At 40.1% G+C, this 72,089-nt stretch overlaps 2 protein-coding genes and 1 long non-coding RNA gene across 3 annotated transcripts; all 3 read right to left on the bottom strand.

Annotated features, from left to right (window-relative positions):
* Positions 1–30,518: 30,518 nt before the first annotated feature.
* LOC124376907 lies at positions 30,519–31,652 on the bottom strand. Its single transcript, XR_006923990.1, has 4 exons — positions 31,522–31,652; positions 31,185–31,383; positions 30,942–31,088; positions 30,519–30,720 (listed from the first exon to the last, which is right to left on the bottom strand). It is a non-coding gene; the product is annotated as an uncharacterized LOC124376907 (long non-coding RNA).
* A 360-nt stretch (positions 31,653–32,012) lies between these two features.
* On the bottom strand, positions 32,013–32,907 carry LOC124376686 (eukaryotic translation initiation factor 4 gamma 3-like). Its single transcript, XM_046835898.1, has 3 exons — positions 32,800–32,907; positions 32,581–32,706; positions 32,013–32,273 (listed from the first exon to the last, which is right to left on the bottom strand). Exons 1-3 carry the CDS (start codon positions 32,896–32,898, stop codon positions 32,013–32,015), a joined length of 486 nt encoding a protein of 161 aa, XP_046691854.1. The 5' UTR covers positions 32,899–32,907.
* Positions 32,908–34,982: 2,075 nt separating this feature from the next.
* Positions 34,983–37,958, bottom strand: LOC124376814 (little elongation complex subunit 1-like). Its single transcript, XM_046836098.1, has 7 exons — positions 37,927–37,958; positions 37,566–37,734; positions 36,875–37,035; positions 36,432–36,622; positions 35,613–35,713; positions 35,420–35,518; positions 34,983–35,308 (listed from the first exon to the last, which is right to left on the bottom strand). Exons 2-7 carry the CDS (start codon positions 37,672–37,674, stop codon positions 35,118–35,120), a joined length of 852 nt encoding a protein of 283 aa, XP_046692054.1. The 5' UTR covers positions 37,675–37,734; positions 37,927–37,958; the 3' UTR covers positions 34,983–35,117.
* Positions 37,959–72,089: the final 34,131 nt, after the last annotated feature.

Here is a 72,089-nt window from a genome sequence, read left to right as displayed (position 1 = left end):
GAGGAACGTTGTTTCATTTCACTGTGTACTGCATCAGCTATATATGGTTGAAATTACAACAAAAAGCTTCTTGACTTGACTCTTGAAATCCCTCAAGTTAGCAGTTATTAAGCCCCTCATTAAGAAACCAAATTTGGATCCAAACACGCTATCGAATTACAGACCCAATTCAAATCTCCCATTTATGTCTGAGATTTTAGAAAAGATTGTCTCTGCCCAGTTATGTTCCCATTTACAAGAGAACAATATCTTTTGAAGAGTTTCAGTCAGGATTCAGGCCCGTCATAGCACATAAACTGCTCAAGTCAAAATCACCTAGGTAATGACCTGTTTTTAGCTTCAGACCAAGGCTTCATCTCGCTGTTAGTTTTACTAGATCTTAGTGCTGCTTTCGACACTATAGATCATGATCTCCTCCTAGATCGCTTACAAAATTACATCGGCATTCAGGGACAGGCATTAAGCTGGTTTAAATCCTACCTGTCCGATCGTTACCATTTTGTAGACTTTAATTGAGATATATATATATATATATATATATATATATATATATATATATATATATATATATATAAACCAAATATATATAAACCAGGCGATACAGCTCAATTAGCTCGCATAACTAAGTGTGTTAAAGAACAACAACAAAAAAAAAAAAACGTACACAGAAGGCTCCAGCATTTCAACCTGCATTTAGACAGATGCTCTGTAACCACTAGTTCAACAGTAAAAGACCTGGGAGTTATTTTAGACAGCTTGTCTTAAATCATAATGAACCATGTTACAAAAACAGCCTTCTTTCACCTTAGAAATATTTCTAAGCTAAGAAACATATCTATATCTCATGCAGAGAAGCTCTATGTGTTTATGACCTCCAGAATAGACTACTGTAATGCATTACTAGGTGGATGTCCTGCATCATTAATAAACAAGCTTCAGTAAGTTTAGAATGCAGCAGCCAGAGATCTCACAAGGTCAAGAAAATATGATCATATAACCCCAATCTTATCGTCCCTACATTGGCTTCCTGTTAAGTGTCGAATCGACTACAAACTACTGCTTCTTACTTATAAAACATTAAATGTTTTAGTTCCAATGTATCTCTCCATTCTTCCAACATGCTACAATCCTTCATGCTCCTTCAGATCTTAAAACTCTGGACTTCTAGTAGTTCCTAGAATAGCAAAGTCCACTAAAGGTGGTAGAGCATTTTCACATTTAGCTCCTAAACTTTGGAAGTGTCTTCCTGACAGTGTTCAGGGCTCAGACACACTCACCCAGTTTAAGTGTAGATTAAAAACATATCTTTTTAGCAAAGCCTACACATAACACACATCACATCATAACCTTGTGCTCCAGAACATCTGATCACATCACATTATCAACTTGTGCTGTTAATATCATGAACAGCAGCTACGCTAATTCCTCTCCACTGATTTTCTTTCTCTCCCTATCCTGAGGCTTGGCCAGCTCCAGTCACGTCCCACCTCATGAAGATTATGGACCTTTAAAGAAGTAGATGCGGAACTTGTAAACTTTCCGTGCCACCCAGAGACATATCAGTGCCAGCTGGATCCCACTTCATGTGTGGAGTTTTGACATTGGACCTCCTGGAGTGTTTAAAGGCTCTGGCTTGGAGAAGCTGATGTTGGATCTGTTCATTTATTTGTCAAAGAGAGGGAGGCTGATCTCTGGATATGTAGTTTTAAACGTTTCCTTTTTGCACAGAAAGCATAGTAGCCATATGCAGAGATATAATGCCCTAACAGCACCAAGGAGTAGGGAAACAGAAAGAAGGCTCCTTCAACCTCCAGACAGCTTAAGCTTGGAGAAACTAAGATATTAACAAAGTTGATCATGCACCGTTGAAATTTGTGATGCATAGTCTCCAACCGTTAAGTGTGGTAGAACAGCAATCATTTTAAATGTTTTTGTATGATCTTCAGCCTAACACCACGCTCATGTTGAGGACCACTTTGTGACATACAATGGATGAGGCGGCACTTAAGATGAAGACTAATATACAGTGGAACCCGGTTATGTCGATGTCCTAGGGGGTCGCCAAAAAGCATCGAGGTAACCGATGATCGAGATAAACAAAAACAAAATGGCGGCAATATATTAACGTGCTTGAAATTTCTTTATGTACATGATGTGCGTTAATAAATGAGAATGTGCATGCACGTGTTTTTAGAGGTTTTTTACACAACAGCGTTGCTGCGATTTGTTTGATGAAGGCATGCTATAAAAATGTACATACGTTTGTTAACAACAAAAGGCATAAGTGCACCTACTAACAGCAGAGATTTACCAGTATACAATACAAACCACCGTCCATTCTCCATACAAACCTTTATTATATTCTCCAACATTATAAACACACAGATCGCTCAAAAAAAAAAAAACAGCGGCTGCACAGTGCCGTCTCACATTTAGTCCACATGTGGAAAAAAGAAAATAAACAGTAACTAAGTTTCTGAAAACTTATGACCATCAGGCTGAAGTAATCCACACAAACACACAAAGCAAAGTGTCCGAAAAAACTTACGTCCGCGATGCCGAGGGGGAGATAAGCCGAGAGAGAGAGAGAGAGAGAGAGAGAGAGAGAGAGAGAGAGAGAGAGAGAGAGAGAGAGAGAGAGAGAGAGAGAGAGAGAGAGAGAGAGAGAGAGAGAGAGAGAGAGAGAGAGAGAGAGAGAGAGAGAGAGAGAGAGAGAGAGAGAGAGAGAGAGAGAGAGAGAGAGAGAGAGAGAGAGAGAGAGAGAGAGAGAGAGAGAGAGAGAGAGAGAGAGAGAGAGAGAGAGAGAGAGAGAGAGAGAGAGAGAGAGAGAGAGAGAGAGAGAGAGAGAGAGAGAGAGAGAGAGAGAGAGAGAGAGAGAGAGAGAGAGAGAGAGAGAGAGAGAGAGAGAGAGAGAGAGAGAGAGAGAGAGAGAGAGAGAGAGAGAGAGAGAGAGAGAGAGAGAGAGAGAGAGAGAGAGAGAGAGAGAGAGAGAGAGAGAGAGAGAGAGAGAGAGAGAGAGAGAGAGAGAGAGAGAGAGAGAGAGAGAGAGAGAGAGAGAGAGAGAGAGAGAGAGAGAGAGAGAGAGAGAGAGAGAGAGAGAGAGAGAGAGAGAGAGAGAGAGAGAGAGAGAGAGAGAGAGAGAGAGAGAGAGAGAGAGAGAGAGAGAGAGAGAGAGAGAGAGAGAGAGAGAGAGAGAGAGAGAGAGAGAGAGAGAGAGAGAGAGAGAGAGAGAGAGAGAGAGAGAGAGAGAGAGAGAGAGAGAGAGAGAGAGAGAGAGAGAGAGAGAGAGAGAGAGAGAGAGAGAGAGAGAGAGAGAGAGAGAGAGAGAGAGAGAGAGAGAGAGAGAGAGAGAGAGAGAGAGAGAGAGAGAGAGAGAGAGAGAGAGAGAGAGAGAGAGAGAGAGAGAGAGAGAGAGAGAGAGAGAGAGAGAGAGAGAGAGAGAGAGAGAGAGAGAGAGAGAGAGAGAGAGAGAGAGAGAGAGAGAGAGAGAGAGAGAGAGAGAGAGAGAGAGAGAGAGAGAGAGAGAGAGAGAGAGAGAGAGAGAGAGAGAGAGAGAGAGAGAGAGAGAGAGAGAGAGAGAGGTTAAATCGGCATCACTGGGCACTGGGTTGATCCTTACAGTCTGGAAAGGTTCTCAGTACACCAGCATGCAGGCTGTACACAAAACCCACACACTTGACATTCTGAATTTGTCGTATAGAACAATGTTTGAAAGACTAAAAAAAAAAATAAAAATGTCTGTAAAGTAATTTTGTGTATACGGAGAACAAGACCAGAACAAAAACTCTTCTTTAAAATGACCGTGAAGATGAGAAATGGTGAGGACTTTGTAGAGGTCACAGCTGTTGTAGATGAACATGCTGTAAGCAGCAACAGCCGTTGAAAAATGTTTAAGTGCTGAGAGAAGGTGTAGACCAGCTGTCAGATATTCTTACTTAAACATCTCTCTAAGCAGTGCTGCTGTTCCACTGTGCTTCATGGCAAAAGTCCTGTTTCTTTCCTTAATGAGATACCATGACGTTCTGCACGTACGGTTGTCACAGAACTCATAATATTCATAGGAACCATAGTTATTCCTCAAATCACACATCATAGCCTTCTGTATTTTCATTTATATTCAGATGATCATAAGTGCAATTTAATGCTTAACTTTCATATGCCACAGAGATTAATAATTTTGCCTCACATTTCCCACACCTTCATTTCACCTCAATGTTCTTTCCCACCATTGGTGAGTGAACATCCTCTATTTTAGTGTTTCCTTTATCCTGCTTTCTCCCTTGCATTTCTCATAACTTTAACTGGTGTCCCTTTTGACTCAATTGGTGCTGCTGTGTACCTTTAGCACAGTTCTTAAAACTTATGATAACCTCATATCATGGCCTGTTTTCTTTAAAGCTGTTTCCATACTCGTGCTTTGTCTTATGTATGCTCTCAGATGACATTTCATGAGCATAGGCTTTGTGAGTCCTTTCAAACTCTACCACCAAATTGCGTGCAGGTGTAATCAATCAGGAACTGGGTGACTGTGAACATGGAACTGTAGCTGAGGTCTGGGGAATGTAGTCCATGGCAGCCATGTTTGTAGGGGGCAATGACTCCTGGGAATTGCGGTTTGTGGTTTCCTGTGTCATGACATTCTTATTGTAGCTTGTGGGTGGCAATCGTACTTTTAACGGAAAGCAATTCTGGTGCAAATTACAAAGCTTTTATTCAATGTACATTAAAAAAATAAAATTACTGTGTGTGTGTGTGTGAGGGAATTCTGATCATCATCAGAATAATGTTTTGATATTAATCCTCTTTGAAGCACTTCTACTGAAATATATGATCCTGAACAGTAGGAACCATGAATCCACAGAATAGACAGAGAATTATAAGATTCAACATCTTTTCAGCCATAAAACCCCCTTCCTAAAGTATAGAGTTCAACAGTAGTTGAAGCTGCACCGTTTACCGCATCAACCCTCATTCTTCTTCCATTTTCCATCTTTCCTCTTCTTTTCCGTCCTCCCCCATTCACAATAGCACTTACCACAGGATCCACCCCTGAGGCACACAGTGTTTATATCGATATTACAGCAAGCACTTTTCACTAATCAGTTTATTATAGAAACTATAGCAAGGGATACAAATCATTGATTATTCACACGCTTGCATGGAATAAATCATATTAAAAATTGGTTAATAAATGAATAAACCCATTCCAATTAGTCATGATACAAGCAGAGGACTGATCGACCCGCAGCTGGCTGCTTCTGGCAAGCCTACAATTTTAACCAAAATTATAAGAAATAATGACAATTTAATCTGTTTAATGTCAAACAAGGCACCTGAAATGAAAAAAATTCTAATCAGCTTCAAAGCAATACTCTAACTCATTCTGCCCCACGGTAGAATCATCGATTATTGTCGAGAGGTGAGGAGAAATATGTCCATATGGGTATAAGGATTCAAGCTGCTCTATCTGATTGCTCACTTCCACTTTGCTACTTTTTCCTGTAACCCCATGGATGAAGAAATAATAAAAACCAAAGCGTTATCCATCCACAGCCCAAAGGGAACTGCTGCTGAGACACAGTATCTATCAGAGCTCTAGCAGTCATAAACATGTGCTGTTTATGTCTGTCTGCCTGTGATGGAAGGGACATTAAAAAGGCATAACCCTAACCCTGTAACCCTAACCCTGTAACCATAATGTATACCCCTACGCCACCCCTATTCATGTAGGTGTTATGACCCTACCCCAACCGCTAACCCTAAATTATGTCCTGACCCCTGTAACCCTAATTTATAACACTACCCCTAACACTGTATCCCTTGTTTATAACCCCGAACATAACCCTGTAACCCTTATGTATATCCCTAGCCCACCCGTATCCATGTAGGAGTTATGACCCTACCCCAACCCCTACCCTTGCAACCCTAATTTATAACCCTGAACCTAAACCTGTAAACATAATGTATACCCCTACCCCACCTCATCCATATATGGGTTATGACCCTACACCAACCCTAAAGCCTAACCTTGTTACCCTAATTTATAGCATTTACATTTACATTTGCGGCATTTAGCAGACGCCCATATCGAGAGCGACGTACAAAAGTACTTTGAGTCTCTAGCAATAAATAAATCTACACTGGTACGCCAGAGTACAAACTTAATATAAATATAACTCTTGAATTATACAAAGCAAACTTGGAAAGTGCAAATTTAAACACACACCTACCCCTGTTACCCTAACTTATAGCCCTTCCCCACCCTATCCATGTAGGTGTTACGACCCAACCCCACCCCCTAAACCTGTAACCCTTATTTATGACCGTGTGCCCTAACCATGTAACCCGAACTTATAGCACTATTTCTAACCAAGTAACCCTAATTTATCACACTACCTTCTTACCCTATAACATTAACGGTTATCCCTACCCCTAACCCTGTAACCCTAAATTATGACCCTACCCCTGACCCTGTAACCCTAATTTATAATTCTGCCCCTATCCCTATAGCCCTAACTCAAAACCCTACCCCTATAATCATAATTTAAAACCCTACCCTCTATCCCTGTAACCATAATTTATAACCCTACCCCTAAGTCTGTAACCCTAATTAATAACCCTACCCCAAACCATGTAATCATAATTTATATCCATACCCCAAACCTTGTAACCCTCATTTATAACCCTACCCCCTAATCATGTAACCCTTATTTATAATCTTACCCCTAACCCTAATTTATAACCTTACCACTAGCATTGTAACCCTAATTTGTAACCATACCTGCTAACCCTGTAATCATAAATTATGACCCTATCCCTAGATTATAAGCATACATCTAACCCTGTTACCCTAATTTATAACCCCACCCTTAACCCTACCCCTAACCATGTAACACAAATTTATATCCCTTACCCTAACCGATATAATTTTGTGTTACATGGTTAGGGGTAGGGTAATAAATTAGGGATACAAGATTAGGGGTTATGAGTAAGGGCAACAGTTTTAGGGGTTGGGTTATAAATTAGAGTTACAGGGTAAGGGCTAGGGTTATAAATTAAAGTTAGGGGTAGGGTTATAATTTTGGGTTACAGGATTAGGAGTAGAGTTATAATTGCGTGTTACCAGGTTCAGGGTATGTTAACAAATTAGAGTTACAGAATTAGGGGTAGGATTACGAGTTAGGGTAACAGGGTTACTGGTTGAGTTACAAATTAGAGTAGCAGGGTTAAGGGTGTGATTAGGGTTTAGGGTTACATGATGTGAGACTATATGTTATGTGTAGACTTAGCTAAAAAGATAAGTTTTTAATCTGCACTTAAACTGGGAGAATGTGTCTGAGCCCCGAACACTGTCAGGAAGACAGAGATTTTTGAAATCTCAGGGAGCATAATGGATGTAGCGTGTTAAAAGACTGGAGAGATACATGGGAGCTAAACCATTTAGGGCTTCATCAATAACAAGTAGTAGTTTGTAGTCGATTTGAAACTTGACAGTGTAGAGACGATTAGATTGGGGTTATATGATCATATTTTCTTGACCTTGTAAGAACTCTGGCTGCCACATTCTGAACTAACTGAAGCTTGTTTATTAATGACGCAGGACATCCACCTAGTAATGCATTACAATAGTCCAGTCTGGAGATCATGAATGCATGGATGAGCTTCTCTGCATCAGATATAGATAACATGTTTCTTAGCTTAGAAATATTTCTGAGGTGAAAGAAGGTTGTTTTTGTAACATGGTTGATATGATTTTTGAAAAACAAGTTGCTGTCTGAAATAACTCCCAGGTCTTTTAACGTTGAACTAGTGGTTACAGAACATCCTTCTAAATGCAGGTTGAGATGCTGGTGCTTCTGTATACTGTTTTTGGGCTAATGAGCAAAATCTCTGTCTTATCAGAATTTAATAGTAGAAAGCTAATTTATGACCCTACACCTAACCCTGTCACCCCAAATTATAACCTTACCCCAACCATGTTACCCTAAATTATAACCCCTTTCCATAACCTTCTAACCCTAATTTATAATCCTACCGCATCCCTAACCTCCTAACTGTTATGCCCTACACCTAGTCTATTAGCTGAACATTTTCGCCAACCACTAAAACCAAACCCATCACACTGTGCACTACACTTCTCTTTCACTGTGCACCTCTCTCTCATCTTTTATGTAGAATATTCAATCAAAAATTTTTAACAATGCACAGTAATGCAAAAAAAAAAAAACTATCAAGTTATTAATAAGGGCTTCTGTAAATATTTTAGTTGGAAATGCTTGTATTTCCACAGCCTACAATGTGAATGTCATGGAACAGGAACAAAAAAGAAAACTGCAATTCCCAGCATACACTGCAGCCTACAAACATGGCTGCTGTGGACTACACCGCCCAGACCTCAGCTAAAGTTCCATGTTCACGGTCACCCATTTCCTGATTGATTACACCTGCAATCAATTCCACCCAGACCCCTATTGTAGAGTTTTAAAGGACTCACAAAGCCTAAGCTCAGATTTCTCTGGACAAACTCAACTTGGTTCTTTTATGAACTTTTTTAATTGTAGAATTGCTATTTGCACAGCATCTGGTTCTGCTTTACTTAAAAAAAAAAAAGAACAGACTTTGCATTCATTTTATTATTAGTTTCTGTTTTCAAGTCAAGTCCTCCTTCGGCCCTCAGAGCATCCTACTCATCATAGGATCATCACCCCATGAACACCGGTTATTGCTCCATCCCATTTGGCATTTTTACCATGCAGGTTTCTCTCAAAAATCTTTTTGGTATGTAAAATCTTGTCCGTCATTGGGTCATCTCTTTAGGCAGACCTGTTATCGCGTCATCCAATTGTTATTAAATATTTGCCTATATGTAAAATTTTAACTGTGTTTGGAAAGTAGGCCTTCAAGAACCATCCCGACCGATAGAGACATTCTACCTTGAACATTGAATCATATGCAATCTGACATCTTAACATAGAACTAACACAAGAGAACATAATACATAAAAATAGGAAAATTACATACACAAACAGTAAAGTTTTAATAATGAACAAAAAACAATCAAACGATAGGATTGTCCTATAGTGATCATAGAATTGTCTGAAATCTGACACCCTACAGGTAACACATCCAATGTCTCTAGGTTAACTATGTAAAACTAGAGACTAGGTAGTATGGCTCGAGACGCAGCATCTCGTTTCCCTCAGGGAACTAGGGTTACATAAGTAACCTAGAGACGTTCCTTTCAGGAACTTGAGCTGCGTCAAAACACTTTGGGAATGAGTATTCCATCATGCTATACTGACCACTCCCTGCCTAGTTTGTCTGGGCACATTCACAAATCACATTCACTATCCATTTGCTGAAAACTTTTCTATAAGGGCCATAGCATACAAACAGCTGCTCCGACTTCCTCTAAGGACGGGTCCTGTGGAGGTACATATCCAGTGCTTGCACTGTACACAGTTTTTTCTGCTTCTCCTGGTCTGGAGCTAGGAAGAAGTCAGAATGCCTGCAACAAGACAGGTCGTAAGAGAGCCGTAGGGATCTTAGGTACATACCCCGCTCTAGGATAGAGAAAAGCACTGGCCACAGACAGGGCCTGTAGGTCCCCGATCCTTGTAAGGGAGGATATCGCCAATAGGAAGGTGGTTTTAAACAACAGGTACCTAAGGGACACCTCGGCCAACGGCTCAAATGTAGAGCTGCCAACACGACGGCCAAATCCCACACCGGCACTCTGGATCGTATCCTGGGGCTCCGCCTCCAGGTGCCATGCAGGAAATGTGTCACAAGAGTGACGGCCATACCGGCGGGGTACAATGAGCCACGATAGCGTCCAACCTTCAAGGTGGATCTATACATATATCTAAGGCTCAAGAGCTCACCTTGAATCTCTGATAGTACAGAGTGGGCTGCCCCCTCGGGAGAATCCTCTGTCTCTGAGCAAAGTGGAATCACGTTCCAGCAGCCTCTGGAACTGCCTTACAGTAAGGGGTTGGCCTTCTCTCACTCTCCCGACTGCTGTGAGAATGGCCGCGATCCGGGTGGGAGACGATTCTGCCCGCAGCACGGTCGAGTCCCATACCACACCCAAGAAGGTGGTTCTCTGCAACGGAGAAAGCACAGCTTCACACATCATGCACTTTGTGAAGGTGCAGGGCAAGAGCGCTAGGCCAAAGGGAAGGACCAGATGTTGGTAAGCTTCGCCCCCGAAAGCAAACCTCAGGAACCTCCTGTAAGCAGGAAGGACGACAAAGTAACTATTTGGGCAATTAGCAGAAAAGCCCTGTCCATATTGGGAATCTCCAACAAAGTGAGCAGCCACAGATGTCTCTCTGTGGTCACTAAGGCTGTCATGAACCTACCCATGGCCCACGCCCTTGGTGACCCTAAGGGTTAAGTCAGCCATGCGACGTAACTCCTTAACATAGTCAGCCCCAGAGCTGAATCTCTCGTCCAACTCTCGCAGCAGAGAGTATGTATATCCTGGTATGCCTGCAATACAAAGTGTGGAGGCATCCCATGGCCTGGCCTACTGCCGCCATATAAGCCTTACCCCACAAATGGCCGAAGTGGCTTTCAACAGCCTAGTCTGCAATACCGGAGCCTTTAGTGATGCAACACCTGGGGAGAGAGAGCCAGTTAGCATCTCCTCGACCCTGGGCACCTCCCCATAGTCACACTCCTTAAACCCAACTATGTTTGTGTACAGCAAATTTTGCGGGAACCAAGACCTGGACACTAGGCCCCAGTGAGGAGGGTGTGCTTCGTCTCAGCAAAAGCGCCACCTGAGCCGCGAGGAAGAGCTCTATCCTCAAAGAGTGATCTCCGGGAGCGGAGAGTGCAAATAGCCATACGGCTACAGCACGGACAATCATCTCTCGCCAGCCGAGCATGCTCCACTCCCAAAGAAACAATGCACAGCTCATGTCTCCCCATAATAAAACAGGGGCAAGGAGGGACACACATGAGCGTGTTTATTTGTCTAGCCATGCTGCACAGATTTACACACAAAGTGCTTATCTGAACAACAGAAGCTAATGTCGCTACTATTGCGCAGCCATTTTGTTGCTTCCTGGTTTAGGTAACGCCGCCCGTCGATGACGTCATGACTTGCCTATTGGCCCAGATTTTACACGTGATTCAGAGCATGGACAATGCTGGGCATTCCCAAAGCGAAATTTTGACACAGCGTCTCGTTTCTGAAAGGGAATAGAACATAATAACTGATGATCAAAAAATTGAGAATTACATGCACAGACAAAGTCCTTCCACAGCCAATGGTGATCACAGAATTGTTCGCAATCTGACTTCTTAACATGGAACTAATATATCATAATACTGACAACTAATGAGAAAAATACATACACAAACAGCAATTTTAAATAATATTTACCAAATTACACCAAAATAGGCAATAGCCAAATCTCCATCATGAATCCATCATTCGTTTAGTTAAAACATTGTTTTTTTTTTCCAGACCTTGTTGAGCTTTCAGAATGTGGTTATCTTTCCTTTGCATAAAATACATAATTGTTCAATTCTGGTACTTCAAAGTACAACTCTGGTATATCTTCCACAAAGCCTAGTTGATCTTCTGGATTTGAAGACATTGTCTGTTTGTTTGATTACATTTACATATGGAAAATAGTACGTTCCTATGGACCAGGTTTATTTTGGTATTATGCAAAACAAGGTCACATTCATTGGGCAATAAGTTTGGTTATCATTACCAAAAACACAGAAATGGTCTAGGGTTTTTCTGTAATATTCCCAAGTTGTCCACCTTTGGGATCCTTTTAAACACTTGTTCTTTCTGAAAAACTGGAACAGAAACAGTCAAAAGCAAAGCATGCATTTGTCTCATAAAACACCCGAACCTGTCAAAACTATTCGCGGCATAGCAAGCCCAGGAAGTGTCCTTAGGTATATTGATCAGTCTCATTCCACCACCTAAAGATCTTTATAGGTGGAGCTCTGTTGGTGGATTTCAAAGGTTCGCCCTCCTCCTGAGAGAAAGGCAAGTGAACGCCTTCCAGCAAAGGACCATAGTCTAGGGGTCTGTAAAACCCAGCAGGAAGAGGATGAGAAATATCCTTTGCCATTTGCACAATGAAGCTGTATGAAATGGGCAATTAGCACTTACCCAATCTATCCATAAAGTCCTTTAAATCAGCTGATGTGGTATTAAAACAGTCTTTCATTCCAAACCATTTTATAAGGACCTCTTCAGTAAAAAGAGTTGATGGAACCTTTCCAGATAATACTTCCTCCAGTATGTGGGTGATTTCTTGATGCTTGACAGAGGAAAACTGTGCGCAGTATAATTGTTTTTTTCATATTGGTAAAGTTTTTTAGTCTGTTGTATAATGATGGAGAGAGCAGATGCGATTGTGTGAATATTTTGAATGGTTTAATTTTCTTCACTCAGGCTTTCTTGCATATATACATCTATACATCTATATAATATACATTTGCATAACCTGTTGTCCAACAAGAGCTTTTAGTTTGAGCTCATGCAATCTAAGTTCTTGAGCACTGATCCAATTGGATATGCCTAACCCTGTGCCAGTGGCCCAAAGGATGCTATTAACAAATCCTAACAGTTTTTGTCCAGACAAGATACCTCTTTTTTGGTCTTGTAGAGATTCATCTGATAGCTGATCAGTGGGTGAGCTGGTAGCTACCACTTCATGGTACCTCAAGAATGCTGTTGTCAAGAGATGTTTATACATTTTGTCACACTCTCTCCACTGCTTTGCTTGTCCATGTCTGAAAACCAGGCTGTTAGATTGACTAGAACTGGAACATGGATCCACTGGATGTTGTTGATCAGCACTCCTTGGTATGTCTTTGTCAAGTCAAGTCAAGTTTATTTGTATAGCGCTTTTCACAACAGACATTGTCTCAAAGCAGCTTTACACAAATCAACAGTGATGGTGAATGGTGTGAATTTGTCCCTGATGAGCAAGCCGTGGTGACTGTGGCAAGGAAAAACTCCCTTAGATGTTATGAGGAAGAAACCTTGAGAGGAACCAGACTCAAAAGAGGAACCCATCCTCATTTGGGTGACATCAAGAGTTTGATCATAAATCTTTCAACAATACAGAACACTGGACAGTGACAACTAACATGATTACTGGAGTTTAAGACTATAAGTGATGTTCTTTCTGCAGTCTTATACAGTCTATATGGTTAGTAGCTCCTAGTTTTATAAGTTTCAGCATTTGTGATCACCACAGATCCAGCATCAGCTTCTCCATGCCAGAGCCTTTAAACACTCCAGGAGGTCCAATGTCAAAACTCCACACATGTAGCGGGATCCAAATGGCACTGGTACGTCTCTAGATGGTTCGGGATGTTTGAGTTCGGCATCTGCTTCTTCAAAGGTCCGTAATCATCACGAGGTGGGAGGTGACTGGAGCTGGCCAAACCTTAGGGTGTCTCGGGATGGGGAGAGAAAGAGAAGCAGTGGAGAGGAATTAGCGTAGCTGCTGTTCATGATATTAACAGCACAAGTTGATAATGTGCATGTGATCAGATGTTCTGGAGCACAAGGTTATGATATGTGATGTGTGTTATGTGTAGGCTTTGCTAAAAAGATATGTTTTTAATCTACACTTTAACTGGGAGAGTGTGTCTGAGCCCCGAACACCGTCAGGAAGACTATTCCAGAGTTTAGGAGCTAAATGTGAAAATGCTCTACCACCTTTAGTGGACTTTGCTATTCTAGAAACTACTAGAAGCCCAGAGTTTTGAGATCTCAGGGAGCGTGGCGGATTGTAGCGTGTTAAAAGACTGGATAGATACATGGGAGCCAAACCATTTAGTGCTTTATAAGTGAGAAGTAATAGTTTGTAGTCTATTCGAAACTTAACAGGAAGCCAATGTAGGGACGATAAGATCGGGGTTATGTGATCATATTTTTTTGACCTTGTAAGAACTCTGGCTGCTGCATTCTGGACTAACTGAAGCTTGTTTATTAATGATGCAGGACATCCACCTAGTAACGCATTACAGTAGTCTATTCTGGAGGTCATGACCGCATGGACGAGCTTCTCTGCATCGGATATGGACAACATATTTCTTAGCTTAGAAATATTTCTAAGGTGAAAGAAGGCTGTTTTTGTAACTTGATTGATGTGATTTTTGAAAGACAAGTCGCTGTCTAAAATAACTCCCAGGTCTTTTACCGTTGAACTAGTGGTTACAGAACATCCGTCTAAATGCAGGTTGAGATGCTGGAGCGTCTGTATACTAGTTTTTGGGCCGATGAGCAAAATCTCAGTCTTATCAGAATTTAAAAGTAGAAAGTTATGGGTCATCCAATCTCTTAGTTCCTTAACACACTCAGTTATCCGGGTTAATTGAGCTGTATCGCCTGGTTTAGATGAGATATATAGCTGAGTATCATCAGCATAACAATGGAAGCTAATTCCATGCCTTCTAATAATATTTCCTAACGGAAGCATGTATATTGTGAAGAGCAGGGTCCTAGAACTGAACCCTGTGGCACGCCATAATTTACTTGCATTAGCCTGGATAGCTCTCCATTTAAATCTACGAAATGGTAACGATCGGACAGGTAGGATTTAAACCAGCTTAATGCCTGTCCCTGAATGCCGATGTAATTTTGTAAGCGATCTAGGAGGAGATCATGGTCTATAGTGTCGAATGCAGCACTAAGATCTAGTAAAACCAACAGCGAAATGAAGCCTTGGTCTGAAGCTAAAAACAGGTCATTAGTTATTTTAACTAGAGCAGTTTCTATGCTATGATGGGGCCTAAAACCTGACTGAAATTCTTCAAAGATATTGTTCTCTTGCAGGTGGGAACATAACTGTGCAGCGACAATCTTTTCTAAAATCTTAGACATAAATGGGAGATTTGAAATTGGTCTGTAATTTGATAACGTGTTTGGATCCAGATTAGGTTTTTTAATGAGGGGCTTAATAACTGCTAACTTGAGGGATTTAGGGACGTGACCTAAAGATAGTGAGGAGTTAATAATATTTAGAAGAGGTTCACCAGTAACACTTCCTTCAGTAAATTAGTAGGAATTGGATCTAACTGACGTGTTGTCGATTTAGCTTTGGCAATAACATTATACAGCTCTTCCTGTCCTATACATGTAAAACAGTGGAGTTGTGGAGTTGAAGGTAACACTGTCTCAGGAGATGCTGTCAGAGGTTGAACTGCCACAATTGTTTTTCTAATGTTATCTATTTTTTCAGTGAAGAAAATCATAAAGTCCTCACTACTAAACTGTGATGGAACACAATTTTCAGAGCCCTGATTTGTAGTTAGTTTAGCTACAGTACTGAAAAGGAACCTGGGATTGTTTTTGTTGTTTTCTATAAGTTTGCTCAGGTGTTCAGCTCTAGCAGCTTTTAGCGCCCGTCTGTAGCTGAGCATACTGTCTTTATACGCGATTCTAAATACCTCCAATTTAGTTTTCCTCCATTTTCTCTCCAGATTACGTGCTGTTCTCTTGAGGGCATGCGTATGACTATTATACCAAGGTGCAGGTGCTTGTTCTCTAACCTTTTTTAACCGGATAGGGCAACGGTGTCTAATGTGCTAGTGAGGATATGGTCTATGTTCTTAGTTATCTCATCAAGATTATTAGCAGTTATGGGTTTAGTGAGAAATTGAGATAAATCAGGCAGGTTATTTATGAATCTGTCCTTAGTGGTTGGAACAATAGTCCTACCAAGTCGATAACGTGGTGCAACACGGCTAATCTGCTCTACCGGTAGTGTGTACAGTATGAGGTAATGGTCTGTGATGTCATCACTCTGAGGTAAAATATCTATATCAGTGACGTCTGCTCCGTGGGATATTATTAAGTCTAGTGTGTGGTTAAAGCGATGAGTTGGTCTGGTGACGTTTTGTTTAACCCCAAAAGAGTTTAATAAGTCAACAAATGATAATCCTAGAGCATCGTTTACATCATCTACATGAATATTAAAATCTCCTACAAGCAGCACTTTATCAAAATTGATCAAGAGATCTGATAGAAAACAAGCAAACTCTTGAAGAAAATCAGCGTAGGGCCCTGGGGGTCTGTACACGGTGACCAGAGCGAGTTTTCTATGTATGTCTGAAAGTACAACTTTAAGAACGAGCACTTTAAATGATTTAAAGCTGAATCCTAATATCTGACTGACATTAAGAGAGGCAGTATAAATGGTTCCTACACCCCCCCCACGACCAGTCTGACGGGGCTCATGCTTATAAACATATCCTGACGGTGTCGACTGCTTAGACCCATATAATCACCTGGTTTAATCCAGGTCTCAGTGAGACAGAGTGCATCGAGATTATTATCCGTGATCATCTCATTTATAATCAGTGCTTTGGGTGCAAGTGATCTAATGTTTAAAAGACCAAACTTTAAAACTTTTTGGTGTTTGTTTATCTGGCATTTTTCAGTTTTAACTTCAATGAGATTGTTTCTGGATCTTGTGTATTTACTTCTTGGTTTTGCTACACGAGGAATAGATACAGTTTCTATAAACTGGACTGTGTGTGAACTTGTAACTATTTGGTCTGTTGTATGCGTGTTCTCATTGTCGAAGATTTCCTGATGTCTTACCAGTCAGATGGTGTGAAGTATCCTAGAGATGTTATCTGATAGCACTGCTGCTCCAACTCTGCTGGGGTGAGAGAAGTTTATGTTCTCGACACCATGACTGTAACCATTCATTTAGAGCTAAAAGTCTACTAAACTTCTCAGCCCCTCGCTGGTAAGTGGGAAGAGGTCCTGACACTATGATCCTCGTTGTGGGTGATGTGCTGCATACCGTCTCCACCAGGATCCTGAAATCCCTCTTTAATATCTCCGTTTGTCTCAGCCTGGTGTCGTTCATTCCGGCATGAAGAACAACCGCTCCGAAGTTCTCTTTCAGGATCGCGGGTACCTGCGCAGCGACATCAAGAACTTTGTCAGCACGCCTGGTAAAGGGGCTGGTTGAGGTTCGGAACACTTTTGCGTCAGAAGCATCTTGCTAGAAACCACAGGCGCATCATTTTGTACACTGTATCTCCACATTTGTCAATCACTGCATATGGGCCATCTGAGTAGATATTTAAGTCTGAGTCTGGGATGACCTCTAATGTCTTTAGCATTGCTGTGATCTTTTCCTTTTTGAGCTGAAAAATTAGACTGACATTTATTCAGAAAAATCCAGCGAAAAAAATTAGCGAAACCTGTATAATATTGGCCCTCTTGACAGTATCTAGGATCATCAACATGCACATCCACAGCTCCTTCAATCGCTGTTACCTAAAAGACACTTTCAGGGTGACTAGTGTGTTCGGCTTCACGTGTGTGGGATACCTTCATATAGGAGGGTCCGGGACTGCACAGAGTTGGGTTTGTACACTGTTCTGATTTTTAGAGCCTAAATCTTACGTCCATCTGGCTAATCTAGTGCTAGATACACCCTTTTATTTTCTACTTTGTGTGGGTCAGGTGTACGCCCCCCTTTACTTATCTTAATGCCCAGATAAGTGACTTCTGACTTTTTGCTGAGCTTTTTTTGGATTTAACTTGAGACCTGCTGCTTTCAGGAATTGAAGTAATTTATCAACAAAGTAAGATGTTCCTCTCTGGTGGTGGCAGCAACAACAAATCATCCACATACTGAATCCAACATTCAGGTTTAGAGAACCTGTCCAGTATTCCAGGTATACTGGGTGTTTTTAAACTTAAAAGCAAATTTGTATGGACATTCTGGATGTAATGGCATAGACGAAAAACCATTAGACACATTGAGAGCTGAATAATAACTTGCCTCGGGTAAAAAGGATGCTAATACATTTGGGGTGGAGGCCAATACAAGTGCACAAGTTTGAGTGCATTTGTTAAGTTCCCTATAGTCTATGCATAATCTCCAAGAATCATCTGGTTTTTAAACAGGCCAGATTGGTGGGAGGGTGGATCATGTCCTTGAATTTTCACCTTCATCATGCAGGTATCAACTTCACCACAATCATGTTTTGATCTAGCAAAAACACCTGTTGTGATGTAACAGATATGATCATTCAGAATCTTCTACTGATGATAATGCATCTAAATCAAGGTCATCTGAATTTTTTATTGCATGTACATCAGAAATCTCCACCACTTTTTCTTTACTCTGAGGGTTACTCCAAATACAATTGTTGCCATAGTCGAGAACAAAGTCCAGTGTAGTCATATTATCTGATCCTAACATACTACGACCTTCACCAGTTTTACTGAACCAGGCTTTGCTTTTAAATTCTTTGTGACCAACTTGAAAATATTTTATTTTCAGTTTGTGTTATGCCAGTGAAACTGTTCCGTCAAAACCCTCCAATGTTACTGTATTCTTACAGATGTGTGAGGAGTTGTTCTGAATGTTTAATGAAGCACCAGAATCTACTAACCAATCATTGCATCAGCCTCCAACAGCAATATTTATGATTGGTCTACCATGACTACCCTGTGACAAAGGTGCTACATGTGTTAGGGAGGCCTGAGATACCTATTCAGAAAAAGACTTAGTGTGAGAGATCTGTCTCTCTTTTTGAGAATGCAGACCTCATCCTCTTTGCTTAGTCTGCTTATTGTGGCCTGTAAGTGATTGAAGAAGTTCCCTGAGCCTGTCTTCCTGTCAGACAATTTGCACTCTCTGGAAATATGTCCTGCTTTGCCACGTGAATAAAAAACAGGGAGATTATCTGGGTTATAAGGAGGTGGTCTCTCCTCTCTATCTCCACTAGCCCGACCCTCTCTTTTCTAGGATACTCTGCGATTGTTGTTTTGTTTTGCCTTTCTTACACCTATTACTGACACAGGATGAGACCTTTTTAGTTTTAAAATTACTTTTGGCAATAATGTCATGAAATTCTGATAGTTGTGTTACATGCATTGCTACAGCCGAACGGGTGAGCGAATCACATCACATTTATTAAGTAAGGCAGATTTGAAACTGACATCATTCGAAGTAATGTCTGGATTGCCACTAAAAGTTTTGAATGCCTCCAGTAATCGCTCTGAAAAGGTCACTGGGTGCTCCTCTTTCCTCATGTGCATATCACATATTCTATCCCAGTTAACTGACATCATACCTAAGACCTCAAGCAATGCCTGTTTCCTCTCGAACCTATTGGCAATTTTATCCTTGACCTTCTGAGAGAGAGCTCCCGAGAGAGTATCCGGTAAGCACATACTTAACAAAACACATTCATCGCCATCTGTAAATTTGTAAATGTGGTACAGAAAATCTAAAGGATCTTGTTTTTCAGGATCAAATTTACCAATATTCTTAATTACGACTTCTACCAGAGTAGAGACCATTGGTAAGTGATTGATACTCTTCCCAACCCACATCACTGTACTTCTGTAAGTCTGAAGCGGCTGGAACTCGATTATACGATGTGACATCCATCAACCTTTTACTGGGATTTCCCTGAGTTGTGATATTTTTTATCATGAAATGGCAGGCAGCCTTAGCTTCCTCCAAATCACTAAACATCTTTCAACAGATGATTTAAGCGTACCGTTGTTCATTTTCAGAAATGCGATCTCTTTCTGCATTCTGATTTTTTTCTTCTTTCCATATTGTTTCACTGACTTGGTCATTTTTAGTAGAAATGTCTCCGTCTAGAGTCTAGAATGAAGCTGCTTATTTTCAGTATGTAGCTCATCCAGCCTCCTTCTAGTGTTTTTACTCCTGGGCATTTTGGGATAACTCTCAAATTAGAAACAGTCCACTCATCCGGCTTATCAACCTTTTCAATTCCGTCAAACATCCCCTGTGAGCAGTGTTTAGCGATGTACTTAAATCAGCTCTTCCATTTCCAAAATACTAACTTACAAATACACGTTATGTAGTTACTTTAAAATAACCGTCTATTTATTCAACGTAACAGTACTTCTAGTGCAAAATGTAGTTATGTAGTTGGTTAAAATAGCCTAATAAAATCTCTACAATAATACAAACAAACTGTTTAAAATATTCCGCTGTCACAATACCGCGTTATATCCTAAACCATTGCACTTCGGGCTTAAAACATGAGTTTAAAACAGTGTCACAGTCCATCGGACAAACCACAGTACTTCAAGTTACTGTTTAAACTTTACAGAGCCACTGTGCATCACGCTCTTTACATTATCACCAGTTTCACTTACATTAGAAACTATAATAGTTTCCCCATAAAAAGTTCAAATGACTTTAGAAACTTAAGCACTTTGCTTCAGCTACTTTAGAAACAATGCAATTCCAATACAACTCTGCCATCACACTACGTCAGGCTGATACCTTTCTGCACTATATTTTTTGTTTCGGAAATCCCTCGCTAGGTGGCTTGCCAATGTAAGAAAAAATGATAAGAGAACTATAAGCAAGTGTATTTGTAAACATGAACACAATGTCCAGGTTTTCACCTGTTTTAGAACTGGTTTAGAGATTGGACAAGCGGTCTGTATGCTGGAATTAGCATAACAGAAATGTGTCCTGAGTAGCCGAGGTGGAGGCGGGGCTCCACACAATACGCACCTGGGATATTTGTGTAAACAAGATTAAGTGTATTTTTTCTCTTGTTGCAAAGTCCACATACTGATGGAGTTTAGGGAGCACAATCCTGAGAATTGCATAGTTGAAATCTCTGGTGATAAAAAACAGTCTGGTGGGGTGAGCATTCTGCAGGTCGCTAATAGTCCCATAGAGTTCACACAGTGCCCGCTTAGCATTAGTGCTGGGGGAATGTTCACTCAGACAATGAAAACAGTGGTGAATTCTTGTGATAAATAAGCCTGCATCTTAGTCACATACTACACTAGCGATGAGCAGTAGCTGGAGACAAGCACAGGATAAAGATGCATTTTTTTTGTCAGCACGAAACATGGCTAGCCAGTCTAGCTGGATGACGGCATCTGGGACTCTTTAACTGAGCCACGTCTCTGTAAAAACAATAACGCAACAGTCTCTAAACTCTCGCCATGTGGTCCTCTGGAGTCAGATGTAATCCAATTTATTGTCCAGGGAGCAGAAGTTTGAAAGAAGAAAGGGCGAGAGAGCAGGCCAGCTAGGGTTAGCCTTTAGCTTAGCATGGCTGCCATGCTTCTGCTTCCTCGAGCACCGCTCCAGACGTCACTACAATTTTTAAAGCTCTTAAATTTTCTGCTTATGAATTGCTGGCTGACTTGTGAAGCACCATCTTTGTTAAATTCCATTAGAGCTTCAAATGGCCAATAATTCAGCTCATTGTGTGGAACCAGAGCTGTGATGTGAATTTCATCTAGTTTGACAGCAACTGTTATCAGTAAACCAGGGTCTAATAATGTCTGGAAGTGTTCTGAATGGGGATTTGGAGCACAAATCTCTATTGGCTCTTAATGCAGTTAAATGCAGATGCTATAGCAGTTAATAGTCTTTACTGATCCAGCAATAAGAGCTGGACGCCACAAAGTAGAGACAAATCTGTGAAATATTTTCAATGACCAAACACCAGTTTACAAGGCAATACAGGTCACTTCAGACAGGTAACCTGAAGTTTCATGCAACAACCTGAGCGTTCTACAAAGCTGAGCTCTTGTGTAGGACAAACATGACTACCCTTAAATGCTGTGCATGTAGAAGCAATTCAAACCCTTGTAACGTTAATTACACCTCATTCATCTATATCTTCTTCTTCTTCTTTCGGCTGCTCCCATTAGGGGTCGCCACAGCGGATCATCCGTCTCCATACCACCCTGTCCTCTACATCTGCCTCTTTCACACCAACTACCTGCATGTCTTCCCTCACCACATCCATGAACCTCCTTCTTGGCCTTCCTCTTTTCCTCCTACCTGGTGGCTCCATCTTCAACATTCTTCTACCAATATAATTCATGTCCCTTCTCTGCACATGTCCAAACCATCTCAATCTCGCCTCCCTCACCTTGTCGCCAAAACATCCTACATGTGCTGTCCCTCTAATAAACTCATTTCTAATCTTGTCCTCGTCACTCCCAACGAAAACCTTAACATCTTCAGCTCTGCTACCTCCAGCTCTGCCTCCTGCCTTTTACTCAATGCCACTGTCTCTAATCCATACAACATCGCAGGTCTCACCACAGTCCTATAAACTTTCCCTTTCATTCTTGCAGATACCCTACTATCACAAATCACTCCTGTCACTCTTCTCCACCCACTCCACCCTGCCTGCACTCTTTTCTTTACTTCTCTAACACACTCTCCATTACTTTGCACTGTTGACCCCAGGTACCTGAACTCCTCCACCTTCTCCACCTCTTCTCCCTGCAACCGCATTACTCCACTGCCCTCCCTCTCATTCACACACATGTACTCTGTCTTACTCCTACTGACTTTCATTCCCTTCTCTCCAGCGCATATCTCCACCTCTCCAGGCTCTTCTCAACCTGCTCTCTACTCTCACCACAAATCACAATATCATCTGCAAACATCATAGTCCAGGAGACTCCTGTCTGACCTCGTCCTCGTCACTCCCAACGAAAACCTTAACATCTTCAGCTCTGCTACCTCCAGCTCTGCCTCCTGCCTTTTACTCAATGCCACTGTCTCTAATCCATACAACATCGCAGGTCTCACCACAGTCCTATAAACTTTCCCTTTCATTCTTGCAGATACCCTACTATCACAAATCACTCCTGTCACTCTTCTCCACCCACTCCACCCTGCCTGCACTCTTTTCTTTACTTCTCTAACACACTCTCCATTACTTTGCACTGTTGACCCCAGGTACCTGAACTCCTCCACCTTCTCAACACACTCTCCTCACTAGTCAACACATTTCCCTCTCCATCCTTTATTGCTCTAACTTGCAGTACATCCTTTCCAGCTCGGTCCCTCTGCCTGGCCAATCGGTATAACTCCTTTTCTCCTTCCTTAGTGTCCAACCTCTTATACAGCTCCTCATATGCCTTTTCCTTGGCTTTCGCCACATCCCTTTTTACCTGCTGCCGCATCTCCTTGTACTCCTGCCTACTTTTCTCATCACTCTGTCGATCCCACTTCTGTTTTGCCAACCTCTTTCCCCTAATGCTCTCCTGCACTTGCTCATTCCACCACCACGTCTCCTTGTCTTGCTTTCTATTTCCAGATGTCACACCAAGTACTTTTCTAGCTGCCTCCCTCATAACTCCTGCAGTAGTTCCCCAATCATCCGGCACCTCTTCACCACCACCGAGCCCCTGTCTGACCTCGTCCTCAACCTGTCCATCACCACTGCAAACAGGAAAGGGCTCAGGGCCGATCCTTGATGCAGTCCAACCTTCACTCTGAACCAGTCTGTCGTACCTACTGCACACTTCACTGCCGTCACACTGTCCTCGTACATGTCCTGCACCACCCTTACATACTTCTCTGACACACCTGACTTCCTCATACAATACCACAACTCCTCTCTTGGCACTCTGTCGACGCTTTCTCTAAATCCACAAATACACAATGCAATTCCTTCTGTCCTTCTCTATACTTCTCCATCAACATCCTCAAAGCAAATAAGGCGTGGTGCTCTTCCTCGGCATGAAACCATACTGTTGCTCACAGATGGTCACCTCTTCTCTCAGTCTGGCTTCCACTACTCTTTCCCATAACTTCATGGTGTGACTGATCAACTTAATTCCCCTGTAGTTACTGCAGGTCTGCACATCTCCCTCATGCTTAAAGATCGGTACCAGCACACTCCTTCTCCATTCCTTAGGCATCCTCTCCCCTTCCAGAATCCTGTTAAACAATCTGGTTAAAAACTCCACTGCCATCTCTCCTAAACATCTCCATGCTTCTACCGGTATGTCATCTGGTCCAACCGACTTTCCATTCTTCATCCTCTTAATCGCTGCTCTCACTTCCTCCTTACTAATCCTATCTACATCCTGCTTCACCAACTCCACATCCTCCAACCTTTTCTCTCTGTGATTTTCCTCATTCATCAGCTGCTCAAAATACTTCCTCCACCTTCTCCACCTCTTCTCCCTGCAACCGCATTACTCCACTGCCCTCCCTTTCATTCACACACATGTACTCTGTCTTACTCCTACTGACTTTCATTCCCTTCTCTCCAGCGCATATCTCCACCTCTCCAGGCTCTTCTCAACCTGCTCTCTACTCTCACCACAAATCACAATATCATCTGCAAACATCATAGTCCAGGGAGACTCCTGTCTGACCTCGTCCCTCAACCTGTCCATCACCACTGCAAACAGGAAAGGGCTCAGGGCCGATCCTTGATGCAGTCCAACCTTCACTCTGAACCAGTCTGTCGTACCTACTGCACACTTCACTGCCGTCACACTGTCCTCGTACATGTCCTGCACCACCCTTACATACTTCTCTGACACACCTGACTTCCTCATACAATACCACAACTCCTCTCTTGGCACTCTGTCGTACGCTTTCTCTTAATCCACAAACACACAATGCAATTCCTTCTGTCCTTCTCTATACTTCTCCATCAACATCCTCAAAGCAAATAAGGCGTGGTGCTCTTCCTCGGCATGAAACCATACTGTTGCTCACAGATGGTCACCTCTTCTCTCAGTCTGGCTTCCACTACTCTTTCCCATAACTTCATGGTGTGACTGATCAACTTAATTCCCCTGTAGTTACTGCAGGTCTGCACATCTCCCTCATGCTTAAAGATCGGTACCAGCACACTCCTTCTCCATTCCTTAGGCATCCTCTCCCCTTCCAGAATCCTGTTAAACAATCTGGTTAAAAACTCCACTGCCATCTCTCCTAAACATCTCCATGCTTCTACCGGTATGTCATCTGGTCCAACCGACTTTCCATTCTTCATCCTCTTAATCGCTGCTCTCACTTCCTCCTTACTAATCCTATCTACATCCTGCTTCACCAACTCCACATCCTCCAACCTTTTCTCTCTGTGATTTTCCTCATTCATCAGCTGCTCAAAATACTTCCTCCACCTTCTCAACACACTCTCCTCACTAGTCAACACATTTCCCTCTCCATCCTTTATTGCTCTAACTTGCAGTACATCCTTTCCAGCTCGGTCCCTCTGCCTGGCCAATCGGTATAACTCCTTTTCTCCTTCCTTAGTGTCCAACCTCTTATACAGCTCCTCATATGCCTTTTCCTTGGCTTTCGCCACATCCCTTTTTACCTGCTGCCGCATCTCCTTGTACTCCTGCCTACTTTTCTCATCACTCTGTCGATCCCACTTCTGTTTTGCCAACCTCTTTCCCCTAATGCTCTCCTGCACTTGCTCATTCCACCACCACGTCTCCTTGTCTTGCTTTCTACTTCCAGATGTCACACCAAGTACTTTTCTAGCTGCCTCCCTCATAACTCCTGCAGTAGTTCCCCAATCATCCGGCACCTCTTCACCACCACCGAGCCCCTGTCTGACCTCGTCCCTCAACCTGTCCATCACCACTGCAAACAGGAAAGGGCTCAGGGCCGATCCTTGATGCAGTCCAACCTTCACTCTGAACCAGTCTGTCGTACCTACTGCACACTTCACTGCCGTCACACTGTCCTCATACATGTCCTGCACCACCCTTACATACTTCTCTGACACACCTGACTTCCTCATACAATACCACAACTCCTCTCTTGGCACTCTGTCGACGCTTTCTCTAAATCCACAAATACACAATGCAATTCCTTCTGTCCTTCTCTATACTCTCGCCATGTGGTCCTCTGGAGTCAGATGTAATCCAATTTATTGTCCAGGAGCAGAAGTTTGAAAGAAGAAAGGGCGAGAGAGCAGGCCAGCTAGGGTTAGCCTTTAGCTTAGCATGGCTGCCATGCTTCTGCTTCCTCGAGCACCGCCCAGACGTCACTACAATTTTTAAAGCTCTTAAATTTTCTGCTTATGAATTGCTGGCTGACTTGTGAAGCACCATCTTTGTTAAATTCCATTAGAGCTTCAAATGGCCAATAATTCAGCTCATTGTGTGGAACCAGAGCTGTGATGTGAATTTCATCTAGTTTGACAGCAACTGTTATCAGTAAACCAGGGTCTAATAATGTCTGGAAGTGTTCTGAATGGGGATTTGGAGCACAAATCTCTATTGGCTCTTAATGCAGTTAAATGCAGATGCTATAGCAGTTAATAGTCTTTACTGATCCAGCAATAAGAGCTGGACGCCACAAAGTAGAGACAAATCTGTGAAATATTTTCAATGACCAAACACCAGTTTACAAGGCAATACAGGTCACTTCAGACAGGTAACCTGAAGTTTCATGCAACAACCTGAGCGTTCTACAAAGCTGAGCTCTTGTGTAGGACAAACATGACTACCCTTAAATGCTGTGCATGTAGAAGCAATTCAAACCCTTGTAACGTTAATTACACCTCATTCATCTATATCTTCTTCTTCTTCTTTCGGCTGCTCCCATTAGGGGTCGCCACAGCGGATCATCCGTCTCCATACCACCCTGTCCTCTACATCTGCCTCTTTCACACCAACTACCTGCATGTCTTCCCTCACCACATCCATAAACCTCCTCCTTGGCCTTCCTCTTTTTCTCCTACCTGGTGGATCCATCCTCAGCATTCTTCTACCAATATAATTCATGTCCCTCCTCTGCACATGTCCAAACCATCTCAATCTCGCCTCCCTCACCTTGTCACCAAAACATCCTACATGCGCTGTCCCTCTAATAAACTCATTTCTAATCTTGTCCATCGACGTCACTCCCAACGAAAACCTTAACATCTTCAGCTCTGCTACCTCCAGCTCCACCTCCTGTCTTTTACTCAATGCCACTGTCTCTAATCCATACAACATCTCAGGTCTCACCACAGACCTATAAACTTTCCCTTTCATTCTTGCAGATACCCTTCTATCACAAATCACTCCTGTCAATCTTCTCCACCCACTCCACCCTGCCTGCACTCTTTTCTTCACTTCTCTAACACACTCTCCATTACTTTGCACTGTTGAACCCCAGGTACCTGAACTCCTCCACCTTCTCAACACACTCTCCTCACTAGTCAACACATTTCCTCTCCATCCTTTATTGCTCTAACTTGCAGTACATCCTTTCCAGCTCGGTCCCTCTGCCTGGCCAATCGGTATAACTCCTTTTCTCCTTCCTTAGTGTCCAACCTCTTATACAGCTCCTCATATGCCTTTTCCTTGGCTTTCGCCACATCCCTTTTACCTGCTGCCGCATCTCCTTGTACTCCTGCCTACTTTTCTCATCACTCTGTCGATCCCACTTCTGTTTTGCCAACCTCTTTCCCCTAATGCTCTCCTGCACTTGCTCATTCCACCACCACGTCTCCTTGTCTTGCTTTCTATTTCCAGATGTCACACCAAGTACTTTTCTAGCTGCCTCCTCATAACTCCTGCAGTAGTTCCCCAATCATCCGGCACCTCTTCACCACCACCGAGCCCCTGTCTGACCTCGTCCGTCAACCTGTCCATCACCACTGCAAACAGGAAAGGGCTCAGGGCCGATCCTTGATGCAGTCCAACCTTCACCCTGAACCAGTCTGTCGTACCTACTGCACACTTCACTGCCGTCACACTGTCCTCATACATGTCCTGCACCACCCTTACATACTTCTCTGACACACCTGACTTCCTCATACAATACCACAACTCCTCTCTTGGCACTCTGTCGTACGCTTTCTCTAAATCCACAAATACACAATGCAATTCCTTCTGTCCTTCTCTATACTTCTCCATCAACATCCTCAAAGCAAATAAGGCATCTGTGGTGCTCTTCCTCGGCATGAAACCATACTGTTGCTCACAGATGGTCACCTCTTCTCTCAGCCTGGCTTCCACTACTCTTTCCCATAACTTCATGGTGTGACTGATCAACTTAATTCCCCTGTAGTTACTGCAGGTCTGCACATCTCCCTTATGCTTAAAGATCGGTAACAGCACACTCCTTCTCCATTCCTCAGGCATCTTCTCACCTTCCAAAATCCTGTTAAACAATCAGGTTAAAAATTCCACTGCCATCTCTACTAAACATCTCCACGCTTCTACCGGTATGTCATCTGGTCCAACCGACTTTCCATTCTTCATCCTCTTAATCGCTGCTCTTACTTCCTCTTTACTAATCCTATCTACATCCTGCTTCACCAACTCCACATCATCCAACCTTCTCTCTCTCTGATTTTCCTCATTCATCAGCTGCTCAAAATACTCCTTCCACCTTCTCAACACACTCTCCTCACTAGTCAACACATTTCCCTCTCCATCCTTTACTGCTCTAACTTGCAGTACATCCTTCCCAGCTCGGTCCCTCTGCCTGGCCAATCGCTACAAATCCCTTTCTCCTTCCTTAGTGTCCAACTTCTCCTACAGCTCCTCATATGCCTTTTCCTTGGCTTTCACCACATCCCTTTTTACCTGCTTCCGCATCTCCTTGTACTCCTGCCTACTCTTCTCATCACTCTGTCTATCCCACTTCTGTTTTGCCAACCTCTTTCCCCTAATGTTCTCCTGCACTTCCTCATTCCACCACCACGTCTCCTTGTCTTGCTTTCTATTTCCAGATGTCACACCAAGTACTTTTCTAGCTGCCTCCCTCATCACTCCTGCAGAAGTTGCCCAATCATCCAGCACCTCTTCACCACCACCAAGCCCCTGTCTGACCTCTTCCCTGAACCTCACACTACACTCTTCCTCCTTCAGTTTCCACCATCTTATTCTTCTTTCAATCCTTACTCTCCTCCTCTTCTTCTTCGCCTCCAAAACCATCCTACAGACCACCATCCGATGCTGTCTAGCTACACTGTCCCCTGCCAACACCTTACAGTCTCCAATCTCCTTCAGGTTGCATCTCCTGCATAGCACATAGTCCACCTGTGTGCACCTTCCTCCACTCTTATACGTCACCCTATGATCCTCCTTCTTCTTAAAATAAGTGTTTAGCACTGTTATTTCCATCCTTTTAGCAAAATCTACCACCATTTGCCCTTCCACATTCCTCTCCTTAAAACCATACCTACCCATCACCTCCTCATCACCTCTGTTCCCTTCACCTACATGTCCATTAAAGTCTGCCCCAATCACCAATCGTTCTTTCCTAGGTACACCATCTACCACTTCATCTAATTCACTCCAGAATTTTTCCTTCTCCCCCATCTCACAACCAACTTGTGGAGCATAGGCACTGATGACATTTATCATCATCCCTTCAATTTCCACCTTCACGATCATCACCCTATCAGAAACTCTTCACCTCCACTACACTCTTCCTTCAGAATCACCCCTACACCATTTCTCTTTCCATCCACACCATGATAAAACAGTTTAAACCCACCTCCAATGTTCTTGGCCTTACTCCCTTTCCACTTGGTCTCCTGAACACACAACATATCTACCTTTCTCCTCCATCATATCAGCTACCTCTCTCCCTTTACCCGTCATGGTACCAACATTTAAAGTACCAACCCGAACCTCTACTTTCCTACACTTCTCCTTTCCATGCCGTCTCTGTAGACGTCTTCCTTCTCTCCTTTTCCTTCTCCTTCGGCCAACAGTAGCCCAATTTCCACCGGTACCCTGTCGGCTAACGATACCTGTGGCGGTCGTTGTTAACCCGGGCCTCGACCGATCCGGTATGAAATTCTCATTTGTGATCCGCATATTTGATTTGGCACGTTTTACGCTGGATGCCCTTCCTAACGCAACCCTCCCCATTTACCCGGGCTTGGGACCGGCACTAAGAGTGCACTGGCTTGTGCATCCATAATGGCTGGGTTATCCAATTGTAATGCTGTACCTACACTTATTGTAGGAATACATACATTTTGAAAAAGGCCTCTAATGTTGAAGTGTCAGCAGATAAAGGAGCAGTAAATAGTGATTTATAACATTGGAAGAAACAGCCATTGATTGTTAAATTATCAGTACACTTTGTATCATGATCATTTAAATTTCTGGTATACAGAATCTATCCTACTGCAAGTGTGTGCTACTTACACGTGATGGAGTGGGGGGATGATTTGGGGAACGGTAGAAGGTTATTCATGCTACAACGGCTTGTATCTAAACAGTAGCTGACCAAGAAAGTCAATGATCACTCTCTTCCTCCTTCCTTTCACAACTACAGTGGTACCTTGACCTACGAGTGCATTAATGTACGAGTTTTCCGAGGTACGAGCGGTCACTCGGTCGTTTTTTTTGCTTTGTTACGCGAGCAAAAAATTGAGGTACGAGCTCGAGACGCCGCTGCTAGATGACGAAGCCAGAAAGCGAATATTGTGACGTAAATTAAGATAAGCAAAGAAGAAAAAGTAAAAATGTTAAAGTTTAGGGATACGTAGTGTACAGAATATGTGATCATTTTTTCTTTACCATGTATACAATCTAAAATTCTTTTCAAGCTGGCATTGGGAATGTACAATTATCAGAAAGATTAATGATTAGGTGATTTACTGCGAGGCCTAAATCAAAAGGTAGAGACTTAATGCATATTCAATATGCTACATTAAAGGTATAATAGTGTACAACTTTGCAGTATGGTAATTATAATAATCCCGAACAATGAAAATGCTCTACAATGGCGTCTTTGGTTGTTTACCTTGGCCTTCTTAAAGTCCATCTCTTTGCCGGCGGTCGTGAGGAGAATAGAGAGGCACTCAAGACTTTCCTCGTCATTTTGTTTCAGCAGTTTTACTACGCAGTTATGAATGATGGACTCGGTAAACATCCGAAACTTAAACAGCTTTTCTGCGAGCTTTGTTTTTTGCCTCCTCCAGCTCATCTTGAAGCCTCTCACGATTACTGGTCTGGAAAAGACAATCGTTATCGTTAAAAAATTGTTAAAAATCTGTGCAATTAAAAAATACAAATATTACACATGAAGATATTATAAAAAATTTACAGAAGGACGGGTTCAAGCCTGATAACAGATTATCCACTTGAAGCTTCATTTGCAAATTCAGTAGATTTTGATTTTATTCTGTGGGGAAAATGAAGAGAAAGCCCTCTTGAGAGAAACGATGCTTACTGAAACAGCTGCTTCCAGTTCCTGCTGTTTTTTCTCAAGGACATCGTTGCTCGTTTTGTCCTTCTCAAACTCTTTCTGACACTGGTTTAGCAGCAGCATTCAAAAATTCACATCGCTTTTGGGTTTTTTGGCCATGGGCACATTTAACTAAAAAGAGAAATAAGAAGAAAATTCCACAGTTAGAATCACAAATAGGCTTAAATGCACTAAAACATAAAGAAGGAGATGTGATGTTTTACTTACCGCAGCCAGAGATTTACACATGATCCCGTACCCCACGGAGAAGTTGGGCTCATCAATGGCTTTCTCAAAAATCAGGTCGACGACACCCTTAAGTAGCTCCTCTGTGTCGATGTGGAGCTCTTTCACCTGCTTCATCAGCTGATTGAACATCTCTGGCGTCAGTTTGTTAAGGATACCGCGGACCGTCCGGAAAAAGCTCCTGCAACACACAACATCAGCACAGCTGTATTTTAAAATAATATCTGCTTCCAACAGACCAATTTACTGCACAGACAGCAAGTGTAAAATGTAGATCTTTCTGCAACGACAGTGTGCAACTGCAGAGTCATGTGTTAACCTCAGTTTTCTGGGTTTCGGGGTCCTCTGTGGAATTCCTCCTTTTCATGGAAGGCTTCCAGGCATCCTCAGCCTTCTTCAACTCCACCTCTTCATTCATAGGCACATTCAAGAGGAACTTGCAGGGTGACGTCGCCTCCAAATTGCATTCGGTTGCTAAAAGGGCAAACGTTATAAAGGAAAAAAAGAAGGCAAAATATTTTAGATATTACTGATATAATTTATATATTACTGATGATCTGTGAAACAATATTCCTTATTTGGTTTTAAAGTTAAAATAAAGCCCACATGTCAGGAGGCTTACCTTGTGTAGCACCACATCAGGTACTGATGGAAGCCCCTCTGGCTTCTGCATACAATCAGGCATGAACTGGATGCTCAAAAGAAAGTCTCTACTATATTGTATAATCTTATTCTCCATCTCTGACTCTGAGGAAGGAACGAGCAAAAGCAGACATGAAAAGTAGTGAAAAACATGATGAAGTGTGCGAGTCAGAAGAAGTAGGTCTCACTGTGCATGGTGTTGTTGGGCTCTTCAACAGGTGAAAGGACCCCATCGTTGCTTTCATCCTCAGAGCTGGGCTCGGGTTCGTTCTTCGGCGGCTCGGCTTCCTGCGCTTCGATCTCATCTGCTGGTGTTTCTGCTGAAGCCAGATGCTCCACAATCACAGGAGACACACTGGAATTCTCGACTGTGGTTGAGACTGGCTCAAGGTCAAAGTCAGACTGCTGGAAAGCGAGCTCTGGCTTATCCTAACACACAAACACACCCAATTAATAATAAAACACCAGGATTACTGTGAATTTGTAGTGTAAATGTAGGTTTCACACATTCACCGAAGTGAACGACAGCATTTATATATTTATATATAGTTATTTAAAGAAATACTCCAGTGTTGGCACCTGGCTTTGGTGTGACGGCTTGTGCAGGACCGGGCTCACATGAGTAAAAAAATAGTGGAAAAGGGAAATGGTAATACAGACAAATATAAGGAGGAAGGCTGGTGAGCTATTAGCCAGGAGAATCTGCTTCCTCTATGAATGCGTGTGTAACTGTTACCTGCAGAGGCATAGGGACGGAAAAGACATTTCCCACTGGCAGAGTGGGCTTCCGACTCCTGCCAGCTTCTAAAATGATCTCCTCCGTGATGTCCTTGTTGTCCTGGTTAGGATCTCGGACAACGATCTTAATGGGAAATAAATAGCACATGATCAGAGATAAATAGGTTCATTACTCAGTAAATGAACCAGTACTGAAACAAAGAGTAAGCACACGCACCGTTTTCCTCTTCCTCTTGGTAGATGGATGTTGCTGCAGTGGAGGGACCATTGGGAATGGAGTCTGGTTGTACACGGCCTGATCATTATAGTAGAACATCCCTGCAGCCGACACTAATAAGAACAGTATCAGTTTCAATTAAAGACCAACATGTAAGCTGTGAGGATCATAACATCCTACAAGAAAACCAGCCTTTTTGTAAGGATGGACTGAGTACTGCTGAGGAGGCACCACATGTACTGGAGCACTGTAATAATAAGTCCACCACCAAATCTTTCAATCGGACTGATTTTAATCGGAATGACAGGATCGCGGGTTCCTGCGCAGCAACATCGAGAACACGAGCACCAGGAAAACAGTGAGTGTGCACCTTACCTCTGGCTCCGGTAGCGCGGACATGCCGGACGATGGAATCTCCAAGAATCACAGAGAGACCTCCTCGACCGGGGCTTGGCTCGTGTCTTCCACTGCTGCAGCATCCAGGGTCCGTGGTGCACCAGTGCTGGAGTGAATGATACCTGGGCGGGCCGCGTTGTAGGTGCGCTGGACCTGGGCAGAGAAACACTGCTGTGGACTTTAATTGAAGTTAATTATTTAAGAAAAAAGCTTGTTCACGTGAAAGAAAAGTGTCAATGATTTTCTTTGGTTTTAAAGTAGGAAAAGTTTAGTAAAAACCTACCGTAATTTCCGGACTATTAAGTGCACCCAAATATATATATATATATATATATATATATATATATATATATATATATATATATATATATATATATATATATATATATATACATAAAATAAATAATAAGCCGCACCCACTGAATTTGACAAAGATGTTTATTTTGAACATAAATAAGCTGCACCTGTCTATTAGCCGTAAATGAACTTTACACAGGCTTTAATGAAAGACAGTGTCTGTTACACGGCTTGTATCTAAACAGTAGCCTTATTTTAAATTGTTTCCAGTGAAACTATAAAATATAGGTGCTGTCTGGGTCACATTATAAATGAAACAGAAACAGTAAGAATAATTACATCTGGTCTTCCTGCACATAAATGTCTTTATTTAAACACTTCTTTATCATACAGTACTGTTTAATCTTCCACTTAATTTTAAAAAGTGTTCGATGTCCACTAGATGGCAGTAATGTTCTACTAAACTTTAGCTCCCTCTAGCGGTATCACGATGAATTACACTGTACTACACTTTTAGAGGGAATTTTACATAAAATGTTGCTTTTTTAAATAAACCAAGTTATAAACAAACAAATTACCCACTTCGAATTACAAATACCACAAATCCCTAAATTCTACACAACTATAGAGTCAAATATTGTTAAAACGTATCATGTTTTAAAAAAATGAGATGGTACAAAATCTCGGATCTCTGGAAACCCAGACATTCTTACACTATTTATAACTTTTAGAATAGACTTTAAATCAGAATATTAAAAAATAAAAGAATATTTTTATATACATGCAATCTTAAATAACAATTTTTTTACTGTCCACTTTTTCTTTTCCTTTTTTATTTCTTGTAAACAAAGCTCAGTTAGCACGAGCTGTAACGAGCTGCATTCCACTTCCTGCCAGGTGCGTCACAGTGCACGTCACGTCATGAGCTTGTTCACCATTTATGGTGAGATGTTCAGCTCTGCATAGATCACTTTCTAAATGTGTGAGAGATCAGTGGAAAGATTTTGGGCCCTGGATAAAAGAATGTAAGGAAACAACACGCTGGGAACCGAACCTCAGACCCCACTGTAATGTAGAACACAGACACACTGTATGACATTAAATCAGTTCACATTTATTAACAACATCCCGACTTCCCAAGCCATGGCATAATGACACCAGACTCTTTCTCCAAATAATTATAGAGGATCCTCACATACACAAAGCTTCTGTGTCTAAACTGCAGTTTGTACAACAGGTAAACTTCTTGGGGAATCTGATATCAGAACAATGTAAAACTTTGAAGGAAAAAAAAGAGGCAGGCGGTGATTGAGAGGCAGTGATTGAATGCTCTCTGTGATGAAGAGACATTAGACATGATTGAAATTTAAAATCTTTATTTCTTTAAATTAAACTTTAAATTAGAATTTATTATAAATTTAAGATGGTGAAACAACATGCACACTAAAGTAGATGAAACGTTCGAATTTCACCATCTTCCTCTATTCCTGAATCATTTTCCATCTCTTCAAGTTGCTTAAACAGATCCTCGAAGCTGTCGATGTCAAAGACTGGTACAGAATCCAGGAGCTCTGTGCTGTTGTGGGGGTCTTCAGAATGTACAAAGTTTTAGAGATAAATCACCATTATGATCTTTGTGACTCGGTCTGATGACAAAGGAAGCTGATTTGCGTAATGCATTTGATGACGGCTGGGGGAACGCGCTGTGTGCTGTTTTTCCTCCATGATTCCAAAGTCTTCAGAGCTGCTTCAGGGTTGCTGGGTGCCAGATCATGAATGGCATAGATGACTGAGAGCTGCACTTCCCATGGCATACCTGCACACAACATCCAATACAAAATTAGGACTTGCTGAAGCACAAAACTAAAAATCTGAGAATAAAGATAAAGGTCGATAAAAACATCTTTATTTGATGCTTTAGAAATACCTTTTGAGAGTTGTTGTGTTACAAACTGATTCATGCTTTTTGCCAGAACTTGAAATGACATTGGCAGGTTCTCCTTAAGTCCTAGTTGACCAAGTCGCCCTGTTTGGGAAGAACAAAGACCACGAGTGAAAAGCTGAAGAATCTAGAAATAATGTGAGATGTTGCTCTGAAACAGGATTTACAGTAAACTTACCAAGTAGCCTGAAAACTGCTGCTACACAGACGTCTCGGAACGGTGTTTGCTCTGTTCTTGCTTGCCTCAGCCAAGTGTTCAGGATCAGCCAAAGATCCTTCCTAGTAAATAAAAAAGAGGAGAAATGGATATGTTGAGGGTCTTTGTGGTGGTTATGGATCAGCCATTGTGGGTATACGATTAATTATGAGTTTATACAAGAATGGGAACTTGCAATGTTTCAAACAACCACTAGAACTTTGACCCTTAATGGAAAAAGTCAGGAATAAGAACTGGGTCCTAAAGGTAATGATGCTTTATAATCTACTTTACACCACTGAGAAAGCCGGGGGCAGAGCACTGGGTCAGCCATGACTACAGCACCCCTGGAGCACAGAGAGTTAAGGGTCTTGCTTAAGGGCCTAAAAGTGGAACTTGGTGATTCCGGGGCTTGAACCCCCGACCTTCCGATCAGTAATCCAGAGCTTCACCACTGAGTTGCCACTTCCTAAAAAAAGTCCCTCTCATGGTGAAACACTTACAGCTAAATTTACAGAATTCTCTCTGACTGTCTGAACACTGATCCTGGAAACTTCATTTATAAATGCAAAATAGAAATTTCCTCACAGAAACATCACCATATCAACAATCACCCAGTTTTTCCCTCTGAGATCTTATTGTGTTAAAGATAAGATATAAAAATGGCACCTAAATATCAACTTTGCGACCGAAATCCTCTCAGCGCTGATGTTATAGAGAAAAAATCGGTAATTTCTGATCATTTGGATTCAAGTATTTAAACGCTGAGAATGAAATATGTTGATGTTTTGCATTCAGTACCGGATAATATTGGTAATGGTCCAAGTCCAGCCCAGTTGTGCACACAGAAGATCCAGGCTGAAGATGTAGTTCCAGGTAGCAGGGCAGAGATCATAACCATACCAGCTGTTCTCCAGGAACCTCAGATTGCTGTCCTCCAGAAAAGACTTCAGGGTGCTGGTGATCATATTGTAGATGTTTCCTGGAGGCTCCTGGCGGCAAAAAAATGCATCATTATTTAATACCCAGTGCAATAAAACACTGTTTAACTGACAGCATAGTTCAACATACTTGTACAAAGAATTTGTTCCACTAGAGTACACTGATACTTGGAAATTAAAAGTAGATTAAGAAGGCAGTAAAATACATGAAAAGTCCAGTTGAAAAAAGATGCTTGATGACAGTTCTGGCCTGCCAGTAATAAACATTGACACTGAGAGGAATACTAAAGATCAACAACTTACCTCATCCCAGTGCAGATAGTTGCTGAGCAAGTAAAATATCTTTCCCTTTGCTTTCCGGTTGCTCACTACGTGAATCGATCGGCATAAAGAACTTTCATGGGACAAAATACTCGGCCATGCTGTGATCATGACCATAATCACTTTGGGGGCTTCAAGAAAGTCTGCAAAGCAACAAAACAACAGGATGTAAATACACTGTATAAAAAGAAATACATTGGATAGATAAAGTCAACACACTTGTATGAAATTGCAGGTTTGTTAAATATAAGATGGAAATAACAACATAAATAATATAAATATGCAAGCCAGTGATTCAGTCAGTAACCAAAGCCATGTGGGAAAACACCATACTGACAGTGAAGCATAGTGGGTTTAACATAATGCTTTGGGGCTGCTGGTCAAAACGCTGAAAGAAAGCTGAGGTATTTCAATTTCAACATGACAATGACCCAAAGCACACATCAAATTAAACAAAGACGTGGCTTCAGAAAAGGAGAATCAAAGTTCTGGAATGTTCCAGCCAGGAAATTTTTTTTGCAAAGAAGTGTGGGATAAAATTCCCAATTGTAGATTTGTTTTTTGTTTGTTGTTAGATCACATTAAAGATTTGTTAGATCACACAATTGACTTCTCTGTATAAGTGACTAGATCATTTTTAGTAGATAAGTAATGATATATAGTATAATCTCACCTTCTTTAAGGAGTCTGTAGGCGAGACCATGTGCTTTGTGAGAGTCTCCTCTCTGTTGACACACGCCTACATAAACCCTACAGAGAGACTGCAGGAGGTCATGTCCCATAAACCCTCTCTCCACCTTGATCTTCTCCAAAATCACAGACAGAAACGTCTCTGCTAAGGACTAAATAAGACGGAAGAAAATAATTATTTGATATATACAACTAGACCAGGTTTAGGAAAACCTAGAGTCAGAATTTGCCAGGACCAGTGAATTATGGATCGACTTTAAAACATTTTAAATTTAAATCCACAGCTGAAGAATAAAGTGTTTAAATCACATGCACACTAAATAAAACAGAAGATAAGAACTGACCTCGTTTACACAAAACTCAGAAATGACGTGTTTCTCTTCATCTCTCAGAACAGGAAGTTCACTTGTTCCTGTGAGAAGTGCATGAATCCTGTCTGTAGGTAAAACATCAGAACAGGACTTTTGTAGTGTTTCTAATGCACTGGAGATGAGAGATTGTGTTGTGTGTGTTGTGTTTGTAGGATCAGGTGAAGCAGCATCAAGTCGAGGCTTTTGAGCTTTCCTGGGTGGTGACATGTCTGATCCAGTTCTCTTTGCTGTGGGCTTTGGGTCTGTATGAATATAAAATAAAACATGTACAATAAAATACACAATAAAACAAAGCTGCGTGTTTGATTTCTGCCTTATGAATATAACTTTCAATCTGATCATCTGATCATTTGAGGGAAATGTACAAATAGGTTTAGCACAAGTGTACAGTGGAACCCACTTATCTCGACCTCGGTGAACTCGCCAACCCTATTAGGTCAATGTTTTTGAAGTGGAACCGCCAAATTCTCGCTTTTTCTTAGCATTTTTTAATTGGTTAAGTCGATTCTTTTTATGTCGCTGAACCCTAATATCTCGAGCACAAGGGGGAAAAAATTTGCCACTGAACGTCGGTTATCTCGATCAGCACTGTGCAGCCGCAGAAGAACAACGACCGCTGTGATCCAACATATACCAACAATAACGGATGGTGAGAGTGTGGAAGTGAGGGGTTTAAATAGGAGCTGGTGATGATGCTAAACGAGTCCCAGGTGTGCGTGATTGAAGCCGGGAGCTTCAGAGAAAGCGGAGGTTTGACAGCCGCCAAAGGGGGCGTGGCAGGTGGTTTCCTGACAGTTAACAAACATGTATGTACATTTTTATAGCATGCCTTCATCAAACAAATCGGCAACGCTGTTGTGTAAAAACTCCAAAAACACGTGCATGCACATTCTCATTTATTAACGCACATCATGCACATAAAGACATTTCAAGCATGTTAATATACTACCGCCATATTGTTTTTCGTTTATCTCCATCATCGGTTATCTCGACCTTTTTTGGCGTCCCCTAGGCCCTCGACATAACCGGGTTCCACTGTAGTATAAATCTGTATCTCCTCTAGAAAATAGTTTATAACATGTCACATCTAAATACCTTTGTCAGCTTCCTGCTCGTTCTCAGTCTGCGTGGAGGAGCACTTTTTCTCTGTAATGACAAACAATTTATTACAGTCAAAGCAAAAACCTTCTCCATCAACATCTACAGAAACTCAGAGAGATTTCAGTGTTACCTTTGTTCAACTCATTTCCCTGTTTGAAGAGTTTTTCCTGTTGAGGTTTAAAAACAAAAAGAACATTTAGTTTTATTTAGTCACAATTCTCACTGCAGTTTAATGACGTCTGCGTCTGTAATTAAAAGAAAGTACCTCGATTAAGCAGATGCTTTTCTCGAAGCTACTGATTGTGTACTTCAGGACTCGGATTTCCAGATTTTGTCTGGTGTTCACTTCTGTAAAATTATTTACAAAATGAAATGAAAAGGTGCTCAGATCACATTATCACATCATATGCTCATTACATACAACTGAATCATGCAGTAATAATGAACTTGTACTTTCTTACACACTGAATGCAGAAATATTAAAACTTTACACACCTTGAAGTGCCAGAAGCTGTTTTTCAACACTGATATTTCTGTGGAAAATAAACATTCAGATAAAACATTATATATTATATGATTATATGACATATTACATATTGCCCTTGATGGCAGCTTAGTGGAGATGAGATTTAAACTCATGGACTTTTGATCATAATTCCAACATCTTAACCACTGTGCTCCTTCTTCCATCATGCAGGTCTCTGTGTACATGTTTCGAGACAATCAGAATAGAGATTTGAAGTAAGCTTTGGGGTCAAATTTAAACAACAAAAAAAAAGTACTTGTGAGTTTTGGTATTCTGCATCTTCAGAGTCTTCGTGGCCTGAAGCTTCGAATGGCTTATGCTTGCGTTCTCCATTTCTGTAGGTCTTTCCTAGTCTTTACTTCTAGAGAGTTTGCTGAATCTGGAGAAATAGAAAACAGCTTTAATTACAAATCCTTCAATAAAGTATTTTCATTTTCTCATAACAATATCTGAACGATCAGTGTTTCTACAGCGTATTTACTCCTTTTTTTTTTTGCAGATTATACAAAAGGTAACTGTATCAGAAAAATAAAGACGGTTTGTGTACACATTTTCGAGGTGTTATGAAGGGGGCATGGTTTGGGGGGTGTGTGTGTGTTATGGATGGGGCGTGGTTTGGGGGGGGGTGGCGCACACAGCTCAGCTCCTGAGCGATGTTGGGTTTTTGCCGGGTTGGTCTTTATGAATGCTGATGGGACGTGTTTACTCACTGGAGGATCCGTCTGCTTCTAGATCCTTCTATGCTAGCTTGAGCATGCTTTCCGGAAGTTCTGTGTGAACATGTGACTAACACGTGACTAGCGATGAACCCGCAATCATTAATGAACGGAGTGAAACTAAAGATCAGGTTTGTGAACATGAACTTGTAGAGTAACTTACACTTGTAGAGTAACACTAGTGTGTTTCTCCTGTAATGGATCACGGTTGGTTGCGTAATAGTGAAATGTACTGCTCTATAGGTTGTGTTTATTCTGCAGGCTGCTGCTGAGTGTTCCAGCTTTTAAGCACACAGAGCGGCGCACTGTGACGTCACAAGGACGTCAACATTTGTTATTGCTTCACGTGCTCATTGCATAGTATACAGTGATGAGGGAACATGGTTGTGTGCAGTATTTAATTAGAGTAGGAAGGATAAGAGGAAGGTCCAGATGTGCTCCACCATTCACAGAGGCACTGAAGGAAGCATTGTGTAGAGGAAGGTGAAAGGTTAAAATGGACAGTGGAGAAACTTGGATGTACCTGTTCCAGACTGTGTTCTAGACTACAACAGGGTTAGACAAATGATTCAGTCATGTAAATTCAGCTTGATTATATTTCATATATAATGAAACTCAAATATATTTCTGCCTTTAATATTCTAAAATCTAATCACTTTGATTTCCTGTCAGGTGCATGACTGGAGTAGATATCAGACGGCTATTATATAGTCTCACACAAGACAAGAAAGTGGTACCAGAGCTTCTACTACACCATCGTAAACACCTTCATCCTACATCGGGAAATCGCCTGTGCAAAGAATCAGACGCAAATAACACAGAAGCAGTTCAGAGAAAAACTCAGTAAGAAACTTACTGTTTTAGTGCTTCCTGAATTTCCTCCACCCCCTCCTGAGGACACTTATCACTTACCAGGGTTCCTGCTTCAGACAGGAGACAATGCAGGGTTTGTGGACAGAAACACTTGTATATTGCATGACTTGTTTAGTGGTGCTGTGATTTCAGTCAAAGTGTAACTGCTTCTCTGTTTGGCATCAGCAGCAGCACTGACCACTACTTTAATTTATTACTTTCTTCTTCTACTGTTTTTCTAATGTTCAAATACCAGTCTTATGCTTATTGTGTTATTCAATTATTCCACTCAATTATTATTCTTTTGGTATTTTTAGTGCTCAAATAAATCACTTGTATGATGTCTAAGATTATTTTTATTATTTGATAATTAATAAGCAATGAAGTGGTTTTTATAATGATGACAATAGTTTGTAAAACCCTCTGGTACATTTGTTCATCAGGCTGCTTTTTCTCAGACGGAGGGAGAAAAGGACTACACACAGTCTCAGAATAATGTTTATAGGAATCTCGTTTTTAATATTTTCTTCAAAGTTGAAATATAAACTCATTACACATGTGACTTTTAACCCGTCACTATTCTGGATTGCTTCAGGACCGAATTCATGTATTTATATATTTAAAAAAATAAATGTTTTATGACTTACACATTTTTTTCTAAGGAACTTCAGCATCTTTGGATGATGTAAAGCCCAAAGTGTGTTCTTTTAAAAGAGATGTAAATTGTGTATGTAGCACACTGTTGTCAGGAACTTTTACCATTGAAAGTCAGGAAGGTCATTTTCAGCTGTGAGGCCCAAAAGTGGGGCTGAAACCAAACAGGGTTCAAGAAACCGGGTTTATTTTCATATAAGTAACAGTATTTAGTTCAGTAAACTTAAGTTCATTTAAAGGAGAATTCAGTGCTGTGTAGTTCAGTAAAGTCTTCATTTAATCCTAAACTATTCCATTCATTAAATTCAGGTTGTTTTTACTCCATACACATGAACTTACTTTGATCAGAAACACAATCATACTCCAAATCAATTAATCAATAAAGTCAATAAAAGAATCCCAAACTGCTGTGTGTCTTGTCCTCGCTATTAATGACGTCATTAGAGCTCCACTACTTCTAATTACCTGCTGTGACAGTGAGCTCTAATACACATCACACTGCCACCTACTGGTCATTTATGATTCTGCAACATTTATCGAGTCTGATGATGGAGAAGATAACAGAAGAGCAAGAAGAGAAAGCCATTCTGCTACAGATGGTTTGAAAAGCTGGAGGCTACTTTTAAAGTAAAACAAGAGGATGAAAAAGAGAAAACTAAACTTGACATAGAGGAGAGGAACAACTTACAGCTTCAGACCAACAGGGGGCTCGAGGATACCCAGAATCTCTGTGAGGAAGAAAAGAAGACTTCAGAGAATAAAACAGATCATTATATGAGAGTCCGAGAGCGATTGGAGGAAAGTGTTGCTCAGCTGAGACAAGAAAACATTTAAAAGCAAACGAGAAATAGAAAAAAAGAAGACGACAAGAGAAACAGAGAGTCTGAACATGCCTTTTTCCTCTTTCTGTTTCTCTTATGGCTATTTATGATAGTTTTACACTTATAGTCAATAGTATAAAGCTGAGTGTAAAGCTATTGTATCTTGTAGATCGTCTCGTCTTTTGGGCATTTTTTATTTCTGTCTTGTCAAATCTTTTTTTAATCTTTTTTTAAATCGTGATTTTAATCTTTTACTACAACGAGACACAATAAACACTTAACAACCATGATTTTTGTCTTCCTTACAAACGCCATATGACCTCACCCTCTTTTGGGACAGGGGGCTGTGGCTTGGGGTCATAATGCTGGGGTGGGGGGGGTGGGGGGTGCAATAACAGCTACAGAAAAGCTCCTGCTTCCCTCTGTAGCAGGTATTTAAATCCCATTTAAAATGCTTTTAGTGATTCTACATTCTGTTTATATAAAGTGTTTCACAGTTTGCATGTTAATTGGCTGTATGGTGCATTTAAGAGCATGTGAATTATGTGAATTTATAAACCACATCTGGCTGGAAAAGACACATGTCCAAATACTTTTGACCACACAGTGTGTATCAGCTGAAAAGCAGCAGCTTCAGATCAGTCGCGGTTCCACTGGGATTCAACTCTGAAAGATCACTTTTGATTTGAATTATATGAAATATTTTTAATTTTATATTTGATATTATTTGTGTGGACTTTTCTTTCCTCAGCATCACTTGGATTTTCCTCCTGTAGCTCTGAGAGACGCCTTGTTCAAGGTGGAGGATGAAGACCCTCTGCCGGTATGAAGTGAACTGTACGACACCTGGAACAGTGAGTTTTTGAGCTTTATGGATTTTATTCTCTTTAAAACACAGAGTTTATCATTAATTATAATTATAATTGTTGAGAAACAAATCACCCATAAAATCCACAAACAGGCGGAAAGGTGATCATGACCATCGGTACCGGAGTGAAGAGGTGAAAAGCGATGTTCCTCATTTTGTGTTTACTCCTGATCATTAGCATAAAGATCACAGACTTGCAGTAAAAAGTGAATACATTTGACTAATATAAATAAAGAATGATAATAAAGAGTTATAATATTTCCATAAATGTTGCAGTGAGCTGAAATGGACCTTTCGGCTAATGGTGTAGGAGACTAGCCGGGTTTGCTAGCACAGCTTTTGTGTTTATTAGTTTATTAGAAATGTCTACTTTTTGACTAAAAGATGAATAAAACTATATTTAAGTTAATAAGATTACATAAGTTACACTATTACATAAGTTTACTTATAGTTCACAAAAAACCTGTGTAGTGTATGACTGAGTTGTTCCTCTGTGTGCTTCAGTAACTGCTGTTAAACTGAGAGGAAAGAAAAATGGCTTCAGTTCAGCAGAAATGAACTGATAAACAGTGTTAGGAAAAGACAAAGTGTTCAAATATTTACTCAAATATAAATTGTGATAACTTGTTAAAATGTTTTTAATGGTTTAATAGAGGATTTATTCAGGTTTAAACACACAAGCTGGTGGTGAAGGTAATATTGATTATAGATTCCTTTTACGAGACGCATCTCACTGTGTGTTTGTCTCTTCAGACACAGAAAGACGGAGACAGGACACGGCATCAGTCTCCTCCAAGCAGCTCGTCCCCTGTGAGCACTCGGCCTCCTCCAAGCAGCTCGTCCCCTGTGAGGACTCGGTCTCCTCCAAGCAGCCCGTTCCCCTGTGAGGACTCGGTCTCCTCCAAGCAGCTCGTCCCCTGTGAGGACTCGGTCTCCTCCAAGCAGCTCGTCCCCTGTGAGGACTCGGTCTCCTCCAAGCAGCTCGTCCCCTGTGAGGACTCGGTCTCCTCCAAGCAGCTCATCTCCTACCAGTCATGAGCCTCACATAGAGATAAATATAGAGCACATAGTGTTTGAACAGCTTTATGTTATAGGTTACAGAGGGATTTCTGTCCAACACCAGGGGATCAGGAGGAGAAGGAAAAAGATCAAGAGATTAAGAGAAAGAAGATAAAGAGAAGATGTTATGGACTCGTCTCTGAGCAACATTTTAAAGTCTCATCTGTTCAGTATCTCACCTCAGGTCTGGGGATATCAAAGATTCCTGTAGATGATGTGTTGTGTATACAGTAGAACATCAGCTGTAGGAGAAACAGGGAATAATTGACTAAACAAGGATTTGAATATCAAGATTTAGCAGAAAGGAGGAAGTTGTTTTTGCTGATAACTGATCAAATGTTACACTAGGGCACTTTGTATTTGTGGAAGTGGTGTTACGAATCTCACGTGTAAACATTTGAATTGTTTTTATGCCTCGTTAGTCTTAAAACTAACATTTATAGAACTGACTAATAGAAAGTGTTTTTTTTCATGGATCACCTCAAATCAGTGTTACATTCATTGTGTGTGTATAATGATGGCATGTCAGCTATAAGGGTGATGGAGGAAAAGTCAAATGAAGTTTGTCACTTTTTTGTTTCTTGTCATTATTTGTTGTCCTCCCCATGTGCTGCTGTACACAGGTCTCTGTTCATTCCACACCAAGCTTTTTACAGAAATCACCAAATCTTGATTTTAATACTGCTGAGATGATTTTATAGGAGTTTATTTTCTTATTTTAATACCAATATAAAAATCCCATACATATTATGGTGTAGTCGTGGACCAGTTGAGAAAACACAAAGTGCTTGTAAAAAGACTGGCGGCAGATCAAAATCAATCACATCTTTCATTAATGTTTTTTTATTTTAAATACATTTTTGGACTGATTGTATTCAATAAAAAAATATGTATTACAGTTAATTTACCTTGTGATTAATTTACCAGATTATTTTATTCTTATGATAATTGTTTGCTTACAAACGTCTTAATAAGTAGATGATTATAATTGAAGGATGACAAGAGACTATAAATACTACCATGTGTTTAAGTAAAAAATCTGTTTGTGTTCAGAGTTCAGAGTTCAAATCAAATCAAATCAAATTTTATTTGTCACATACACATACATACAGGGTACGACAGTGTAATGCTTTTTCAGAGAAGGTAAGTATAATGAATAATCTAAGGGAAATGAAATAAAGTGTTTGTTAAAAGTGCAGTGTTGTCAGGAAACAGAAGAAAGCGAAGCCAGGTAGCATGAATGAATGAATTCTTTTTTAATAACTCATAACACACATCTGACACGCGCTAATCACGTGTTTTCTCATTCACTATTTTTAATTCACTTCTACTCCCCCTAATGGTTAATTTAAGTATAACACATCAAAGGGTCACCACATGCAGTACAAACTAATTACACCTCAAATTAAACCCCACAATTATATCAGAATCACATTCCAAACTGCACACATGTGATTTCTATTAAATAATATAATTCTAAATATTTTAATACTCTACTGTGTCCAAACAGGTGAGCGCTACAGGCACTAATGAAGGGTTTACAATCACACACGATTTCCTTGTCTTAACGCCACCTGTTTTCCGCTTCCGTGTTTGAATTGTTGAAGCCCTGCATCTTTTGTGACGTCGGCATCACTGATTGGTCAAATTTCTCTGTAAACGCACCAATGAAACGGCGCCCTGGACGCACTTTGATTGTCATGACAACTTTGTTGTGCTGCTGTTCAACACAAACATTTACTGACCACAGCAATGAAGTGCAAACAAACAGCTGAAATGTTTAATTTTTTTAGTGATAAGCGTCAATGTTTTGAACAATCCGCTCTCCAAGACACCAAAAAAGATTTTTCAGCCAGAAAGAGCGACTTTCAGAAGAAAGAAGGAGAAATAATGACAGATAATAAGACGGGTAACAGCTACAGCTGCTTCTCCTGCTGTCAACTTTATTCAACTTTATTGTCATTGTACAGAGAACAAGTACAGAGACAATGAAATATAGTTATCATTTAGTTCCTAAAACCACATTAAATATCAATCTGTCATGCAGGAAATATAAAATGATTTTGTACTGACTGAGTAATGCAGCACTTATAAAATATTTGTACTACAACATTGTGTGTGTTTAAGACTGGTGCAGTTTTGCATGACTCTGTTCTGTTCACTGTTTTAACTAGAAGTTTATAATGATTTCTGTTTAACTTAAAGTTTGTTTTTTATTTTGTAGATAAATTTAACATTGCCAAGTGCAGAGATAAAAAAGGCAACATCAGAAGGCCAATGAATGCCTACATGGTTTGGGCGAGGAAACAGCGGCCCATCTTTTCCAAGGCCAATCCAAATAGCAGCTCTGCAGAGATCAGCATGCAGCTTGGGATCGAATGGAACAAACTGAGTGAAGAACAGAAGAAACCCTACTACACTGAATCATGGAGGCTTAAACAGGAACACGAACAGTTGTTTCCTGGTAGGTGAACTTTCTTTATAGACAAATGGCAAAATATCAAAACAAACGCATCAATTCTGACACTTTTATTGTTTTTATGTTGCTTCTTACTCTTTAAATTCTTCTTTTCTATCATGTAGATTGGGTTTATAAACCGCTTCCAAAGAAGGGAAGGAGAAAAGGCAGTTTGCAGAGTAGTGACTCACAGAGGAGACCTGATCACCATCCAAACCACCACATAGTCATGAACATGCCAGAAGAAGTACCAGTCCATGACCTCGTGCCTGAAGTTAGTGATCAGTTCCCCGGCCTTAGCCACCAAGAACTGCTGTCTCCTAAAGACTTCTGCTTTGATCCTCCTCTTTTCCCTTCTGTTTCTGAGTCGACTTTCTGCCAGACCAAGTGAGTTAGTAAACTGCATTGGAACAGTTTCAGAAGAATGACATGCAAATGAAGTTTTACTCTGCATCTTAAATAATCGCCATAATCGCCACTCATTTACTTTAATATGCAGCTAAAATTGTGCACTTCTGTTTACAGCACCTGCTATGGGTCTGACTGTACAAGCAGTGAGGTTCAGCTCGAGGACGAGGAGGAAATCACTTTGCTCAACAACGACATCTTTTCTATTTTAAATGAGGAATATGGCTTTTTTAACCAGTCTGGAGCCCAGAATCATACTGAAGACCCCCACAACAGCACAGAGATCCTGGATTCTGTACCAGTCTTTGACAGCTTTGAGGATCTGTTTAAGCAACTTGAACAGATGGAAAATGATTCAGGAATAGAGGAAGATGGTGAATTTCGAATGTTTCTTGTACTTTAGTGTGCATGTTGTTTCATCATCTTAAATCTATAATACATTCTAATTTAAAGTTTTATTTAAAGAAAAAGATTTTGAATTCCAATTATGTCTAATGTCTCATCACAGAGAGCATTCAATCACTTCATTTTCTTTCCTGAAATCCACTTCAGTAAATTCAGTGATGTTTGATATTTCTTAAAGTAAAGGAATTTGACAGAAACTGAAGTTGAGGTATTTTCTTTAGTGCTTTGTTCATTTTGAGCTCTGTGAACAATATAGCTGACAGTCAATGTGGGGCAGAATCTGTTTTACTTAAACATCTGTACTTTACAATTGAGTGCATGGATTGGCACAAGAAAGTGGATGATCGTTCACATTTACATTTACATTTGCGGGATTTAGCAGACGCCCTCATCCAGAGCGATGTACAAAAGTGATTTAAATCTCTAGTAATGAATAAATCTAAACTGGTACGCAAGATTACAAACTTAACATAAATATAACCCTTGAATTCTACAAGCTTGGAAGTGCTAATTTAAGTGTTTCAGGAAAAGGTAGGTTTACAGTCATCGCTTGAAGATAATCAAGGACTCTGCTGTACGGACATCAAGGGAAGTTCATTCCACCACCTCAGTGCCAGAACAGAGAAGAGCCTTGAAGTGTACTTATCTCTCATTCTGAGAGAAGGTGGTACCAGTCGAGCAGTGCTGGAGGATCTCAGACAGCGTGGTGCAGTGTGAGATGTGATGAGGTCACTGAGGTAAGATGGTGCTGGTCCCCGTTCAGGGGAAGACCTGCCAGCAGAGAGTTGCAGTAGTCAAGTCTTGAAATCAAAAGAGACTGAACAAGCACCTGGGCAGCCTGTATGGACAGAAATGGTTGAATCTTTCAGATGTTATAGAGAAGAAATCGACAAGAACAAGCAACATTAGGGACATGTGGGAAGAAGTTCATTGTCCATAGTTACCCCAAGATTATGAGCAGTGGCTGAAGGGGAGAGCAGAGCAGAGTCATGAAGTGTTATTTGGAGATCTTGTCCTGGAGGTGAATCGCCTGGGATGATCAGCAGTTCTGTTTTGCTGGGGTTGAGTTTTAGTTGGTAAGCACTCATCCATGGAGATATGTCTGTCAAGCATGCTGAGATCAGAGCGGAAGCTGTGGTATCTGATAAAGGGAAAGAAAAGATTAGTTGAGTGTCATCTGCATAGCAGTGATAAGAAAACATATGTCAGGATATGACTTCACCAATGGAGTGGGTATAGAGAGAGAAAAGGAGGGGACAAAGTACCGAGCCTTGTGGGACACCAGCGGTGAGTCTGCACTGGGCAGATTTGAATCCCCTCCATGTTACCAGGTATGAGCGTCCTTCCAGGTAGGAAGCAAACCATTCCCATGCTGTTCCGCAGATACCGAGGCTCATGAGGGTTGACAAAGGTGTCTTGTGGTTGACTGTGTCAAATGCCGCTGAAAGGTCCAGGAAGATAACAACAGATGACAGCTTGGCTGACCAAGGAATCATGCAGTTTCTCAGAAACAGCCAAAAGGGCTCTGTGGAATGTGCTGCTTTGAATCCAGACTGGTTAGGATCATGGAGGTTGTTCTGTGAGAACATGCACATGTTGTATTTTAACAAACTTCTCCAAGAGAGTTTGCTGTTTCGCCCTCAAAGAGAAAGTTGCTATAACTCAGACATACGATGTCCAATCTGCTCCAAACTTTACATGATTAACAACACTCCAGATCTGAACAGATCTACATTTCCATAATCGGTTAGTCATAGCACCACCTGCTGGCAACAGGAAGTGTCGTTATACTGTGCAATGAACTATTCCTAGAAATGTAATGACATCAAAATTTTTTTTTGGCCAGTCTTATCTAAAGGCCTTCACGATAGTGAATTGTAAAGATCTTGAGTTTTCGTTAAAGAGCGTGTCCATGGTGCCGTGACAAATTTGTCAAATAAAGAGGTCTTGCCATGGGAATAAAAGTTGTAACTCAGGCATAAAAAGCCAGATTTTCCCCAAACCTCACAGAATATTAAATATGTACTTATAATAATGAATACAAGTGTATAACAGCAGTTCTTGCATAAGTGTGGTAATGAATGTCCTGTTTCATGTGGATTGAAAACATCAAGTAAAGGACAGCTATGGATTTGTTTTACTTGTCATTATAAGATAAATAAAAGTAAAATGCCAGCAGAAAGTGCTGTAAACAATTTGGAATTGCAACCCATACCCGAAGAATTGTGCTGTCCCAATAGTCTAGAACAAGATTTGATTTCATTACATATTCCGTTTATGAAAATGTTAGCATTACCAAAAGGCGGTCAGAATGGGGTTCATGGCCCTATTACTTGTGTCCCAGCTAATGTAAAAAACACAACAAATGTTTTGCCTAGAACAGAAGGTGAAGGGTCATTAGTATGTGTGAAATTAAAACGCAAGTTGACATATTCAGTATGTAACTGATGCTTATGCATGTATTGTTTATATAATTTCCTACACTTCAAAATCTGAAAGGGAAATGGGATTTTTTTTTAAATGAGGCAGTGTGTACTTGCATAATCGTGAAGTTAGTGCACAAGAGGCAGTGTATAGGTTGACAAATATGCATTTAAAGGAGTGTTCCAGAAATGTTCAGTTTATTCCCACGGGTGAGGATTTAGTTCGTATGAGTTTACCATCGCAAGTTCTACACAACAAGTTGCAGTCGCAAACTTTAAGAAGTGAAGAGATGTGGAGGGCAAGTTTGGTTGATCGTTACAAGAATAGACCACGTCAGAGTGTTTTTGGCGATATGTGCTTAGCCACATTTGCGTCTGAGTATCGTATTACATCTAAAGGTCAGTCTTCCACTGAAATGACATTAGATAATAATCCTGGTTTCATTGTTAAAAGAACACGTACTCAGCCTGCAGTTGTTCGTTATGCACGATTTTCAGTGACTAAGAGTCCTGAAAAGTTTTACCAAAGTACACTGCAATTGTTTTCTCCTTATCGTGCAGATACGGAACTAAAACCAGAGGGATATACTACTTATGAACACTTTTATACAGAAGGTGACATTTGTTTAGGTAATGGATTAGTAGAATTGGTTCAAAATGTAGTCAATAAAAACAGAGCATTATTTGAAAAGGATGCAGACGTGTTGGATACCGCACACAATACTGTTAATACTGAGGGCATATTAGAAAGTGCATGGTGTTCCCTTTGTCCTGAGCAACAAGGTGATCATTTAGAATGTAAACAGGTTAGACGTGAGATTGTCCAAGAAGATGATGATAATGAATGTATTCCAGATTTGACAGATAAAAACGATCAAGTTACACAAAAAAGAAAATAGTTGGAGTCGTGTTGAAGGGTTAAGCATAATTCATTTCTTAAACAAAACCCAGATGGCTGTTTTTATTAAAATAAGGCAGTGGTATTTGGGTAAAATTAGAGGAGAAAACACAAAACCATTTAATTTGTTTATTACTGGTGGTGCAGGAACAGGCAAAAGTCATTTAACTGAAGCCATAAAATATGAGTCTTCATGACTATTGTCTCAGATTTCTGTGAATCCGGATGATATTTGTGTTGCACCAACAATAGAACCAACAGCACCAACAGGCATTGCAGCATACAATTTAAAGGCTGCAACAAAACAAAGAACTCACACAGGTTGTTAGACAAAAGGACAGTCATTTTGCTGAAATGTTAAACAGGTAAAGGCAAAGAAGCAAAACAACTGATGATTTAATCATATTATTTAATCATATTATCAAGTGTTGACAAGGTTGAGGAAGATAATGTATCTTTACACATTTATGCTACAAATGATCAAGTTCATATCCACAACTCGAAGCAGGTGATAAAAATGTGAAATTGAACCGATAGAGGCAGAGGATTATGCACCGAGTAAAAAAACAGGCAAAATAGAATTAATAGCTGGTCATCATGTAAAGGTTCATAACACATGTTTGGCAGAAAAGTAACTTTTAGGCATAGATGCACGTGTTCTGTTAATTAAAAACATAGATGTTGATGATGGATTAGTTAATGGTGTTGGTGGTGTAGTTACTCATATCGTACGTTCGTCTAAAGAGAAGTTACCTGAAACTGTATACGTTCAGTTTGATGATAGTCATGTGGGATTGAAAAGACAAAAACAATGTTGATTTGAGGCAGTAAAATTGCTCCATTCTACACCTATATATGTAGAAGAGGAAAACGTTTGTACGAAAGCTGGTTTTCACCGTCAGTTTCCTTTAAAACTAGCATGGGCATGCACAGTACATAAAGTTCAGGGTTTAACTGTTGATACTGCTGTCGTTAGTGTAAAGTGTTTGCACCTGGTCAGGCTTATGTAGCTTTGAGCCGGGTAAGGAGTTTGTCAGGGTTAATAATTAAAGACTTTAGTGAAAAGGCCATTTTCTGTAATGATCAGATTTGTGAAGCTCTTCAAGAAATGCCATCTTTTATGGCACATGATGAATCATTAGTGACAGTACAAGATAGTTCCTTTTCTGTGTTTATACTGAATGTACAGAGTTTGCGTTGCCATAAAGAAGATTTAAATGTGTTTATTCAACATTTACAACCAACATGTATTGCTGTAACTGAAACATGGCTCCTGAAAATGACATTTTGCTTGGTGTTATTTATAGACCACAAACATACCCTTTGTGTAGTTGTAAAGAAAATCTGGGCAGGTTAATTGATCAGCTGCCTTCAATTTCAAATAACATTGTGCTTGTGGGAGACTTTAATAATGATGCATTAAAGTCTAATTCTGTGTGCTCTTTTATGGCAGATAGGGGTTTTATTCAACATGTTAAGGAACCTACAAGAGAAAAAGGAACATTAATTGACCATGTGTACATAAAACATATGACAAATTTCTCAGGACACACAGATATTGTGCCAGTGTACTTTAGCACACACGAGGGAATTTTCTGCTCATTTAAACTTTCAATTCAAATGGTCTCTGATTCTCTGTTGAAATATTTGACTTGACATGAAAGGTGTACCATTTGATGTAGTAAATACTTATTTGGTGATCGAGACAACGACCATGGGAAAATATAGAACTTTTATGTTGTAGGATTCCTGTTAAGGCCACAGTTGTGGTTACTTGGTGATGGAGACAAGGACCATGAGAAACATACTACTGTTATCTTGACTACTGATCCTTGTTAAGCCAGTACCAGATTAAATTTTTATTACATTTACATTAACAAAATAATCATGTACATTCTTTTTCAGGTTTATAAAACCATTAGGATTTAAAATAGTTTCCTACAAAAGGTTTCTTGTTCTTGCATTGCAACAGCATGATCTTGGCATAGTAAACACATATCTGTAACCATTTAGCTTATTCTTGCAATGTGTTCTGCTATAGAACAAAATATTGGATTTTGTAGAGTAACATCATAACAGAACAGTTATTGTGAGTACTGTGCATACCATGTGCAACAAAAAGCAAAAATGCACTGGTAATGGTACTCCAGGTCAACCACCTGAATGGGGTTCAAGTCCCTGCAGTGTACTTGCTTGTTATTATAGACTTCACACAAAAGGTATTAAAACACAATATAACTTCTTCTTCTTCTTCTTCTTTCGGCTGCTTCCATTAGGGGTCGCCACAGCGGATCATCTGTCTCCATACCACCCTGTTCTCTACATCTGCCTCTTTCACACCAACTACCTGCATGTCTTCCCTCACCACATCCATGAACCTCCTTCTTGGCCTTCCTCTTTTCCTCCTACCTGGTGGCTCCATCCTCAGCATTCTTCTACCAATATAATTTATGTCCCTCCTCTGCACATGTCCAAACCATCTTAATCTCGCCTTCCTCACCTTGTCACCAAAACATCCTACATGCGCGGTCCCTCTAATAAACTCATTTCTAATCCTGTCCATCCTCGTCACTCCCAACGAAAACCTCAACATCTTCAGCTCTGCTACCTCGAGCTCCACCTCCCGTCTTTTACTCAATGCCACTGTCTCTAAACCATACAACATCTCAGGTCTCAACACAGTCCTATAAACTTTCTCTTTCATTTTTGCAGATACTCTTCTATCACAAATCACTCCTGTCACTCTTCTCCATCCACTCCACCCTGCCTGCACTCTTTTCTTCACTTCTCTAACACACTCTTCATTACTTTGCACTGTTGACCCCAGGTACCTGAACTCCTCCACCTTTTCCACCTCTTCTCCCTGCAACCGCACCACTCCACTGCCCTCCCTCTCATTCACACACATGTATTCTGTCTTACTCCTACTGACTTTCATTCCCCTTCTCTCCAGCGCACACCTCCACCTCTCCAGGATCTTCTCAACCTGCTCACTACTCTCACCACAATATCATCTGCAAACATCATAGTCCAGGGAGACTCCTGTCTGACCTCGTCCGTCAACTGTCCATCACCACTGCAAACAGGAAAGGGCTCAGGGCCGATCCTTGATGCAGTCTAACCACCCTGAACCAGTCTGTCATACCTACTGCACACTTCACTGCCATCACACTGTCCTCATACATGTCCCTTCACTCTTGGCACTCTGTTGTACGCTTTCTCTAAATCCACAAACACACAATGCAGCTCCTTCTGTCGTTCTCTATACTTCTCCATCAACATCCTCAAAGCAAATAAGGCATCTGTGGTGCTCTTCCTCGGCATGAAACCATACTGTTGCTCACAGATGGTCACCTCTTCTCTCAGCCTGGCTTCCACTACTCTTTCCCATAATTTCATGGTGTGACTGATCAACTTAATTCCCCTGTAGTTACTGCAGGTCTGCACATCTCCTTTATTCTTAAAGATCGGTACCAACACACTCCTCCTCCATTCCTCAGGCATCCTCCCACCTTCCAGAATGCTGTTAAACAATCAGGTTAAAAAATAAAACACCATATAACTAAGTGTAAAAATGTTGATAATAGAAGTTTATTTCAGCAAAGAAAAGAACATACCTAGTGTTGTGAGACAGAACATGTGACTGTATTTCATTCTGTATTTTCTAAGGATGAAGTTGATACAAATTGCATCATACAGACTGTTGGCACAAGGGAATATTTAAGTATATCTTCATTGTGAAGTGCTCTGCACTGCCTTCCTGTTACAATTCGAGTTTATATTTCAATACAATGGGTCTCATTCGCTAATAACTGCATACGTGTTTTGTATTTATGCTTTGCATTTTTTATTTGGGAGGTTATGCTGTCGCTGGAGGAAGCCAGTGCTGTCCACCGACCGGAGTAACATTAAAGAAGTATTTGATGCGTTAACAAATATATGCCATTTAAGTAATATGACAGAGAGGCGCATCTGTATCTAAAATAAAACAGACAGTAGATCAAGTAGGCTATAATAATAATGTATAATATAATGTATATAATAATAACAGATCATGTAAAATATATAATACAGAAAATATTATATTATAATACACAATATAAATCATACAAATTTTACATATCCACATTATAATAAACATTATAGCCTAGTATTTGATTATAGCCTGTGATTATTACGTCTGAGTGGTTTTAGTTTTATTGAATTTTGATAGGAACGTTTTTGTTGAATGACTGTTTGTGAAAACATCTGTATGCACATCTCACACAGATGTTTGTGTACACATGCTTAATGAATGAGACCCAGTGTGCTATCGCTTAAAATCTGACACTATTGTATTATGTTATTGACATGGTTAAGCACTGTTCTTATTTTTGTGCTGGTTCTTCTTTGATTTTCTTTGATTTGATCTGAGACAGTAAACTGTGCCCTAGTCTTCAGAAAAAAACGTCAGGCCATGCACACCCTCTGCTTTTGCAATATCTTGACAATCCATATTAAAGCATACCTAAAAAAAAGAGTCTGTATTGTATGCTGCTAGGGACAAATTAACCTGGAAAACACTTCTGATATTACAAACATAACTTATTTCTTAACAAATAATTATAATTATTTGTAAAAATATCCAAATTTCAATTTACATGTATGGACTATTTTATGTCATTACTGACCCATTTGGGGACTGAAGTTAAAAGAAATCCCACATGTTAGACAAACAGGGGCACTAGTGAGCCACTTAAGAAAGACACTCTTTTCTCTGACCATTTTGTCCACACTTAACAGCCGACAACTGTGATGTGTGCCAAATTTAAAGTTAAATGCCATGGCGCTTCTCTGCGTCATGCTGGCCAAGTCTGATCTCAATTGCATGAATTCCCTAGGAGGAGTATTTAAAAGTTCACCGCATGCACTTATAAAACAATCCAAAATGGCCGACTTCCTGTTGGGCAGAGTTCATAGTTTTAGGGCGAAAGTTGTTCGGTCAATGAGATCTATGTATGCGTACCAACTCTCGTACATGTGCGAACATAATTGCCGTATCTGTACTCTACTGGAGTATTTTTATTTCTTTTCTCCTACTTCCACTTTTACTTCAGTACATATTTTCGATGAGTTTATTACTTTTACTCTAATAGATTTTTTATGTTCTGAATCGTTACTCATTACAATTATAAAAAATGTTACAAATCATTCCAAACCCACATTATTGTCAGGAATCCACCTGCCACGCCCCCTTTGGGGGCCGTCATTGCCTCCGCTTTCTCAAAAGCGCCAGGCTTCATTCATTGAACACACCTGAGACTCATTCACTCACTAATCACCTGCTCCTATGTAAACCCCTCATTCACTCATACTCCTGGTCTGTTATTGTACGTAAGTGTAGGCTCATTTCGGTCTGTTTCATCGCATGCATTTAATTTCACTTCGTACCTTTTCGTTTAGGACTCCTCACTCTCTCCACGGCTGTGCTTCATTTCCAACACGTACCCCGGATTACCCCGATCCTCCCGGCACTGTTTTGGATCTACGTTCACGCGTTTAGCACGACGTTTCACCCGTGACTGCTCAGCGCCGCGCTTGGGATTACCTATTCACCAACTGCCTTTCAACAGTTCAGGAGATTCGTGGGGACCGTTTACGGAGCGCACCACCGGAATATACTTTGCACACTGCAAGTATTTATGTTGGCTCTGCCTTGTTTTGTAAATAACCTTTGTTTTTTCTATACTTCGGCCTCCATATCCCGCATAACAATTATCACTTCCAGAGCAATAGATGGCTCTGTCACAGGTTTGAATAAGCTGGCTCATCATTGAGCGAATCAGACGATCAAAAAAGACAGCGCTGCCTGCCTGCATTGAGAGCACTTTAGTTGGTTTTCGACATGGAAAACCCAGAAATTCCACCTTCAACTCCTTCACTTTCAACTGATCATGGGGGGGGGCTTTAAAGAGGGAAGGGGAAAACTTGTTCTGTTTGTTTACAAAATGTTTTTAGGTGTTCTAATCACTTTTGTTTTTACATAGGAAATACTTGCATGTGGCCTACTGGCCTTTCAGATCTTTAGTTGCTCTGACGAGTTGAGGATGAAAAATGTGCAAGTTCCAAAAATGACTGCTTGATGCACACTAGTTTAAGAAGGGAATCAGCTGTGGAGTAAAAAGGCACAATTTAAATATTCTTTTCAGAACATTGTTTCAAACCCGTTTGAAAGATATTTAAAATAAACAAAACAATATGATGTCTTTTGACTGCTTTCTTCAATAACTACATAACACAATACTTGTACTTTTACTTTCAGTACTTGAGTAGTAAATTTTAAAATAAACAAATTTTTGCAATACTTTAGTACTTCCACTTAAGTATGGTGCTTAAAGAGAACTTCAACTTCTACTCAAGTCACTTATTTGATAGAGCACTTGTACTTTTACTCAAGTCTGAGTCTCTAGTACTTTATACATCTCTGGTTTTATTGTTGTTTTACAGTTGTTCATTAACTTTATAAATGCATTGATGTGAACAGGATGAAAGGACAAATCAAAACATCAAGCTTTCCTCAGGAAGTATGTGAATGACCGCCACAATGACTGGGACCTCCACCTTCCTGCTGTGGTGTATGGAATCAACACTGCATGTTGAGTTGTGCTACACTACTGTTGCGATGCATCCGGAGAATAAATTGACGATGGAGATTAATCATCTTTAGCCGTTTTAGGCATATTTATTAAACTGCTGCTGACACATCAGTCTCACGGTCAGAGCAGCACACACACACACACACACACACACACACACACAGAGAAGAACCGTAACTCACAGTGGCTTACTCATATGCACAACACAGAAGAACTATACAGCATTACATTACATACAACTGAGGACATTATAAACATATTTTAACACTGCAAAGCAGCTTGTGTCTTAACATGCTAACTTATTATATCTACAGTTAATTGTAAATGGTAAAACAATTGTTGAATTTATTAAATATTTAACGTCAAAGGTGGAGTTTTTCCCTTTGAATACAAACTAAATAGTTAATGGTGTGCTTTCTTTGTAATCAGTACTCCACTAGACACAGTCCTTACTTCCTCCTCTTCCATCGACACCCACATCTGCCAGAGGTCATGAATGCCTGTCCCATGGGAGATGATGACATTGACATGATAGATATATAGATAATATATTTAGATATATAAATAAATAAATAAAATGTATCTTCAACCTTAACCATTAGGTCATGGCGATTTTGTGCAAGGAGAACGTATCGAAGCTGATGTCCGGTCATGTGGAAGAGTTCATAGTCATTGCGCTGATGCAGCTCAGGTTGCAGGCCAGCAGGCGCATGGGGGATGAAGGAACGCAGCATGTGGGGAAGCTCTACCCCTCTGTGATCAGCTCTCTGAGCTCAGTGAGGATCTACTCCTGCCAATTAGTCATGTCTTAAGTTATAATTCTTAGTCTTGAATAAAGACCGGAAGGGTTTCATCACTGTATATCTGCTATAAAGGGACATTCGGTGCAACCCAGATGAGTATGGGTTCCCTCGAGTCTGGTTCCTCTCAAGGTTTCTTCCTTATGCCATCTTGGGGAGTTTTTCCTTGCCACACTGGCCACCAGCTTGCTCATCAGGGACAAACTTACTTTTAAAGAACAAATTCACTTTTAATCACCACATTATCTGTGTAAACTGCTTTGAGACAATGTTCATTGTTAAAAGCGCTATACAAATAAAATTAATTGAATTGAAGTTTCTAATGGTTACCGTGAGGATTGACCAGTAATGAATCGCATTTCTTTGCTAGACTTTTCGGGATTTACTCTGGGGTTGTGTGTAACTTGTATTGGCAGGTAAACTGGTCCAGGAAGCGTTCAGACTCCCTCTGATCTCTGGATATGTAGTTTTGAACGTTTCCCTTTTGCACAGAAAGCATGGTAGCCATATGCAGAGATATAATGCCCTAACAGCACCAAGGAGTAGGGAAACAGAGAAAGGAGGCTCCTTCAACCTCCAGACAGCTTAAGCTGGGAGAAACTAAGATATTAACAAAGTTGATCATGCAGTGTTGAAGTTTGTGACTCAGAGTCTCCAACCCTTAAGTGTGGTAGAACAGCAATCATTTAAAATGTTTTTGTATGATCTTCAGCCTAACACCACGCTCATGTCGAGGACCACTTTGTGACATAAGATGGATGAGGCGGCACTTAAGATGAAGACTAATATAAATGAAAACGAAAAAAAAAAGTCAGGGATCAATTTCATAACAGTGAACAAAGATTGCTGGAGGTCAAGGAGAAGAGGTTAAATCGGCATCACTGGGATCTGGGTTGATCCTAACAGTCTGGAAATGTTCTCAAAAGGCCCACACACTTGACATTCTGAATTTGTCGTACAGAACAATGTTGTTTGAAAGTTTTTTTAAGTCATTTTGTATATACGGAGAACAAGATGAGAACAAAAACTCTGCTTTAAATGACCCTGAAGATGAGATAAATGGTGAGGACTTTGTAGAGGTCACAGCTGTAGATGAACATGCTGTAAGCAGCAACAGCCGTTAAAAAATGTTTAAAAAATATGTTTAAGTGCTGAGAGAATGTGTAGACCAGCTATCAGATATTCTTACTGAAACAGCTCTCTAAGCAGTGCAGTGTTCCACTGTGCTTCATGGCCAAAAGTCCTGTTTCTTTCCTTAATAAGATACCATGGCATTCTGCGTGTACGGTTGGTCACCGAACTCCTAATATTCATAGGAACCATAGTTTTTCCTCATTTACCTTCTGTATTTTATTTATATTCATTTAATCATAAGTACAATTTAATGCTTAACTTTCATATGCCACAGGGATTAATAACTTTGCCTCACTTTTCCCACACCTTCATTTCACCTCAATGTTCTTTCCCACCATTGGTGAGTGAACATCGTCTATTTTAGTGTTTCCTTTTGTCCTGCTTTCTCCCTTGCATTTCTTATAACTTCAAAAGGCATCCCTTTTGACTCCATTGGTGCTGTTCTTAAAACTTATGATTAACCTCATATCATATCGCCTGTTTTCTTTAACGCTGTTTCCATACTCATGCTTTGTCTCATGTGTGCTCTCAGATGACATTTCTTGAGCATAGGCTTTGTGAGTCCTTTTAAATTCTACCACCAAATTGCATGCAGGTGTAATCAATCAGGAACTGGGTGACTGTGAACATGGACCTGTAGCTGAGGTCTGGGGAATGTAGTCCACGGCAGCTATGTTTGTAGGCGGCAATGACTCCTGGGAATTGCGGTTTGTGGTTTCCTGTGTCATGACGTTCTCATTGTAGCTTGTGGGTGGCAATCGTACTTGTAACAGAAAGCAATTCTGGTGCAAATTACAAAGCTTTTATACAATGTCAATGTACATTTGAAAAAAAATTACTGTGTGTGTGAGGGAATTCTGATCATCATCAGAATAATGTTTTGAAATTAATCCTCTTTGAAGCACTTCTACTGAACTATTTGATCCTAACCATAAATCCACAGAATAGACAGAGAATTACAAGATTCAACTATTTTCAGCCATAAAACCCCCTTCTTAAAGTATAGAGTTCAACAGTAGTTGAAGCTGCACCATTTACCGCATCAACCCTCATTCTTCTTCCTTTTTCCATCTTTCCTCTTCTTTTCCGTCCTCCCCCATTCATAATAGCACTTGCCACAGAATCCACCCCTGAGGCACACCGTGTTTATAGTGATATTACAGCAAGCACTTTTCACTAATCAGTTTTATTATAGAAACTATAGGAAGGGTTACAAATCGTTGATTATTCACACACTTGCATGGAATAAATTATAGTTAAGATTTGGTTAATAAATAAATAAACCCATTCCAATTAGTCATGATACAAGCAGAGGACTGATCGACCCGCAGCTGGCTGCTTCTGGCAAGCCTACAATTTTAACCAAAATTATTAGAAATAATGACAATTTAATCTGTTTAATGTCAAACAAGGCACCTGAAATAAAAAAATTCAAATCAGCTTCAAAGCAATACTCTAACTCATTCTGCCCCACGGTAGAATCATCGATTATTGTCGAGAGGTGAGGAGAAATATGACCATATGGGTATAAGGATTCAAACTGCTCTATATGATTGCTCACTCCCACTTTGCTACTTTTTCCTGTAACCCCATGGATGGAGAAATAATAAAAACCAAAGCGTTATCCATCCACAGCCCAAAGGAAACTGCTGCTGAGACACAGTATATATCAGCGCTCTAGCAGTCATAAACATGTGCTGTTTATGTCTGTCTGCCTGTGATGGAAGGGGCATTACAAATGCATAACTCTAAGCCTGTAACCCTAATTTATAACCCTACCCCTAACCCTGTAACCATAATGTACACCCTTACACCACCCCTATCCATGTAGGTTATGACCCTACCTTGTTACCCTAATTTTTAGCATTTACATTTGCAGCATTTAGCAGACGCCCTTATCCAGAGCGACGTACAAAAGTACTTTGAGTATCTAGCAATAAATAAATCTACACTGGTACGCCAGATTACAAATTTAATATAAATATAACTCTTTAATTCTACAAAGCAAACTTGGAAAATGCTAATTTAACCATACACCTACCCCTGTTACCCTAACTTATAGCCCTTCCCCACCCTTATCCATGTAGGTGTTATGCCCCAACCCCAACCCCTAAACCTGTAACCCTTATTTATTACCATGTGCCCTAACCCTGTACCCCTAAATTATAGCACTATTCCTAACCATGTAAACCTAATTTATCACACTACCCCCTAACCCTGTAACCTTAACGTTTATCCCTACCCCTAACCCTGTAACCCTAAGTATGATCCTACCCCCTAACCCTGTAACCCTAAATTATGACCCTACCCCTGACCCTGTAACCCTAATTTATCACAGTACCCCCTAACCCTAAGTATAATTCTACTCCCTAACCATATAACCCTAAATTAAAGCCCTACCCCTATCCCTGTAACCATAATTTATAACCCTACCCCTAAGTCTGTAACCCTAATTTATAACCCTACCCTCTAACTCTTTAACACTAACTTATAACTCTACCCCAAACCTTGTAACCCTCATTTATAACCCTACCCGCTAATCATGTAACCCTAATTTATAACCCTACCCCTAACCCTAATTTATAACCTTATCACTAACCTTGTAACCCTAATTTGTTACCATACCTGCTAACCCTGTAATCCTAAATTATGACCCTAACCCTGAATTATAAGCATACATCTAACCCTGTTACCCTAATTTATAACCCCACCCTTAACCCTGCAACTCTAATTTGTGACTCAACCACTACCCCTAATCCTGAAACTCTAATTTGTTAACCCACCCTGAACCTGGTAACCCTCAATTATAACCCTACCCCCTAATCCTGTAACCCAAAATTATAACCCTACCCCTAACTCTAATTTATAATCCTAACCCTGTGAAACTAATTTATAACCAACCTCTAACCATGTAACCATAATTTATATCCCTACCCCTAATTCTGTAACCCTAAATTATAACCCTATTCTTAATCCTGTAACCCTAAATTAAAACCATACCCTCTAACCCTGCAACTCTACTTCATAACCCTAGCCCTTACCCTGTAACTCTAAATTATAACCCAACCCCTGTTGCCCTTACTCATAACCCTACCCCTAATCTTGTGTCCCTAATTTATTACCCTACCCTAACCATGTAACACAAAATTATATCCCTTACCCTAACCCTGTTGCTCTAATTTATTGCCCTACCCATAATCCTGCACTGCAAAAACTGAAATAAAGGGAAAAAAAGCTTATTTCTAGAAAATATTTCTTGTTTTTTGCCATGAAAATAAAGATTCTTAAAAATCACATTGAACATTAGACTATAAATCTCAAAGTAAGAAAATGATTCTTCTTCAGTCTAGGCAAGTAAATGTTACCTTTTTTTTTTAGCAAAATTTCACTAAAAACAAGTGACAGCTATAAAGTGCAAGTATAAAGTGCACATTTAATTTGATTGTTGTGCTCATTTTAAGACCAAAACTGCACTGGAACATTCTAAAATCAAGAATCTTAAGAATGGTTCATGTTTTTGTCATGCTTAAATTCAATTACATTGCTTGTGTGAACATAAACACGTAGGTGAAAAGTTGATCGATTGTGATTTAAAGAATTGAAAAAGAAAAAGAATTGCATCATGAACACATACAATAGTGAAATGAATGTATGCAGCACAATCACATCTAACTGATTTATTTCTGTGGCTGTCAAATAAGACAGCAATAACTTTCAAATCTCCTCTAAGTAATAATCTACGTTCATTATGGGTTTACTCTTTCAGCTGCAATTTGAGAACACAAAAATAACGTTTTTTTTCTTAAAAAAACAGAAAACATTCTGGCGCTGACTGAGCTGGAGTTGTACTGAACATTCATTTAAAACTTCACAATAATAAATAAATAAAACAAAACGGTTTTACACTTAAAATTAGTTAATACAGAAAAGTTTTTTTTTTTTTTTTTGAAGCTTTATGTAATTCAACCACATCTCCAGGGTAATATTTTATAGGGACATGTGTAATGTCTTTATGACTGAAAGTGTAATATGGAGTGACATCTACAAGGTTGTCTGCATTTACTAGTTCTGTTCCCTCTGCCAGGTTAGGAACCTCAATTTTATAAGACATGTAGTCTCTGTCAAAACAGACAGTACTGTACCTCTGACACTCAAAACAATACATAGATGAATTTATGACACATACGTTCCGCACAAGTGCAAACTCAGGTAGGCTACTAGAATTTGCCATACACACAAGTAGTGTTTTTTCATTCATGTATTTGTTACCATTCAAAGTAAACCACTTAACAGACACTGCATAGTTTATCTGATCAACTCCAAAGTAATCCTCACTTTTCCTTTTAAATATGGCATATTTTTTACTTCTACTACTGGTCCCAAAACACATTCACTAGTAAACATGGGGTGGGTAAAATAGCTCACATTCTGACAACATTCAAACATTTGATTGTGCTTAATTAAAGACTTGCATACATTTTTTAAATTTACTTTTGAAACCCATTTTCTTTTTTAAAACAATGTTTGGATTTAAATCTCATGCACATGTGATGGAGCATTGGTCCTAACTGTTTAATTTGGGATGGAACATGAATCAAGTAATGTTGTTTAGGTGTAATATTATTCTTGGGAAAAAGGTCCTTAAAATGTTTAAGAATCATTTCAATAAGTACTTTTAACTTGTCAATAATCTCAAGACATAAAACAGGTGAAAGCAAAATCTGAACGATTTCCAGAAGTTCAAGAATGAATGAAAAATATGCACTACCTCGTTAATAGGGCCCATTTTTACCTGGCCTGGATGGCAACATCCACAAAGATTCAAGTGATATAAAAATATATCAGATCAATATTTGTTTCCACTCTTTTCACTTAAATCTGTTCATCAACCTCAGTTCTGATCAAAACTACATCGTATGCCTGGCGCTGTGCACCATATCTGGGAAAGATCAGGGATGCTGCAGAGGTGGGACAAGGCATGCGTGTTGTAAAGGAGATGACTGAGGGACTCCAGGGAGTCACTGTCTGCTGCGACAACTTCTTTACAAGTTATAAGCTTGCACAGGAGCTCCTCCGAAAAAAACTTTTCCTAGTCGGAACAGTCAGGAAAAATAAACTAGAGCTGCCACCCAACCTGCTGCAGGTTAAAGGAAGACCTGTCCCCTCCTCCATCTTTGGTTTCACCAGGAACACAACAGCTGTCAGTCACATTCCCAAACGGGGGAGGAATGTGATTGTGTTGAGCACAAGGCACCGTGAGGCAGCTGTGACGGAGGAACCAAAAGCAAAACCAGATACTATCACTTACTATAACCGCTGTAAGGGAGGTGTTGACAATTTAGACAAGGTATGTGCCCTCTCCTATTTCAGATCATTTTTACTGAATTCATGTGCTTGTTAGAGAGAGATGTAGGAGATACAGTTTGTGTTTGCATGTACAGTATGTTTGAATGATTATTCTCATTGTCATGTGCAGCTTTAGAATAAAGCTGTCAGTTTTAGAAAAAGTATAGATGAAGTGCAGGAGCTACAGATCTCTGTAGGTGCCCCTCAGATGCCAGCAGGCACCAGCAGCTCAGTTCAGAGGGGAACGTGTAAGGGCTGCAAGAATCGTACAGTGTGCACTTGCATTAAATGTGGTGAATTTACATGCAAAAATCACCAAGTTATTTGTTGCAAGACTGCTGGGAACACTAGACACGCACACATGCACACGCACGCTTTATAGTTTATTTTATAGTTTGAAGGTTGTTGCATTTTTTGTATTGTTGTTGTTGTTGCTGCTGCTGCAATAAATTATGTTCAGAAATCTGATGTGGAGTAGACTTTTTCAGTGAACAAAGGTTACCCTCTCTCTCACAGGCAAACACACACATACTAGAAAACCCCATAGGAAAGCCAGAAACTAAGCTTTCTCTCCACAGCTCTATTTCATGATCTCGTGGCGCCACCTAGTGGTCAACAGTAAAAACGCAAATGTAATCTCTTCCCAACAGGGGGTGCTAATAACTTTAAAAAAATGCATTCATGTATAATATCATGGTGGAGCAATTAAAAAATTTCGTTCTAATGGGAGTCAATGGGGAAAAATCAGCCACTAAGGACAATAAAAAATAATACAAATAATTTAAGCTAAGTGTAAAGCAGTTTACAATTACTGTTCATATCAAATTTTAGTCATTTTAATTTTTTTCCCCCCAAATTTCTGTGTCATCACTAATTCAATTGCCAATTAAAAATAAAAATCCTGGATTAAACAATTGTTTTGTAGTTTTGATCAGAACTGAGGTTGATTAACAGATTTAAGTGAAAAAAAGTGGAAACAGATGTTGATCAGATATATTTTTACAGCACTTGAATCTTTGTGGATGTTAACAGCCACGAGGGACGTTAAAGGATGTATTTTTGTACAGAGGAAACTGCTGACATAACAAAAATTGTAAGAACAATTTTAAAACATTTTTTGAGCAAAACAAGCATTTGACCTGAGGACTGCTTCAGTTTATTGTCATTGGAAGCTAATGTACTGTATGCAATAGGACTAGACCTAGCTCTAGTATCTAGTGGAGAGTATGGGTAACCAATTATGTCAGCATTGAAAGCATCCATGTCCAGTTGTCCCGAATGAACCAAATGTTTTAACACGCACTGAAGTTCCAAGGGAGCAATGCCCTCAAGAACTATGTGCATTATATCTTGAGGCGTTTGCTGGATTAAATTGAAGGCAGGAAAATCTATTACTTTGCTCCTTCGGTTTATTCCATATGTAGTTCTTAGGCTGTTCCTAAGAAACTCCGTGCTGGCTTTCTCAATGTCATTGCACTGTCTAATATGTCTTTCCAGTGTTCTGAAGTTATCTTCATTCCAGTGTTCTGAAGTTATCTTCATTTAAAAACATTTGCATGTCCTCAAAAAAACACTCACAATGGCAGCATTTACTGAATGCAAAACCCACTCCCTCTTTAAATCCACACAACTCATGTTGAGCTAAAGTATCTCCACATATGGAAACCACCGCTCCAAATATTTCATGTTCACCACTTTCAAGATACATTTTTACACCATTATAAAGCTTTGCCAAGTCCTCATGCAATCTTGTCAATATTGCATCAACTCCACATTCTGAGAGGTCATTTTGCTTCGCAATGGCAAGAAGGCGGATTGAAGCTCATTTGGACCTGTACTTTGGATTAATGTTGCCCAAAGTGTAGTAGAACATCAGCAACTTATTCTTTAAAGAATAAGACCCAAGTGGATTACAAATTTCAATTTGATCTGAATAAAGGATTATCTGTAAAGCAGAGGGTCTAGAGGAAAATAAAGGGTGTGATAGCTTTAGATCACTGTCTATTATGTCCTAAAAATACCCATTGCTGCATTTCTGAGGTTTACTATTTATCATGGCAAAGATTTTTGGATGAGACAGTAACTCAGCAGTATATAATGGAAACATTTGTTTTTCATGCAGAGCTTTCTTTTTTTCTCTCTTTTCTGACAGCATACTGCTGATCCAACTGAAATGTCTTCTGCTTCTACAAAACTGAATTTCTCTTTTATGACACTGTCTTGCCTGTATGTTGTAGAAACTGCAGCAAATGGATCTTTAAAGTGGTCAAAAATTCCTAAACCCTGTTGTCGGAGCTGAATTCCTGGATGTTCATTGAACACTGCTTGTAGCTGACTTCTCAAGTTGTTCAACAACTGAGCTTGATACTCCTGAACTGCTGCCACAATGTCATTCACACCACTCTGGAGGGGGAAAAAAAACTAAACAAAGCTAACGTTAAACAAACAAGCATACATGCATACACACACACACACGGTGGTACCTCGACTTACGAGTGTCCCAACTTACGAGTTTTTCGAGATACGAGCCGTCTCTCAGACGATTTTTTTTCTTTGAGTTGCAAACTAAAATTCGGGTTACGAGTGAACCATATAAAGCCAGTCAGGGCTGGAATTTAAAAAGAGGGCCGGCATTCACTCCGTTGAACACTCCACAGTGTTTTTTGGGGGTCAGAACGGATTAATTGCATCTCAATTTTGAAATCTTAAACATGCACACACAAGATTTCAAAATCGCGGCCCAACACACACTACAAGATTTTGCTACATTTATTATGCCGGAGGAAGCGCCTCACGTGATCTAAAGGAGACATGGAAAAGCGGGTGTAAAAAACAAAAGCGGAAGATTAAACGATTGTGGATGAGAAAATGGAAAAAGGCAGTCATGTTGTTAAACGAATCCGTTTCGCAGTTGCCATTTCGAAACATTCGACACTTCCGTCTCCTCGTAGACTTGATTCCTATTGGCTATTCTGAATGTACTGACGTAATCATAGCCGTGATCATCAGATTTAAATGCTTAAATATCAAACAATGTTTAATATCAGGGCGACCCCGATTTGTGTTTGAACAGATTGGGAGGTCCAAGACCGGGAGGTGTTCTGTCTGAGAACAGCTCACATTACAAGATAATCTGTGCCAAAATCTGTGTCGAGGTGCTTGACAAGATTTTTGCTCCGATTCTCGGGAGGGGAAAATCGGGGCAAAATCGGGCTAAAAATCCTGTAGTGTAAGCCCGGCTTTAGGGTCCACTTTCCTGCAGAGTTTAGCTCTGACTTGAATCAAACACACCTGAACAAGTGTCTTCAGGTCAGGTTCAGATCAAGGGTTCAGCTAAACTGATATCCTGCAATGATCAGATTTGAAAACTCTTGGTATAGATCAGTGGTTTTCAATCCTGTCATTGTTTTCACAAATTCACGTTCTGGTTGTTTACATATAGACAATGCCAATATCATTTTCTAAACCTCGCACATTCAATCCTGTTCTCAAACACTTGCATTTTCATTTGAATGGCAGAAATGAATAATGTTTTCTATTTTGAGTTGAAAATGATGCTGTGTAGACGGCCCTTTAGTTCAGTTAATGAGGCTTTTTCCTAATAAACTGATCTTAATTAGGTGAGTTAAATAAGATTGATTGTTTGAAATGTTCAGAGCAGTGGGTCTCCACTACCAGGATTGAAAACCATTGTTATAGAATATAATCTCAGACCTAACATCTTATTTCATATTAATATCTCTCCTTTTTGTGTTTACTCTCCCATGCATTAGTTGAACATGCCCTTCCTGTTTTCACTTCTCTGCCACTGCTTTTCCCATCTGACTCTGCAGCACCAAAGAAACCGGTCCCAATCAGTGAGGGTCTTTTTCACATTCTCAATCCTGATACCTACATTCATTGGCGCATGTTTTCCAGTCCTGTCTTGCTGGTTGGGGAGGAGAACTGTATGGTGTTTGTAGGTACAACCCCAGTTCTAACATTTCCCAAAGACTTGCTCCATGAGGGGCCACTATACCTCCTGGCTTTTTACTATGCATTTCATCTCACATACGCAAAGTGTATTGCAACACTCTTGTCTGAAGTTCTGAGAGATGACATCCACGAGCATGAATGGAGAATGTTTGTTGACTAAAAATTGTTTCAAGTGTTGTATGGCTGAGGCTCTGAGACACCTGTAGTGTTATTTTTGTTCTATTTGTGCTGTTAGGAAGTTTCTCCTATTTTCATTAGTGTTTCGTCTATCTTCCATTAAATAATGGAATACATTAGACTGACTTCTGTTTGAGGCTTATGGGCAGAAACGTAGTCATCCACCATCACTTCCAGGTTACCTAAGGAAGAAATGCCAGTGCTTCCCCTGACCCATGGGGTCAGGAAAGGCCGGCCCACTAGAATTTCAAAAGGTGACAGTTTAGTAGTTGAAGATAGGATCATTCTCATTTCTGTGAGTACTGCCGGGAAAACAACCGTCCAATTTCGGCCTGTTTCAATGCAGGCTTTAGTAATACGTTCCTTAATGGTTCTGTTTGTTCTCTCTACCACTCCAGCTGACTGTGGGTGATAGGGAATATTAAAATGCCAATCATTTGCTAAGCTTTTAGCCAAAATTTGTGTTACTTTCGAAGCAAAAGGTGTGCCGTTATCACTTTCAATCATGCTAGAAATGCCAAACCTAGAGATGATCTCTTTTGTTAATATTTTGACAACCGTTTTAGCATTCTCTGTCGCACATGCAAATGCTTCTGGCCACTTGCTGAATCTGTCAACTATAACCAACAGATATCTCAAATTTCCTACAGGTGGCATATGTGTAAAAATATTTGGCCACTTTGGCAGGGAGTTGAACAGCATTTAAAAGGTCGCCTATGAGATTAAAATGTGCTATGGGCTTTCCATCAGCTGTTTTAAAGTCTCTTTGCTTCCATGTTTCAGCAAAATCATGCACACAACACAATAAGCAGACTTAGAATCAGTGTATATAGTCACTACTTTACCTTCAGACAACTGACATGCTCTTGTAAGTGCCACCAACTCTGCAGCTGTGTGCAGATGTGATTTAGCTTCAACTATTACATCAGGTAATCTTACAACCGCATATCCACATAAATACACATCATCAGAAGGTTTTGAACATGAACATCTACATATAGACAATCCCCCTCTTCCAGGGTCGTATCTAAAAGATCAGACCTACAAGAGGTCTCTTGTTCAATGTGTTTAAGGCAATCATGTGTATCGTCAAAACATCTAAATCTATAAAGTCTAGCAGATCAGGCAGCACTACTACAGCTGAATGCATCTGAGAAGAGGCATAATGGTGAAGTTTTCTGTCTTCATGAGTGTGGTTTCATAACCAGATCTACGTTGTGCTGTTATATGTTGTGTGTTGAGGTTGTGTAAAATAGCTGTTAGCTGATGTGAGGTGTTCAGTATCAAAGGATGTGACAGCACCGTTTTCTCAGCATCCCGGACCATCAGAGCCGCAGCAGCTACTGCATTGTGTTATGTTTTGTACAGATTCAGAAAAGATACACAACAGGGAGATATCTGTCACCGTGTTCCTGGGCCAGAATCCCCACAGCCGTACCACCACATTCTTCACATAAAGGTGAAAAAGCTTTATTTCATTTTATTTATTATTTTTCTTTTTGCAGCTTCCCCGGTTCCCAGGTCTCCCCATGTATCATAAACTCTGAACACGTGGTTTCTCCAATTTCACCAGCATTCACTAATAATTCCACTTAATCATCAGTCATAATCTACAAGTGATATCTGTTCATAATAGATTATAACATGGTTATGGAATTTAAAAAGCTTCTTTTAGAGAGAAAATCCCAAGAACAGTGATAAACATCAGCATTACATCCTGAAACGGAAAGCCTTGAATTTCTGCATAATCGCTAAGTAATTATCAGATGAGTAAAATGTCTATAAAATAAACATAATTTAATCAATATAAAAGTAAATTTTTAGTAGTGATTTTAACAGTGTCATCTGATTCGCTGCCCACTGCTGCCTGAAAATTACACTTTGTTAATGTCAGTAAAGTTACTTCAATATGTTCATTTACACCCTCATTTATATACTTTAAAATATCGCCCTAATCAGACTGACTCTATATTTATTTACATTACTTTTGTGTGACTGATTAAACATTATATGTAGCTAATATGAGTAACAAAATAGTTTTAGGTCCATTTTTTATTTAAATAATCATCCAAATATTAAAACTTAAAATAAACAATCTTAACTTTGGCAAAAAAAAAGTCTTTAATAATGTCTCTATTCACAATATTATTATTATTATTATTATTATTATTATTATTATTATTATTATTATAATACTATTTTAACAGTGACTACTAATATATGTTACACATTCTGACTGTCAACTTGATAAAAGTTTTATCAAGTTGACAGTCAGAATTTGTAACATATTATTAGTCAATGTTATTATTATTAATATTATATTTTAATTGTTAATGCCCCGTATCTATAAACTAAAAAAAGACTTACTGTAAGTAAATGAATCAGCAGGAGGAGCAGCTCAGTGAGGAAATGTCCAGTATATAATTAAACTAATATACAGTCATCACACTAAACCATATGATATCTTCTACATCTCCATGGTTACTCAATGAGACGCTTCCAAGCAAAGAATGCGCTTCTGTAGATAATAAGCCTTTAAGATAAAACTTTATTCAGGGGGAAATTTCCAAAAATGATGTAGAAAGAAAGAAAGAAGAGTAAATAAAACATTTTTCTTCTATACTTTATATTAAATGATTATAGTTGTATGGGTTTTTTTGTAGGAAATATAATATGATACATCATATACATATTATATACATCCAGGTGTATGTGTGTGTGTGTGTGTGTGTGTGTGTGTGTGTGTGTGTGCAGGCACTATTGATGGCACTGATCCCATACTGGGTTGATCACCTGATACTAGTAGGAAATGGAGATCAGATCAGAGAGAAAATAAAGAATGGATTGGGTCTGATCCTGTAGCATAAAGATAGAAACTCT

Source organism: Silurus meridionalis, chromosome 23, assembly GCF_014805685.1.
Source record: "Silurus meridionalis isolate SWU-2019-XX chromosome 23, ASM1480568v1, whole genome shotgun sequence".
NCBI lineage: Eukaryota > Metazoa > Chordata > Actinopteri > Siluriformes > Siluridae > Silurus > Silurus meridionalis.
This window is presented reverse-complemented; position numbering and strand designations above follow the sequence as displayed.

Coding starts and splice junctions, on each gene's coding strand:
- LOC124376686 (XM_046835898.1), bottom strand. CDS start 32,898: ATGTTCTACTATAATGATCAGGCCGTGTACAACCAGACTCCATTCCCA. Junction 32,707..32,799: donor CCAAGAGGAAGAGGAAAACG/GTGCGTGTGCTT, acceptor TTTCCCATTAAG/ATCGTTGTCCGAGATCCTAA. Junction 32,274..32,580: donor CCGTCCCTATGCCTCTGCAG/GTAACAGTTACA, acceptor TTTGTGTGTTAG/GATAAGCCAGAGCTCGCTTT.
- LOC124376814 (XM_046836098.1), bottom strand. CDS start 37,674: ATGGGACATGACCTCCTGCAGTCTCTCTGTAGGGTTTATGTAGGCGTG. Junction 36,623..36,874: donor ACTATCTGCACTGGGATGAG/GTAAGTTGTTGA, acceptor TTTTGCCGCCAG/GAGCCTCCAGGAAACATCTA. Junction 35,519..35,612: donor AGCAGTTTTCAGGCTACTTG/GTAAGTTTACTG, acceptor CTTCCCAAACAG/GGCGACTTGGTCAACTAGGA.